Below are 68,858 nucleotides of genomic sequence, written 5' to 3'. Positions count from 1 at the left end.
TAGGAGAGGCCAAAGGCCCGACTCAGGTACCCTGGCACCCTTCTGTCTCTCCACAGCACTGCAGAGTAGGAAGGAGGCAGGGGCATGCTGGCACCATCTGTGTGCCTGCAGAAGAAAAGCTTGGAGTGTTCTGTTAAACTAGTAAACTTAGCAGTCATTTTTAAGGAATTATTGCCTACGAGGACCTGAAGTCGGAAAGAATTTTTGCTTATTACAACCATTGCCATTGAAACCACCCCACTGCCTGCGTGTGTGTACACCGTGTGTGCTGGAGCCCACAGAGGCCCGAAGTCACCAGATCCCCTGGAACTAGAGTTTCACAGGGTTCTGAGTACTGAACCTGGGTCCTTTGCAAGAGCAGTAAATGCTCTTAACCACTAGCCATCTTTCCAGCCCCCTGCCTGTTTTTGTTTGTTTGTTTATTTGTTTGTTTTGAGGGGGGCTGGGATCAGAGCACTGAGATCAGCGTTTCTGTCCCCAAAGCCACGCCCACCTGATAGCAGGCTTTGCACATTTCCAGTGAGCAGGCTTTGTGGTGGCCAGGACTGCTCCATTTTCCAGTCCGAAGCCTGGATGCGTCCAGTTCTCTTCCTTTCACCAGACACGGGGACTGAAGGAGATGCCACGAGAGAATCCGAGCCTGAGTCAAGCCCAGTCTGGGGTGAACTCCTAGTGTGTGTTCTGACATCGGACTCGAAATACCACATCAGGTGTTGGCATCACCCAGAGCAAACTCTGTAAGCAGGACTTGCATGGCTGCTCCGGACTCCTCTTCCTTCGCATCCTGTTGACACTCTTGAATGGCCTGAGTACTTTATCCTGCCATCTCTCCCCTGGCAGGGTTAGACCTTTGCTTATACCCTCAAGGGTGTCTTCTTGCTTCCATTTGCTGTGCAGAGCCATGGCTTAAAGCTTGGACTTCTCAAAGAGTAGCCTGTTGCTCCCACCTCTGCCACCGATTCCCTTAGCCTGCGGTTGGACACTGTGGGTCTTAGGTAAACATCCCAGTCACTGTGCCCAAAACTCACTCCAGAAGTGCCTCCAGGGCAACTCTTGCAGTGTTTCATGAGGAACCCCAGGAACCTGTGTTCCCAAATTGGATTTGATCTTTCTTTGCCCCAAGCCCTAAATACATACACACATAATCCCTGATGTAGGAGAAACTTCCCCAGCTCTAAAGCAGGGTCTGCGATGTGCACAGGTGCACGTGAGGATCCTGGGACTCAGACATGTAGGGGATGGCAGGCCTGGGCTCCAGCATTCCAGTTTTAAGCTGCTCGCATGTGGGCACTCTCATGTCTTCATGCTCATCGAAGACAAATTGTATCAAACACTGTATTAGTTACATTTCTCACTGGTATGACAGAATACCTAACAAGCAAAGGCAATGTGAGGAGAGATTTAATCTAGCTCACAGTTTGAGGGTGCAGTCCATCATGGCGGAGCAGGCATGACGGCAGGAACTTGAAACGGTGGCTCACAGGGCCCCCACAGTCAGGATGCAGAGAGGTGAAGGCTGTGCTCAGCTCACTTCCTCCTTTTCCTCTGTCCAGAACCCCAGACCATGGGACAGTGACATCCACAGTTAGAGTGGGTCTTCCCCACACAACCCAGTCTAGAAAGTCCATCATAGGCATGCCCAAAAGTTTTTCTTCTAAGCCATTGTTGATCCTGTCAAACCGATAATATTTAACCGCCACGAGTGCCTGCTGTGTTCTGTTCCAAGGGTGGGAAAGGAAAACAAAACCAAAGCCCCCAGCAGATCTCCCCCAGGAAAGAGGAAAAAGAGATAGAGAGGGAGGAAAGGAGAGCGGCCACAGCCGCTGTGACCACCTCAGCCAGTTAGGGCCGAGCCAGGCTCTCTCTGAGAAGGCAGACCCTGCAGGGGAGCCTGCTTCCCCCCCAAGCTGTGCTGACCACACAGGGCACACATGCCCGGCACACATCGGTCATTCGCCATCAGCCTGCCTGGTGAGGGGCCGAGGGCCTTTCCTTCAGGCCACCCGAAGGGTGGATACTTGCCAACGCAGCACCAGGGCACAGAGCCCAGCACTCCTTTCCCATCTAAGCCCTTACAGAACACCCTGGAGCCTGGGCTTAGCAACCGGGGCTGTAGGATCCAAAACGCAGTTAATGTGTCCTTGGGGGAAAATCTGGGTGGGGGGTGGTTTGGCCAGATCGTCGATGGTTTACGAGATGGAAGATCGAGGCTGGGTGCCAGGGTTTCTTTCCAAGTGGATGGGGAGTGTGCGCACCCAGGGTGAGGAAGCTCCCTTGGCAGCTCTGCCTCCTCCACATGTTCCCACAGGGGCTCGCTCTTCCTGAGCACCCAGCAACATGCCTGATGAACATGAAGTCAGCTGGAAGGGGAGAACACCGTGTCACTGTGGAGCAGAGTGCTCTCTCGCTCTCTCTCTCTCTCTCTCTCTCTCTCACACACACACACACACTCTTCACTGAGGCTTCCAGTCTCTGGATATGGAGAGTGGACGATGCAGGGAGTTGTGCAAGGGAACTCTAAACCCCAAGAGAAGAACTGAGCAGTGAGCAGTGGGGGCAGTGGCTTTGTCTCACAGAACTGCCTCTGGACCCCCAGGTCACAGGACCTCCATCTGCAGAGGAAGTGTGCAGGGATTTGCTCCTGAAGCTTCCCGTCTGCAAGGCAGGCGGAGGGGGCTGCGGGGGCTTTTCCTGTTATTCCAGTATTTGGGCTGTTGGTGTAGTTTTGAAATTTCCCCTTCCGTTCTTCTCCAGACAGAAGCACTGAGGCCGGCTGCCGTGAGGAGTCATACCGGCTTGGGCCTGTGTGTGCCTCAGAGCTCAGCCAGACCTTCCTGCTGCTCCCTTCACCCTCAAAATTCTCTTCACATCTCAGGCATCATGTAGGAAATTCTGAGCTGCCTGCTTCATTCTGCCAGGAGGCCGCTTGCACCAAAGCCACTGAAATCTACAACGACGCCTAAGCCCCATGCACTTGCAGCATCATGGGTTTGCTTTAGCCTGGATGGGGGCACCTTTCCTTTCCTGCTCCAGGCACAGGAAGACAAGTCAGATCAGTCTTCTTGGGGCAAGCAGGGCTGGGGTGCAAGGTGCCTGATACATAGGGGTGGCAGCGAGGCCTTGGGGAGAGTCCATTTTTGTAAGTGGAGTTGCTAGGATCAGAACTTGGGCTTGGCAGCCAGAATAAGAACTGGTCCTCAGCAGGTTTATCAAGAGACAAGATATAAAGCAGAGAAAGATTTCTGCAGTGTGGCCTGGTGATACCCTCCCCACACCCAGGCCTGAAAAAGGTTCAGGTTTAAATAGAGAGCCAGGAATTTGCTTGGGCAAGCAGTCCAGGTCAAGACGTGGTCCTGCCTGTCATTGACCAGCACCGTTTGGCCCCAGTCTCTCCTGCAAGGTGATCTGATGAATCGTCCGATCTGTGAAGTCTTTCAATATTCAGCCAAAGAAAGGCACAAGCGTCTCCATTCCTGCCTGGACAGCCACTTCACCTGTGTTAGAAGGAAAAGAGCAGCAGCAGAGGAGGGCTCAGGAAGCCACGGAACAGGAGGAGCGGCAGCAGAGGGGAGGAGATGTCAGCGGGGCCAGGGGTCAGGCATCATCTAGGGAGCCTTGGGAGAAGGCACTAGGTGTGGGGTGAGTTAAGGAACCAAGTGTTATCAGGGACTTCGGGAGTCACTGAGGAGGGGGCCACCCGGGTCTTGATTCCCTGTACAGCAGGCTGAGGAGGTGGCTTGTTGGCCAGGCAGGGAGGGTACAAGGGCTGGCTATGAGGTGTCAGCCCTGACTCAGAATGAGTCACAGCCTCCAGTCCTGGACTCTCTGTCACTGCAGCCCCAACTGGGCTATATGGTGGAAAGCATGGGCGTGCCCAACCGGGGTTTGCCTTGAGCTTGGGCAGAGAACACAGGCTGGACAGGACTTCCATTTCCTTGTGTGTCTCCAATTCTGGGCTTCCACGGTTGGAATCCAATTCTCTTGAGTCTTTCTCCTGCTGGCCCTTGGCTCTTTCATTGTGTTTCTTGCTGCATGGTGCCAGGGAGAGCAGCATGGATGGGTACTTTTCTGCTGAGCTCACCTCCAGCCCCAGCCTGGTTCCACTTGCACCCCCAAGTCCTCCATGCCCACCTTGGGTGCAGGTGAGCCTGATGTGCTGAGCCTTTGAATTCAGGAAAGATGGAGGAGGAAGCCCCTTAGGTGGTGCACTCTCCTGGTTCCCCGCCCCGGTCCCCAGGAAGGGAGGTCTGAATCCCCGTCTGGATTTATCATCCAACAGCTTCCAGGGAAGCAGCCTCCCAGATGCCCATCGGGTGCCCAATTCTCCAGGTGCATTCACTGTTCTTTCCTCCATCTGGCTGAGGTCTTGAAGGCTGATGCTCCTGCCCCCACCCTCACTTGAACGGGGGCTATGGGTAGGCTCCACCTTCCTCAGCTAATACCATGCTGAGAATGGAACCCAGCCTAGCCAGGGGCCTCAATGTCAAAAGGACCCTTAACATGGGCGACAATTGCACCCCCCTCAGAGTGTCTGTGCTGGGCTCACTCCTCCCTTGTGTCCCCAGGAGTGATGTGCTGGGGTGGGGGTGGGGTTTGCTGGCTGTGGCCCTGGTGACCACACAAGGGCTGAAGCTCTCTGTGTCATGGCTTGGCAGCAGTTGAGGGATTTCTGGAAGGAGGGTGAGGGAGCCAGGAAGGAAAGCACTGTGGGACTTGGTGTTTCCCCAGAAGCCTGAATACAAAGAAAGGATGGAGGGGAATTCTGCCCATGAGGTTGTTTTTTCCCTTTAGAATGAGCCAGCCTCCATCAGAAAAGGAAGGGCCAATGTCCTTCAACTTCAAGAGTTTCCCTCTAGTCCAGATTCTAAATGGCAGATATTTCAGAAGCAGGCCTAGGGTGGAGGGAGGAGGCTGAGTGAACCAAATAGAGGAAGTCAGGTGGTGGGCTCCCTGGTACAGGGGGTGGACCTGGATTGCAGCAAACAGATAAAGCTCAGAGACATGAGGTGATTTGCCTTGGGCCACACAGTATGTGTTGACAGAGCTATTTGGTTTTGTTTTTACTTATTTATTTATTCACTTGTGTGTCAGTATGCATGTGTACATGTGAGTGTCCATGCATGTGTGTGCACATGAGGGTTCAACTCAGAGGACAACCTCAGCTGTCAAGCACCATCCATATATATATTTCTGTATCTTCACATATATAATACATATATATAAATAAAATGTGTGTGTGCCTCAATGTATATGTACACTGTGTGGGCACAGGAGCCTGAATATATCGGAGAGCATCAGCCCCTGGACCGGGAGCCGCCATGCGATGCTGGGAACGGAACCCAGGCCCTCTGCAGGAGCAGCTGCTGCTCTTGACCTCTAAGCCACCTCTCTAGCCGCAGTCCACTTTGTTTTTGAGACACTGACAGCACGGGATCACAAATGTGTGCCACCGCGCCAAGCCTTTTAAACATGGGTGCTGAACGTTAAACTCGGTTCCACCCCTGGAAGGCAGAACTTTACCAAACCAACCCCCACCAGCCCTGAGCTGCTGCTGCCAGCCTTTGGCTCTGACCTGCGGTAAGCCACCCTCAATAGGAGGGACAGAGGCCTGTCCAGCTGTGCTCTAGATCCGCCCAAGCCCTCCTTCATCACAGTGTATTCGCCCTGTTCTCCCATCACCCCCCTCCCATGAGCTCTTGAGTCCCGGGGAGGTTGGCCTCTGGCACCACACATGACGAGTAGGGACTTCAGAAATGCCCTTCAGAGGGTCGCGGGCAGCTACCTTCTCTGCCTTTGGGCAGGGCAGAGAGTTGAGCTCCCAGGGAAGGGGAAGCCTTGGTCAAAACCAGAACCGAAACGGCAACAATGCCAGTACCAGAGCTGGGAAGAAAGTAGTGGGCAAAAGCTCCCTGTAGGTTAGAGAGCTATCTTTGTGCATCGTGTATTCAAATGCTGATTTCTGTACCCCGAGAGATCTGATTCCAGGCTGGACTTTGGTATTATCATTATTAGGAAGCTTCTCCTGACTCAATATTTTGTAAACACTCTTCTCCATCACCATCTGATTAGTCAAATAAATTGCTGAATGGCCAATAGCTGGGCTGGAGAGCTTAGGTGGGCTTCTGGGCCCAGAGGGAAGGGGTCTCAAGTGGGGACCAGAGAGGGAGTTGCTGTCCAAGACTAAGATGGTAAGTAACGGGCCACGTGGCGGAATGCAGGCCAGACCAGTATTGTTGGATTAGCATAGCTGAGCATCTGCCCGCTATAGTACCTAAAGCTTTTTAATAAATATAACGGGTCTCCATGTCATTATTCAGAGCAAGGGAGGGCATAGAAAAGCCATATGGTTGCACCTGTACCCAATGCCAGTACCTGTTAGAGAAGGCACAGGCGGCAAAGTCGAGGAAGGACCCATTCCTGACCCTATGCTGGAGGTGGCCCTCTCCCAACTGAAGTCCAGCCCCAGGTCTATAGATGATTGATGTGCCAGTTTTTGCTCAGTAGTTGCCGGTTGGCCCCAGCCAACCACAAGCAACTGAGAAGTTCAGTGTGTTACCAAGCGCCCTGGGGAGAGGAGAACAATACATCAAACAGCTCAGAAGACATCCACAGTACTCAACAAATGCTTCTGCTTTTCATGCCGTCAGCGTAGAAGAGGGACCTCATAGGGTCCTGCCGTGCAGTGCTGTTCTTGCTGCTGAGACAAGCCACCCCCTTCCCAGAGTCAGAGTTCCTGAAGAGAAGCGCGGAGGACAAGGACCCACCTGAGACCTGGCCTGAGCCATCTCCATGCCCTCCCACGGCAGGGCACATGTCCCGTGTGGGTCCCTGCACCCGGAGTCCTGGCTTTTTCTCTGTGTCTGTCGCTCTCTGCTGGGGCCTGGCATGCCTCCACCTTGAACAAGGCTGTGATGATGGGGTCCCAGTGCCATCCATGCATTCCAGGGGCAGAGCATGAGTCAGCATCCTGTTTGTAAGGGAAACGGATGGAGCTACACACTCCAGGAAAGGGGCCACGGCCTGAAGCCTGGAGCTGATCAAAGGGGCCTGTCAGGGGACGGAGTTCCACCATGCTGGAGCCCTCATGGTGCCTCTGCTGCCCCTCACTGAGGGCCATGGTTGTGTATTTTCACCACCTCCATGTGTGACCTCACTTAACCCTGTGCACCTACGGCTCAGAGGTACTGCTCCTATTGGCTAGCTAGGAAACAGGCATGCACGGAGGTTTAGTGACCTTGTAATCTCCTTCAGCCTTACCCTTCCTGACTCCAACAGGCTGCAGTGTGAGTCTCGGGGTAATGAACTCTGCAGAGACTTGCTTTAAGATGCCTCCTCTAGGGTCTGGAGACATGACTCTGTGGCTAAGAGTACTTGCTGCATTTGCAGGTGAACTAAGCTCAGTTCCCAGCACCCACACGATGGCTCACAACCATCTGTAGCTCCAGCTCCAGGGCACCCACACCCTTTTCTGCAGACACCTACCACCCATGTGGTGTACGTACATACAATGCAGGTAAACACCAAGCACATAAAATAAATCTAATTTTTAAAAAGCAACTTCCCACTCCTTCTTCCTTAGAACACCAGCAGCTTTTCTTTCTTTTAAAGTAATTCTTTTAATTTAGACCCGTCCAACCATCCATCCATCCGTGTACGTGTCTGTGTGTGAGAGAGATAGAGTTAGAGAGAGTGACAGAGTCAGAAAGAGGTGTCAGAGGACAACCGAGAGAGCCAGTTTTCCCTTTCCATTCTGTGGATCCCCGGGTCCAGCTCAGGTTGAGGCTGTGGGGCCTCTCTGTCTGCAGGGCTAGCCCCAAGACTCCGCTTCTCCTGATGCTGTCAGTGGGAGGACTGGGTCTGTTAGTTGCTAGTACGGAGCCATTTAAACAAAGCACAAAGGACTCTGATATAATATACATGTGTCCTAATTTAGAATTATCAACACGAATAATTACACAGTGCGGACTGCTGCTACCGCTGTTACCCTCCTTAAAGATTAGAGACAAGCTTTGAACTATTGACTGCCATACAGTGAAATGTGTGGAGTTGGGTGGGTGGGGCTGGTCTGTATGTGGCGGTGGGCGGTGGCTAGTGTTCAACTGGGAAAATCAACCTTAGTGGAACTCCTATTAGAAAATTACAAGCTCCTGGGCGTCGGAGGGTGATGGCAGGGCAGCCTGCAGTCTGGAGATCTTGCCGCAGGCTACGGCTGGGGCTCTGGCCCTTACATGTGACCTAGGTCAAGTTAACAGCTGTAACTCCTTCACTAATAGAGTGTCGTAGGCCGCGCTACCGGAGGCGCCACCTGGAGTTTTCAGTCCCTGGCCAAGGGTCTCAAGGGGCTTGGCCAAACTTGGCCACCTTGTCCTCCCCCTTGGCTTCTGTCCATCAGCTCTGTCCTTCTTAGCTTTCTCGCTGCTCTGGCTTCGCTCTGGCTTCCCCGGGAGTGCACCCGCCCACGCCCGGCGTCCCCAGACCAGTTCCCAAGCTCCGCCACTGCAGCAGCGGTCACGTGCGCTAGTCCCGCGGAGGAGCCAAAAGGCAAAAGGAATGGGCGGGACCATTTTTCAGGGCCACGCCCCACGCCCTAGGCATTTTCTTATTGGCGAAGGTTTGGGTGTGCAGCTTCTGATTGGTCTGTAGGCGTGGCCTCTGAGAGCGGAAGGGAGGGCCGGCTCTGGAGAGGCCAGGGTTGCCCGGCGGCCAGCGGGAACGCGCTCCGGGGGGTGGGGACGCGCGAGCTCACGACTGCTCAATGACAAATCGAGTAGGGACGGCTGGGGTCCAGCCCCAGGACGGGGCGGGGCGCCCGTGAGAGCGGCGAGTCTGGTTGTGCCCACAGCTAGAGCGGTGGTGGGACGGATTCTCCAGGTAAGGATGCTGCTCCCCGCAGGGGACCCTAGGCGCGGGGTGCGCTCTGGGATGGGGAAGTGGGTGCGCTCCCCGCGCAATCGCGGGGCTCCTGGTTCAACGTTGGAAGGGAGGGACACGTCGAAGGACAACGCCCGGGGCCGCGCCCCGCTTGGCTCGGGAGGCGTCCTCCGGATTTCCCGGAGGACGCCTCCCAGCCAGATCTGGGGGTGCTCGGGACTTGGGGAAGGCGCCCCAGTTCTCTTCCCTTGCCGCCTGTCCTTCCCTTTTCCCACAAATGGCCACTTCCTGCCTTTTCGGGCCTCCCTCCTGAGTTGGTCCACTTCCTCAGTCCGTTTCAGGGCGATAAAATGTTGCTCAAACTTCTCTCTTAAAGGTGGGAACTTGTACCTTAGGTGACCCGGGGCTTGGGTTCCAGAAGTTTATGGGGGTTGGTTTGGTTGGTTGGTTGTGAATTAGTTTTTGGTCCTGTCTTCCAAAATGCCTTTCGGAGCGTGACTACCATCGAAGGTGGCTTGAAGGGTTTTCCTAGGCGCCTCTTAGGAGCCAAGTCGGTGCGTTTCCGAAGACCTGCGAGCCCATAGAGCGCTGCACCCAGAGCGCGTCCTTCCTCCCACTGTGCTCATTTCCAAGGGAATACTAGAACCTAGGGACTTCGATGTTATCGCGGTGTTCAGGGGAGAGCGTCTGGAGTCTCCAGTGGACTGATGGTTCTTACCCTTTGACTTGCCTTCAGTCCCGGTGGACCAGAGAACCTCGTGCTGTGCCTTGATTTCTTAAGCACTTAAGTTTGGGGTGTATTGAATGAGCAAGGCTTATGGGTGGGGGAGGATGCGTGTTTTAGATGTGCAAGTGAAGGTTGCTTTAAACAGAGCAAGAACCGCAGACTCTAAGTCTCAGAGCATGTGGAAATGCCGCTGCTTTAGCCTGGGTTGTGGTGGTGAAGTCAGGAGAACAGGAGAGGAGGTGCTGAGTGTTGAGGCGTGAGCCAAGGTTGGACCTAGTTTTGGAACTTTGTGTGTGACAGACATGGTCTTTTGTAGCCCAGGCTGGCCTGGAACCTGATATAAAATGAGAGTGACCTTGAACGTCTGATGTTCCTGCTTCTACCCTTTGTGATAACTGTGTGTTCTGCCATATCCCCCTCCATGTGGTGCTGGGGATGGAACGCTGAACTTCCTGTATGCTCAAGACCTCTACCAGCTGAGCCAAATCCTCACCCTGGTTCTAGATCTTCCTCAGTGCTGTGGTCTAGAGGAGGCCCTTTCTCTTTTCTGAGCTCCAGCATCAGTGTAGCTGTGAGAGAGTTGGTACCCAACCCCACTGTCAGCATCTACTCCAGTAGGCAGTGTTTCAGGTGCTCTCTGTGGAAGCGTGGGTGACATGACGCCCTCATCCCCCTTTCCCTGAGTCTCATGTAGTAAAGCATTGATCACCAGCCCGGGAAGCTCCTGGGAGCTGGCTGGGAATCGTCTCTAGGCCCTTATAGGGAATATGGGGATTCCGTCGTCCTCCTGCCTTAGCTTCTTGTCTACCAGGAGGTAAACAGCGTCGTCTATCATGCGCTCCCTCCATGTTTGTTCTGCTTTGCTACAGCCCCCCACGCAGTGAAACAATAAGCCATGGCTGAAGTTGTGCTGTGTGTCTGTATCTTTATTTGTATGTGAGCATGCACGTATGTATGTATTTTTAGATTTATTGTTGTGTGTGTACCTCTGTCTGTGCGTGTGTGCATGCAGGTACCTTTGGAAGCCAGAAGAGGGCCTGGATGGGGTACCCTGGAGCTGGAGTTACAAACAATTGTGAGCTGCCCCACATGAGTGCAAACTGGGATCCTTGGAAGAGCAACTGATGCGCCATCTCCCGAGCCCCACCGTGTTATTTATTATTATTGTGAATGTTCATGTTACGCACCAATGGATGCTTTGCGGAGTATGTTTTTTCCTTCCACTTTTAGTTGGGTTTTCAGGATCAAACTCTGGTTGTCAGACTTGTGTGGCAAGCACCTGTACTGACCTGTCCTGTCAGCCTGGAAACTTTTCTTCCCTCCCTTTAAGTGGGGTCTCAAGTCTATTCCAGTAACAGAAAAGTAACATAAGAGGGATGAAAATGAGGTGCGGTGCTTGTAGGAACTCTATTGATTCTGTTCTGTGTGTATGTCTGTGTCTGTGTCTGTGTGTGTGTGTGTTTGCTAGGATGTGCTAGATGCCGGACAGGGCCTTGTGCACAGCTAAGTACTCTCAACCAGTGTGGCTCCCCAGCTGCTCCTCTTCCTTTTCAGCTACTTCCCACTGGAAGCAGTGGCTGCTGTTATCTGAGATGCCAGCAAGATTTTACTGTGCCTGAAGAGATGTTTTTCCAGGATTCTGTGTGGGAAGAGTGTGGGTGTGAGATCCTAGATAGCTTTTGGAAAATAGGACCCAGACACATAAAGATAGAAAAATGAGAATTAGAACCTTGAGTGAAATCTCGAGAGGTTTTAGAACGTGGTGGAAGAAGGAGAGGTGTTCTCAGTTCTTTGTGTTTGTTTGATTTGGTGCTGGGGATGGAGCCTCAACATTTTAATTCTTAGGCTAGCAGGTGGCTCAGTGGTTAAAGCATTTGCCTTACACCCATAAGGACTAGAGTTTGGATCCTCAGAGCCCAAACAAGTGCCTGGTGAGCAGGGCAGCCTGCCTGTAAATCCAGCATGGAATCCAGGGATCCCTGGAGAGAGTGGGCTAGCTCATGAGACTTACCAAGTCAGTGAGCCCTGGGTTTTTGTTGACGGTGATCCCTCACATCAGCTTCGGCCTCAGCATGCATGTACTCGTGTGTGCAGAGCACCCACAACACAAGCAGATATGCCTATACTCGTACACAAAGAATGGAAGGAGAAGAGCTTCATGCCTTGAAGTTCGTCAAGGTTCTTGGCTTGAAGACAGTGGCTTTAAGACTCCATAAAAAGTTTGAAACCTGGGAGTTTCTGCTGTGTCATTCCATCTTGGTGAACCTCTCTGGAGTCTGTGACCAGATTCCCCCATTCATCTCAGTTTTGAATGTGGGAACTGTTGTCGGAAACATTGGAAATAACAACCAGAACGATTGGGTTGGAACATTGTGACCTGGGAAGGTCTCCAGCATGATAGAATATAAGAACCTCGCTTATAGTCCAGGGTGTTCCGGACTGAACCCCAGAACTCTGTATATCTTAAGGAAACACTATTTTCCCTTAACACAGGAGGTGTGTGTGTGAGTGTGAGTGTGTGTGTGTGTAGACGTGTGTGGGCACATACATTTGGAGGTAGCAGGCAGGTGACTTCCATCTCTGTTTGAGATAGGGTCTCTCGTTGGTCTGAGGTTTGCCATGGAGGCCAGGCCGGCTGGTCTGTGAGCTTCCAGGGATCCAGTCCTGTCAGCTTCACACTCTGCCATCGCTGGGGTTTCGGGAGTGTGCCACTCCAAGCTTTCTGCTCGGGGGATTGAACTCAGGCCTTTCCACTCACAAGGCAAGTGCTTTACCAGCTCCCCAGCCCGAGTTCCACTGTTTTGTTTTGTTTTACCGATTTCATTTTTTTTTTCTTTCTTCATGTTTTTAGCCCCCTTTCTAATAATTGAACTTAGGACGTGTGTGTGCTAGGCAGCTCCTATATCACCAAGCTAAATCCCCAGCCCACCTCCAATTACTTCTAACCAGCACCTGTTGTTAAGTGAGAAAAAAAAAAGAAAAAAGAAAAAAGAAAAAAATGTTTTTTGTTAAATTTAATTTTACGTGTATTTTTATGTGTATGTGTATTCCTGTGTGAGTTCATGTGTCCCAGATGTGTGCAGGAGCCAGAAGAGGTCAGAATAGGACTCCAGGTCCCTTGACGTGAGAATTAGAGGTGTATGTGAGTCACCTGTGGGTGCTGGGATCTGAACCCAGGTCCTCCGGAAGAGCCAGCAGTTCTCTTAAACATGGAGCCAGCTCTGCAGGCTTCAGCTGTGAACTTCTGACTCACCTGCTCAGTGCTGCGGTGACGTGGCCGCACCTCCACACATGCTTTATACAGTGCTGTGGATTGAACCTGGGACTTCATGTGTGCCAGGCTCACACGCCCCAGCTGAGTCACGTGGAGAGCGCCGTAGGCCGTCCTGAAGACTAGCTTCCAGTCTGTTTGTTTGTGTGTTTTTGTTTTGAGACAGGATCTCTCTTGGAGCCCTGGCTGTCCTGGGAACTCAGTCTGTAGGACAGACTAGCCTCTGAGTCACAAAGATCCACCTGCCTCTGCCTCTGGGGTGCTGGGATCAGAGGTGTGCGTCACCACAGCTAGCTTCTTTTCAAGCTTGTTTTAGACTAGACACTATTGACGCCTCTCAAAGCATGTGGGTACGTACCATAGGGGATGAAGACACATCTGCTTCTGCTTTCTCGAGACAGGGTCTCGTGTAGCCAAGACTGTCCTTGAACTCCCTGTGTGGCTGAAGACAGCCTTCAGTGCCAGATCCTCTTGTCTCTGCCTCACCCTGGCTGAGAGTCCAGAAGCAAAGCACACCAGCTTTGTGTGGTTCTGGGAATAAAAGCCAGGGCTCCAAGCGTGTGAGGCGAGTACTCTGCTAGCCTGAGCCATACTCAGGCCCTGTTTGTGGGGTCTTCACTGGACCTTGCTTCCTTTTGCTTCAGCCTTTCTCAGTGCAGTGAGAGGAACAAGTGGAAAGGAAGCTTTGAGTGTAGCAATCGGGAGAGGCAGGCTGGCCGGGCAAAGGCTTGTGGGCCATGTTCAGAAAAGGGTTTAGGTTTTATCAGTGGACCAGCGGAGTGCCAAGGGCATTGCCATTTTCTGGTCTAGAAAGTTTTCACGGGCCAGGGAGAAGGATCAGGTGTTGGCATGAAAGCACAAGGACCCGAGCTAACTCCCCAGGACCCAGGTTAAAACAAACAGAGCAAAACAGAACTGGGTGTGGCAGCTTGGGTCTGTAATCCCAGTGCTGGGGCAGTGGGAACAGGAGCTTCCCTTGGGGCTTGTCCAGCCTGTCTAGCTTAATCAGTGAAGTCCAGGCCAGTGCAGGAGACCCTGTCTCAATGTAAGGTGGCGGATGGGGCTGGGGCTCAGTTATAGAGTGCCTGCCTAGGGTGTAGGAAGCCCCGGGCTCCCTCTCGGGCATCGCAGAAAATCAGGTGTGAAGATGCACAACCCAGCTCTTCAGCAGTGGAAACAGGAGCCTCAGGAGTTGACAGTTGTCCTTGGCTGTATGGAGAGTTCAAGGATAGCCTGGTCTGCATGAAATCCTGTCTCAGGAAAAAAATTATGCAAGGCAGAAAATGACTGAGGAACACACCTGATGCTGCTCTCTGGCTTCCATGTGCCCGGAGGGTGCGTCCTGGGCTTGAAGGCCTGGGCTCAGATCCCCAGGACTCCACTCGACAACGCACACGAGGAGGGTGCAGACAGGCAGACCAGAGCCGACCTAGCTGGACTGCAGAGCTCCAGCCTCAGGGAGAGACCCTGACTCAAAGACTCGCAGTGGCAGAGGACAGCTGGCCTTGACTTCTGGCCCCCACAAGGGCGTGTGCAGGCGTGCGGACCCACAGACATACGCCGTAAATACACACAGTAAAAAAAAAAACAAAACAAAACAAAAACAAAACAAACAAACAAAAAAAAAACAACTTAGAAGGTGCCCCATTCATCACCTTGACTTGTATTTTAAAAACCTGGTACTCAGAAAGCGGTAAAAGAATGAGGAGCTCCGGGCCAGCCTTGGAAACATGACATGACCCTGTCCCCATATAAAAAGAAAAATAAAAAGTAAGACAAGTGGGAGGGAAGGGGAGGGAGAGAGGAAGGGGAAGGGAGAGAAAAGCAGGTTGGCTGGCTGGTGAGGTGGCTCATCAGTTAAGAACACATGCTCACACTGGGTTAGGCAGGCAGATCTCAGAATTTGAGGCCAGCCTGGTGTACAAAGCAAGTCCAGGACAGCCAGGGCTACACAGAGAAACCCTGACAAAAAAAAAAAAAAAAAGCCCAAGTTTAGTTTCCAGTATCCATATTGGGTCGCCTTTATCTCCAGCTACAGGTGATCCAAAGCCATTCTCTGGATTCCATTGGCACCTGTACTCACATCCACGTACACACACACACACACACACAACCACAAACTAAAAATAACGTCTTTTTTGTTTTCTTTTAAAGGAAGGAAACATAAAGTGGACGTGTTTTGGGCCACCCAGGGGAATTCATCAGGGAACACTAGTAGGCCATTGACATAGAAAATCAAGGAGACACCGCCCACAGGAAGGCAGTTGAGGACGCTGCTGTGCTGTGACCCTGGCAGCAGACGCCAGGGCTCTTGCCGCAGCTGTGTTCCCCTCCGTGTGTTGGCTCTGCCTCTTGGCATCACTTGTACCACTTGGTGAAATACAGCTGTCAGTTTGTAAAATCTGGTGCCCTGGAAGCACACAGTCCATAGTGCTTTTCAAAACATTCAAGTTTATGTTCCTTTTTATATGTGTGTGTGTGGGGGGGAACATGTGAGTGCAGGTGCCTATAGAGGCCAGAAGATGGCGTCAGGTACCCTAGAGCTGGAGTTACAGGAGTTGTGAGTCGCTCAGTGTGGGTGCTGGGAACTGAACCCAGGTCCTCTGTCAGAGCAATATACACTGAACCACTGGGCCATCTCCCCAGCCCTCAAACATCTGATTACTAAAATGTTTTTAAAGATAGATTTTTTTATATGCAAGTTCAGATTTCACTAGAATATTCTATAAAGTGCTGAGAAAGGCACCGGCCTCCAGACCAATGCCATGTGAAGACAGGTCAAGGTCCTGGTTCCTCAAGGAAGAGGTGGGGCAGGAAGATTTCTCCCTCCGAGGTCATCCCTGTGTCCTGCAGTTGTCTGGAGCACTATCCACACCCCCTATACTGCTGTGTGGTCAAGGAGCCCATTCTGTTGACTCTCAGTTAGGGCCTGTGGGACAGGAAACACAGTCCTTCTTGCTCATGTCACAGGGCGTCTGGAGGAATGCATAGAAAGGCACCTTAGGACAGAATGAACTATCTCCGTCACTGGGGCTCATTATGCCCTTTCTTCTCCTGAAAAGATGACCTCATTTGCCTTCAGAAGCCTCTGCAGTGGGTTCTTCATGGGGTGTTTGTGTGTGTGTTCACACAGCTCCCTATGTGGGTATGAGGGGAAAGGGCCGAGGGTTGTTTTCAGGTGACATCCACTCGTTTTGAGACAAGGTCTCTCACTGTCCAAGACAGAAGTCAACAGGAAGAGCAGGCTGGCAGTGTGCCCAGGGATCCACTGTCTCTACCTCCCGAGCCCCACCACAGCTATTTCACATGGAGTCAAATTCAGGCCCTCATGTTTGCAAAGCAAGCGTTTTACTGAGCGAACCACATCCCAACCCTATTTGGTATGCCGAAGGCCTGAATGTGCTGATGGGACACCAGACGGGAGCAGTGCCTGCAGAGGCCAGAAGTGGGCACCAGACCCCTCGGAACTGTAGTTCCCGGGGGTTGTAAGCTGCCACAAAGGTACTGGAAATGGAGCAGGGCGGTGGTGGTGGTGGTGGGGGCGGAGAGGTGTCTCTGCTGGAGCAGTGAACACTCACCGTCTGAGCCTTCTCTCTGGCCACGCTGTATTTGTTTTTGAGTCAGGGTATCGTCATGTGGCCCCAGCCGGCCTCTAATTCTTAGGCTCAGGAGATTCTCCTCTCAGCTTCCTGAGTACTGGGCACACACCTCTGCACTCAGCTTGTGAGAAACAGCTTTTAGTTCTTCTACCAAAGGAGACGAGCTGCCAGGGACTGATATTTCAGAAATCTCCCTACTCCCTGCAGCTTTTATGCAAAGTAGTTCAAATCTTTCCATCTCCCACCTTGTAAAACTCTTGTTTACCCAAAGACTCCGCACCCCATGGCCCTGTGCATTCCCAGAACTTGATGGCCCAGAGCCACTGACTCCTGACCCCTTTCCTCCATTTTCTTGCTGCTGCTTTCCTCATTAGCCAACTGGGAGTGGACTGTGAGGTTGAACCTCAGCCAAAAATGAATAGCTATTCTTGGCCGTGTGTGCTGCTTGCTATCATGGTTTGGGTGATGGCGCACCCTCTTCAAATAAATAATAAATAAATAAATAAATAAATAAATAAATAGATGTGGCTGGGGCTCGGTAGTTAAGAGCTCTTTCAGGGGACCCAGGTTCAATTTCTAGCACCTTCATGGTGGCTCACAACTGTCTATAACTCCAGTCCAGCAGGATCCAGTGCCCTCTGCTGGCCTCTACAGGTAATGCACGCACATGGTGCACAGACATACATGCAGGCAGCAACACTATGTAACAAAATTAAGAAGCTGCTTTGTCAGGGCTGCCACTGGCTCTGCTAGCCAGCACAGCTGCCCAGAGCTCTGCCTCTGCCAGGGTGAGGATGCCCACATTTCCCTGTTACCAGGCTCTCGGCTCGGCACTTTATGCACCTCAGCAGTGACTGACCCGCTGTCCCTAAGCATGAGCGATACCAGCAAGGCCTACAGGAGCATTATTCTATTCCAAGAAACTCCCTCTACGCTTGTCCTTAAGGCCTCCATATCTTAAGCATATGACTTTGGCCTCCCCAGCCCTGTGGTGACCAGGCCAGATCCGTGTCCTTTCTCGCTCCTCACAGCCACTTCCTGTTCACTCTTCTTAGTCACCTCCTTGCTTCAAAGTCTCCATATGCTAGGGCCTTGCCTCCCAGCGTCAGGTCCTCTGCCTCTCCGTGTCACCGCTGGACCTCCTTCCTGGTTGCTTCCTCACGGATGGAGGACAGAAATTCTGTTTCTGACTTCATCACCCTGGGGAACCACCCGGTTCGCGTGGGGTTCCCACTGGAACTGTAGCGCCAGCAACACGAATTTGTTACCGAGGCATGGGGAGGGTGTGGCCAGGCCGAGCCCCAGAGCCAGCTTGCTCTCCTGGATTCTTGCTCTCCTGCCCTCACCAAGGGACTCTGCATACAAGACCCCAGCTTAGCAGGGGTCAGAGAGACAGCCTGGCAGCCCACGTGTGCTGTGACCGCCAGTCACATAGTATCGGACCTTCTCGAAGATGTGTAAGAAGGGGCCCTCGCTCTGCCGTGTGGACCTGCTCTCACCTCAGGCCCTGCTATGCTGCTGTCCGTCCACCTATGGCGTTAAGTAACTTAGTAAATCTCTTACCTCTAACAAAGACAGTCTGACTCAGTATCCCCACTGAGCCCTATACTAGCTCTTTTTTTCTGTTGCCGTGATTAAACACCATGACCAAGGCAACTTATGGAAGAGTTTATTTGGGGTCATGGGTCCAGAGGGGTAGGGTCCACGGTGGTGGTTGTACGCGACAGCAGCCAAAGGCGTGGTGACGGGAGCGGCGACTGAGAGCTCCCATCTAGTGCAAGCACAAAGCCGAGAGAACAGGCTGGAAACGGCCAAGTCTTTAACGCAAAAGGCTCTGCAAGCCTTCCTCCAGCTGCACACCTCCACCGTACTCCCAAACCTCCCCAAGCAGAACCACCAACTGGGGACTGGGTGTCCGAATGCAGCTCTGGGGTCATCTCTCTCAAACACCACGGCCCCGAGCCTGTAATCTGTCTAATCACTAGCTCAAATCCACCTGCCTTCCTGACACCCAGAAGCGCTGACCCTGGCACATTCTTCCTGGGCTCTGCTGGCACCCCGGGCTTAGGTGACACCTTGCCAGGTCCTCCTACAAAGACCCACTCTACCCCTCACCCCCAGTACCTGTACTAGCAAGCCAGCCAGGGGAAAAAAAATTGAAGACAAAACAAAACAAAATAAAAAGGAAACCTCCACTAACCAGCCCCATGGAACTTCACCTTAAATGCATTTAAAATCACAAGCGAGGAACGCCGTTTCCTCCCCACTGAGGCTCCACAGCCCTGTTGTTCCCACTCGCCAATGCCTGTCCTTCTAGACGCTCAGAGCTCATTTTCCCCAGGGCTTACCCCTTGTCTAAGGCCTTCTTCATTCTCAGGGTTTTCTCCCTGGTTCAGGTTCTAGCCAGCCCTCCCAGCCTTCCACGCTGCCTGGGCCATGCACTTCCATTCAAGTGGCTTCCTGGGTCTCCTCACACTGGAGGGGAGAGCCTCTCTGCCTCCCTGTGGCCGCTCACCCCATCTGGCTGTCTCCCAGCAATTTCAAACTCAACAGTTCTTCCAGGTAGTTCTTCCCATTCTTCATCTTTCTACCCTTAAAATCCATTCCTCGGGCTGCCAAGATATTGTGGCAGGAAAAGTCACGTGCTGCCAAGCCTGACACCTGAGTTCAAGTCCTGGGAACCACGCGGGGGAAGGAGAAAACCTGCTTCTGAAAACTGTTCTGTGAGTTCGCAAGTGTGCACTCACAGGCACACGCAAATTAAATAACAAATGTATAAATAATGTCCTACTTAGCTTTAACTGGCAACTTAACACAGCCTAGCGTCCCCAGGAAGGGAGTCACAGTTGAGGGACTGGTCAGATTAGGCTGGCCTTGGGCATGCCTGCAAAGGCCAGCTGGCATTGTTAATTGGTGTAGGAGGGCCGGGCCCATCGTGGGTGGCTCCGCTCCCTGGGTAGTTGGTCTGGGCTGTCAGAAGAAAGCATGCTGATCTTAAGCCCAGGAATCACCAAGCAGTGTTCTCCACGGTTTCTGCTGGACTTCCGAGGAGGAAAGCCAAGAGTGAGTTCTGTGCTTCCAGGCCGAATGCAAGCGGGCCTGCCTTCAAGACTGCGTTCTGGAGTTCCTCTCCCGACTTCCCTCAGTGAAGTCAGCCACAGGAGCCCTTTCTTCCTTCCCCTGAGCTACTTGTAGTCAGGGTGTTTTACACAACAGGGGAAGGAAGGTAGACTAGATGCACCCCTCTGCCTACCCCACCCCCACAATAGCAATTCAAGCCCCCGTGCGTGCGGACGTCAGACATCAAGCCAGCCTGGGCGCCATTCCAGAGCCCCTTGTCTCCAGCTCTACTGGCTAGTTCCCCCTACTCTGTCTCCAAAGAGCCTTTCCCATCACCCCTTTCCTCCACGTGCTCTGCCACAGCCAGCCCCAGCTGCCAGACCCCTCATGGCACCTCAGGCCCTCTTCAAGCCTGTGTGTGTGTGTCCAAGTGCCCAAGGAGGCAGAAGAGGGTGTTGGATCCCCTGGCATTAGAGTTATAAATGGTTATGAGCAGCCTGAGGTGAGTTCCAGGAACTGAACTCTGGTCCTGGGCAAGAGCAGTGGGCGCTCTCAGCTGCTGAGCCATTCCTCCAGCCCCCAGGCTTTCCAAAACAAGGGACATCATAGTTTCTATCTTTCAAAGCTTGATTCCTGTGCCCACCTCTCACTTAGTGGTACATCCTGGACATCCCCCAGGACAGTAGGTAGGGGTGTAAATTCCTCTTTCTTGTTAATAGCTGTTACGCTAAACATTGGCTCTTTCAAGTATTTCAGGTTATACCTGTATAATTTACACAAGTATTTCTAGATTATTGCATTGTTGTAACACACACACACAGATCACTTTCTTGCACACAGCCTCAGCACATAGGATTTATATCTTTGTCTGTTGTATCCATCCATTTCCCCATACCTGTGTGTGTGTGTGTGTGCGCGTGTGTGTGTGTGTGTGTGTGTGTGTGTGTGTGTGGCATTTGCATGTGTGTCAGCACACATTTGTATACAAGGTCACATGCATGTGTGTGTCCCTGCATACAGAGCTCCTAGGTTGGCTTCAGGTGTCTTCCTCAGTTGCTCTTCATCTTATTTACTGAAAACAGGGCCTCTCAGCTGAGTCCAGAGCTCACTGATTGGGCCAGTGTGCTAACCTAGCGAGCTCTGGAGGGCGCCCTGCCTCCGCCTTCTGATCACAAGGATTTCAGACTGGCTGCTTGGCATATTGTGTGGGTTCTGGGGATCCGAACTCCCGTCCTCACGCTTGTGAGGTCAGCGCTTTGTCCACCTCCCCTTCACACACCCTTAGCTTTAGATAAGCTAGTGTTTTGTTTGAGTTTTCTTCGGGAGCTGCCACGTTGGGTGTGGCTTTATTTATTAATCATATTCTCCTCCTTTCCAATGAATTACTTCATGTTCTGCTGATTTTAAAAAGTCAGGTGTGATGGTGCATACCTGCAATCCTAGCTCTGGGAGGTGGAGGCCAGAGGATCAGAAGTTCAAGGATGTTGTTATTAGTTAGTTTGAGGCCAACCTGAGGTACTTGAAATCCTCTCAAAAAGCCCCAAATGAAAAAAAAAAGAAAAAGAAACTAGAGTTAAGAATTGAGTCTTTGGCCTCCCAGATGGGTCTTTCATATCACAGATGTCATTTGGCAGAAGGTTAGAGTTTTTCAGCGTTTGCTTCAGTCTTTCACAACTCCCCCTGCTCTTCGTTTCACCGACTTCTCCAGCTGCGCAATTTCAGTCTGACCTTTCTTGGCGAGTTTGATTTTCTGGTTCGTTCATCGCTGCTTTCTGTTGGGCGCTCTTGTCTGAAATAGTGTGGAAGTTAAATTATCATCTTCCTCTCTGAGCTTCAGCTTTGTAAGTGAACCCGCGCTCTCCTTGTCAGCCCCTTTCCTTAATGGCCAAGTTCACAGCCTGTGCTAGTCCTCCAAGCAGAACGTGTGCGAGACAGTGCTGAACTGCAAGTGACTGTTTGTTCATTTGTTCCTCTCTCTCTCCCTGTGTGTGTGTGTGTGTGTGTGTATTCATGTGGACATATGCCATGGAGTATGAGGAGAACATGCAAGTATCTTTTATTCTTAAGTGATATTTATTAATTATTATATTTAAAGATTTTATTTATACATGTTTATGGGTGTGTGTCACATGTGTGCAGGCCTCCTAAAAAGCCAGAAGAGGATAGTGGATTCCCTGGAGCTGGGATCTGAACTCTGGAAGAGCAGAAAATGTTTTTCTCTTTATTCCCCCCCAATATCATTTTCTTCTTCCAGATCTCTGAAGGGTTAGCCAAAAATGCTCATTCTTGCCTGAACTAGTCTTTAAAATTTTTTTCTTTATTATAAAAGTGTGTATGCGGTGTGTGTGTGTGTGTGTGTGTGTGTGTGTGTGTATGCGGTGTGTGTGTGTGTGTGTGTGTGTGTGTGTGTATGCGGTGTGTGTGTGTGTGTGTGTGTGTGTGTATGCGGTGTGTGTGTGTGTGTGTGTGTGTGTGTATGCGGTGTGTGTGTGTGTGTGTGTGTGTGTATGCGGTGTGTGTGTGTGTGTGTGTGTGTGTGTGTATGCGGTGTGTGTGTGTGTGTGTGTGTGTGTGTGTGTGCACGCGTGCGCACACACAGTGCCAGGTGTGAGTGTGTGGAGAACAACTTGAAGGTATTGTCCATCGTCTGTTGCATCTGGGGGTAGACCTCAGGTTGCCAGCTTGGGTGGCGAGTGCTTTCTCCCACCACGCCACCTCACCAGCCCCTGACCCAGTCTTTACAGTGAGGGCCGTAAACGCTGACTGTGTAACTCATGGGCACACTGTGTGTTTACCATGTCCTTGGCTTTCTGTGGTCAAGAACTCTCTCTCCTCCCATCGTTATTTAGTTCTTATTATAGGTATGGGTTTGTGGGTTCTAATCTTCTTTGTGTGTGTAGAGGTCATGGGTACCGTGACAGGTGTCCACTTCTGGAGACAGACTCTCTCTGAGCCATGTAGACTAGACCACATGGCCATTGAGGCCCGAGATCCACCTGTCAGCTTCCCTAGCCCTGGGATGATAAGCTTTCATCTCCACAACTGGCTTTTCCTGGGTTGCTGAGGATCAGCTCCTCCTGTCTGCGGGGCAAGCACTTTACTGAATCAGCCCCAGCCTCTTAATTTTCCAATCATGTGTTTTAGTGAGCTTTTCTTTGCTATGACAAAGAACTTGACAAAAATCCATTTTTTTTTTTTTTAAATGGGGGTAGGCTGTTCAGATACCTCGGTGGTTAAGAACACTGGCTTTTTGTTTTTTGTTGTTGTTGTTTTGTTTTTTTCTCTTTTTCTCTCCATCTTCTGAGGTCTATCCTGTTTGCCTTTCTGAATGAGGGACAGGAGCATACCACAGAGGGCCTCTGAAAGACTCTACAGAGCAGGGTATTAAAGCAGATGCTAAGACTCAGCCAAACTTTGGGCAGAGTGCAGGGAATCTTATGAAAGAAGGAGGAGATAGAAAGACCTGGAGAGGACAGGAGCTCCACAAGGAGAGCAACAAAACCAAAAAATTTGGGCCCAGGGGTCTTTTCTGAGACTGATACTCCAATCAAGGACCATGAATGGAGATACCCTAGAACCTTACACAGATGTAGTCCATGGCAGCTCAGTGTCCAAGTGGGTACCCTAGTAATGGGAACAGGGACTGTCTCTGACATAAACTCAGAGGCTGGCTCTTTGATCACCTCCCATTGAGTGGAGAGCAGCCTTACCAGGACACGGAGAAGAACAATGCTGACAGTCCTGATGAGACCTGATAGGCTAGGGTCAGATGGAAGGGGAGGAGGACCTCCCCTCTCAGTGGACTTGGAGAGGGGCATGGGAGGAGATGAGGGAGGGAGTGCAGGATTCGGAGGGGACAAGGGATGGAGCTACAGCTGGGATACAAAGTGAATAAACTGTAATAAAAACAAAACAACAACAACAAAAATACCGACTACTCTTCCAGAGGTCCTGAGTTCCATTTCCAGCAACAACACGGTGGTGGCTCATGACCACCTATGAAGGGATCTGATGCCCTCTTTTGGCATGTAGGTGTACATGCAGACAGAGCGTTCCTGCATTTAAAAAGCCAAATAAATGTAAAAAGGTGCAGCCTACAGTGGCACACAGCTTCTTATCTTCAGAGCCAGGCCAGGAGGTGGGTGTGTCAAGAGTGATGCAGTGACAGACACTTGCCTGCCACCAGAGTCCTAGGTCCTTCCCTGGCCCTAGCAAGCCCACTGCGGGCCGTGGCCTGGGTTGGAAATCTCAGCTTTGGTTACTTCTGATTTGCACTTAAACAACAGCAACAAAAAACGACATCTCCTGGCTGGAGAGGTGATGGAAAGGTTAGAACATGGCTTCCCAGCACCCACAGTGGGCGACTCACAATTGCCTGTAACTCCAGCTGAGGGGGATCTGACGCCCCTGGCCTCTGTGGGCACCAGTGCTCGCTCAGGAGCACACACTCCCACATAATTTACAAAGGAGGAAGGGAAGAAAGACCTGATCTCCTGCGGCTTGTTCCAGCCTCAGAGTCCCTGTGCAGCTGGGTTCGTTCGCTCTTCTAATCTCTGGGTGCCTCCACACAAAGCTTACGGGGAGCAGGGGATCCAACCCAGCATGCTGGCCAGGCGCTCCACGGACCGAGCCAAACCCCACCCCAGGTTGTTGTCTTCAGTGATTATTTGGTGAATACTTCCTACATAGAAATCGACGTTATTTAAAATGAAAACAAACAAAAGACACAAACAGAAAGCAGGAGTAAATGGTGCTGGGGAGACTGCGTGTTTGATGGTTTCTGCTCAAGCACGAGGACCTGAGCGCAGATCGCCAGAGCTCGTGGAAAGCCAGGCCTTGAGCCAGGCACTGGACTGCAGACACGGAGGGATCCTGACACTCACTTCCGTTTCATCGGAGAAACCCTGTCTCAAAATACAAAGAGGATTGGGGAGATGGCTTCCCGCCAGGCTTGTCTACCAGAGTTCAGTTCTGGAACCCACATGATAGAAGGAGAGAATCTGCTCCCAATCCTTCCTCTCCCTTCCACACGTGTGCGGTGGCATGGGTGCACACACGTGCACACACAAGCGCAAAAAGCAAACTACCGCAAATAAAGAATGTAAAAGTAGAGGTGGCAAACGACTGAGGAAAGAAAACCCGCATCCACCTCTCACCTTCACGCATGTACACGTGTGTCTGGGCACACCCCACACTAAAAACTACGTGCAACACATGCGCGCGTGCCAGGCATGTAGTGCACACTTCGGTGTCTGCACATGTTTGAAAGCACCCTGCACCCGGCTCCTTTTCATCGGGCTGTCCGAAACAAGGCTGAGGAGCTGCGGCCTCTTAGGCCGTGGGAGTTCCACCCTGGCTCAACTCTGCAGGAGACGGAGGCTGAAAAGGAGGCCAGAGGCGGTCTCAAGTTCCTGAATCACAGCCTTGTGGGGCGCCTGCACCCCCAGTCTGTCTATTTCTAGCCCCACTCAGGTGTGCTTAATTATCTAGTTAATTGCTTAGCTCACTGTTTTAAAAGTGCTTAATTAGCACAGGGGGAGTAGGGCGGATGCCTGGGGTGGGCAGGTACTGGGAGAAGTGCAAAGAACTGAGCAGATCTATGTATGACCTTGACTTTGAGCAGTCTACGGCCAATCGTGGAGCTAACACCAATGCTAAGGGCCCCCAAATCATCCAGAAAAGGATGAATGAGGTTCAGTCTGCCTGATTTCAAAAACAGATAAAGTCCATAAAAAATAGTTGGCAAAACTAGAAATATGACCTCAAGGGCTTTGAACACAAGACTGCGGAGGTATGCAGTTAACAGTGAAGGCCAGGCCAGGTATGATGGCCACGCCCGTCGTTCCAGCACTCAGGAGGGAGAATCCTCACTTCCAGGCCAGCTTCAGTGACACAGTGAAACCCTGTCAAAAAGAAAAAAGAAAACAAAAACCAAACACTGCTCCAACAACAACAAAAAACAGTCCCCACAAAGAACACAGCTATGGAGCCAGCTCTGTGCAAGGGTGAAGACCAGACTTCAGGTCCCCGGAAGCCATGTAAAAAGCTGGCAGCCCACATCTCTGACTGACTCTTGGGTGGTGATGCAGATGGGGCTCCCTTCAACTTCCTGGTCATCCAGCTTCAAACAGTGAGACCCTCTCTTGGAAGATAAGGTGGGCGGCCGGGTGTGGGAACACAGCCTTTAATCCCAGGGCTTGGGTGGCCGTGATGGTTTGAATGGGAAATGGCACCCATTGGCTCAGGCAGTAAATGCTTAGTGTCGGGTTGGGGAGGCTTAGGAGGTGTGGCCTTGCTAGAGGAAGTGTGTCACTGGAGGTGGGCTTTGGGACTTCAAAGACTTGTGCCTTTTCTACTTCGCTTTCTCTGCTTGTCCTGTGGGTCAAGATGTTATGTCCCAGCCTCTGTGCCTGCTGCTCGCCGCTCTGCTTCCCTGCCATGAAGAAACCGTGAGCCAAATGAATCCTTCCTTCCATAAACCACCCTGGCTCCTGGTGTTTTATCACAGCACTGGGGAAGCAGCTGAGACAGACGTAGGGGCACATGGACCTCAGTGAGTTAGAGGCCAGCCTGGTCCACATGATGATTCCAGGCCAGTCAGGGCTGCAAGCCCTGTCTCAAAATGGAAATGTAATTTTTAAAGAGGTCGAGGAGCCACCAAGATGGCTTGGCCTTTAAGAGCACTCAGTGCTCTTCCAGAGGACCCGCTCAGTTCCCAGTACCTATGTGAGTACTGCCTGTAACTCCAGCTGTAGGGGCTCTCTTCTGCCTATGAGGGCACCCGAATATTTGTGGTATAAACAACATAGACACATACACATAACTAAAAAATAGAGTGGACAGTGACAAAAATACCTGATGTCAACCTCTGGCCTCCACATACATACTATACATCCATGCTATATGTATGTACACATATACACACACACTATACAATGATACATATATGTATATACATGCTATACATTCATATGTACCCACATATACTACACATACATGCACATATACTATTATACATGAAAACATACACTATACATATTGTACATACACATATTCAGTATGCATACACATATACATACACATTACACACATACACATACATGCATGCACCCAAACACATATACAAACACTATACACGAATAAACACATGAACACACACATACTTGCACATACACACATACTATACATTTATGCACACATACATATACACAGCCACACATGCACACTATATATACGCACATACATCCATGCACACACGAGACACACAGACACACTATACACACAAACATGTTATACACACATATGCACACATGCATGCAGATACACACCTGCACATACCCTGTATACACATACTCCACATATACACTATACATACAGACATACACTCACTCTACACACACACACACACACACACACACACACACACACAGTGTTTAGGGATTCTGAGTGACAATTTTCAGGTCTACCTGACTTGAATTTTTTTTTTTTATCTTAAGTTTGAGACATGGTCTTATGTATCCCAGGCTAGCCTTGAAGGCTGTATATAGCTGGAGGTGGCCTTGGACTTATGATCATTTTTCCTGTGCCCTCTTGAGTGCTGGGGTTAAAGGCCACTCCTCCTGTTTCCTCCATCTGGTCTTTCAATGGTGTCATTTTTTCCTCAGATGCTGTTTTTGCTTCTGTGAACGCTGATCAGGCCTTGTTTGTATAAGCCCCAGTCTGAGAAGTCCTCGGGGCTGTGTGCTGACTTCTCTTCACTTGCTCTCTGGGATTGCAGGCTGGAACGGTGGGTGTGTGCTGCCCCCGTGGTGAGCCGTGCCTCCTTCAGAGAGGCCTCTTGGCTCTCTGTGTCTCCGGCTACAGCAAGCATTGCCTGTTAATTGCTTGGCCTGGGAGGAAGAAAACTGCCCATGTCAGGGCCCATCAAGGAGCCTCTTGGTTGTCGTTAGAATGTTATTTCCTTTAACCTATTTAGTAAAAAAAAAAAAAAAAAATTTAAATTTGTTTTATGCATATGGGTGTTTTGCCTGCCTGTGCATCTGTGTACCTTGTGCATGCCTGGCACCTGTGGAGGCCAGGAGGGCATCAGATTCCCTGGGACTGGAGTTGCAGACAGTTCTGGGCCCCTGTGCGGATGCTGGGAATCAACCCTGGACCTCTGGAAGAGCAGCCAGTGCTTTTAACTGCTGAGCCATCTCGCTGGTCCAGTCCTGTCCCATGTCCCCACCCAACTCCTCACATGCCTCCCCCCCCCTTCATGAGACAGGTTGTCGCTGTAGCTGTGGATGGCCTGGAGTTCACTTTGTGCTCAAGGCTGGCCTCAAACTCAGGAGAGTCCTGAGGTAAAGGCATGCGGCACCAGGCCTGACTCTTCCAATGGATTCTTTTAAGAAGTTGTTTATTTTGTGTGTGAAGGGTGGGCCCATGCTGTGGCACGTGTGTGGACGTCAGAACACAACCTTTGGGAATAGGTTTCTGCTCAACTGGGTGGGTCCTGCGGCTGAACTCATTGTCTTACGTGGTGACAAATGTCTTTATCTGCTGAACCATGTCACCAGTCCTCCACTGTGTTTTTGAAGATGATTCCTTGAGAGTCTTGGTTTCTCCACTGAGAAGTTACCTCAGTTCTAACTCTTCCTTGCTTAGTCATGGTGTGCATGTATGCATGCATGTGTGTGCATGCATGCGTGTGTGTGTGTGTGTGTGTGTGTGTGTACGCTCGTGTGTGTGTGTGTGTGTGTGTGTGTGTGTGTGTCTTAGAGGTGGGGAGTAGAGGGACATGAGTCAAGGGAGAAGTGAGAATACAGAGCTGGAGATGGAGGCCCCCAAACTGTCCCCGATAGCTCCTTTTGGAACTTGACCGGTTTGCTTCATCTTCCAGAAGCCCTGTGGTGACTGCTGTTGCTTTAAAATGTGTGTGTGCGTGATTCAGAGGTGGGAGACTGGGGAGACTGGGGCATGTGGAGGTCAGAGACAGCCTTGAGTGTCACTCTTAAGGTGCCTTCTGCTTCTAGGCAGGGTCTCTTGTTGGTCTGGAACTTCATGTGGTTGGCCAGACTCTCAGGCCACTGAGCCCAGACATCCGCCTACCCCCTTTCCAGTGCTGGGACTGCAAGGGCCTCTGCCTGAGTGCTGGGCTTTCAGGTGCGAGCTTCAGGCCTGGCTCTGGGGTTCAGAGCTTGAACTTAGGTTCTCGTGTAAGCGCTTTGCCGACTGAGGCGTCCTCGGCTTAGGGCGTACTGACTTTTATAGGGTGACTGCCCCTTGCCGCCCTCCCTCGGGGTGCAGGCTTGGGATAGCCACTCCTGTTTCTCCTCTCTCAGCTTTGTACTATCCTGGTCTCCCTTGGGTAAGTGACTTCAGAGTTATCAGACTCTGGGTTATCATGGGTCTTCCTCTCCAGGCCCTTCTTTGCTAGAATGGGTTAGGTGTTTCCTAAGTGCGAGGGCTGGAGAAATGGCTTGATGCTAAGAGCACTGATGACCACCTCCAACTCCCGCCCGCCGGCCTCTGTGGGCACACACAGGCATATATACACACACATATACTCACACATGCACATAACTTAAAAATCACATGTTTGAGGTGTAGGCATGTCATGTGCTGTTTGAGTTCAACTGGATAGAATGAACACATGCCATCTCTGAGTGCTTGTCTCTGTCACCTGCAGCTCCCCATCTGGGCCATCTGTCCACGTGTCACCGCCTCAGACCAGCAGGATGGCTGCCAACAAGGGCAAGAGCCAGGGCTCCCTGGCCCTCCACAAGGTCATCATGGTCGGCAGCGGAGGGGTGGGCAAGTCGGCGCTGACGCTTCAGTTCATGTATGACGAGGTAAGAGATGCCAGAGCACCCTACCCAAGGGACCGCGCCCACTGTAGCATCGTGTGCGCCCGCTCCAGCTGTTCTGTGTCCATTTCCCTGTGCGGTTCTTGAAGAGCTTCAGGGGAGGGAGTCTCAGCAGAAGATTCCCCCCGTTGCTGATGCGGTATGACCTTAGCTGTGGCGGAAGTGGAAGGATTTTCTCCGCACGCAGCATTTCCACTTTATGTGTACTTTCCTTGAGCTAGGAGCAAAGCAAGAGAGAGGCCTCTATATAGGTGCTGTAACTTAATTTTTTTATTATTTTAAATTATATGCATATGGAAAAATGGGGGGGAGGGTGCGTGTGGGGTGTACAAAAGTGCAGTTGCCTGCAGAGGCCAGAAGAGGGAGCTGGATACCCTACAAAGGCAGTTGGAATTGCCCAGTCTTCTGGGAACCAAACTTCTGGCGTCTCCAAGAGCAGCAGGTACTTGTCACCACTGGGCCATCTCTCCAGCTCCAACATTTTTTTTAAAGGCAGAATCTCAAGTAGCCCAGGCTGGGCTCACTATGTAGCCAAGGATGACCTTGAACTTCTGATCCTCCTCTGCCTCCCCTTGCTGGAATTATAAATCTTGCCTGGTTTATGAGGCTCCGGGGATGGAGCTCCAGGCTCTGTGTGTCACTCTGCCAACGTAGGTACTCTCCAGCTTCAGGCGTTTGTGTCTTGAATGACTTGAAGGGACCAAGCATGGAAATTGAGTTCAGCAAGAGGAAGTTAGGTCATTGGAAGTGTGTCCTTAAAGAGATGTTAGAATCCCAGACGCTTTCTGGTTTGTTTGTTTGTTTGTTTTCCGGCTTCCTGGTTGCTGGGAGGTTTCTGCTGTGTGCTGTTACTGCCATACTTTGCCTCACCTGGTTGCCTAAGAACTGTGGGTGAATGTTCTGAAACCATGGGTCAAAATGAACCTTTTCATGAATTTTATTAACTCTGTGGTGTGTGTGTGTGTGGGGGGTGTATGTGGAGGCCTAGAAGACAACCTTGCTGGGTTTTCTTTAGTACCTGTCTACCTTGGCTTTTGAGACGGGGTCTCATTGTCCTGGTGCTCTCGAGGCTGGGCTGACTGGCTAGTGAACGCCTGGGAACACTTCATTCCATCTCCCCTGCCCTGACATCACACGCACACAGCCACACCAGCTTTCTGTGTGGGGTCCGGGACTTGAACTCAGTTTCTTGTGGTTGTAAGGCAAGCACTTTACCAAACGAGCCAGCCCCAGCCCCAGTCCTTCCTAACAGTAACGTTGGCCACCAGCTTTTAGCCTGGAGTTTAGGTGGAGCTAAATCACGGCAGAGGCAGGGCTGTGGAGAGCAGCGGCGAGGATTCCTGTGGTTCTGGCAATCCATACATTGTGCCAAAACTGAGATCAAGAATCCTCTTCCAGTCTAAGAGCAGTTCTCATCATGGCTGCAGATAGGGGAGAGACGGGCGAGCCCTGTCTGGATGTTTTATGCTTTTTAAAAAGAGTTAACTGTGTATGAGTGCATGCCACAGCACTCTGAAGTCAGAGGGCAGCAGGGAGGGGCTGCTTTTCTCTCGGCGCATGAGGCCTGGATTCAAGTTTTCGGGTTTCGATACGATTACCCATCAAGCTATCCTGCTGGCCCAAAATTCACTCTTTCGATTCATGCAGGTGTGGTCGCCTGCACCTGTAATTCTAGCACTCAAGAGGCTGAGATAGAGTGTTATGAGTTTGAGACCAGCCTGGGCTGGGCCCCCACTTTATTTCTTCTTTACTATGTATGCTTTCAGTATCATTCCTAAGAATCCATGGCCAGATCCAGACTCACGAAGGGTTGTGCTGTGTTTCCTTCTGAGTTTCTCTTTTAGTTCTTACATCTAGACTGCTGCTCTTTTCAGTTAGTTGTTTATATGCATTGCATAAGAAATCCAGTTATCCCAGAAGCAGAAAGACACACAGGATATATACTCACTCATAAGTGGATATTAGACATATAATATAGGATAAACATACTAAAATCTGTACACCTAAGGAAGCTAATCAAGAAGGAGGACTCTGGGTAAGATGTTCAATCCTCATTCAGAAAGGCAAAGAGGATGGACATTGGAAGAGGGAGAAAACAGGGAACAGGACAGGAGCCTACCACAGAGGGCCTCTGAAAGACTCTACCCAGCAGTGTATCAAAGCAGATGCTGAGATTCATAGCCAAACTTTGGGCGGAATGTTGGGAATCTTATGAAAGAACAGGAAGATAGGAAGACCTGGAGGAGACAGGAGCCCCACAAGGAAAACAACAGAACCAAAAAATCTGGGCCCAGGGGTCTTTTCTGATACTCCAACCAGGAACCATGCATGGAGATAACCTAGAACCCCTGCACAGATGTAGTCCATGGCAGCTCAGTATCCAAGTGAGTTCCCTAGTAATAGGAACAGGGGCTGTCTCTGACATGAACTGATTGACCTGCTCTTGGATCACCTCCCCCTGAGGCAGGGGGGAACAGCCTTAAAAGGCCACAGAAGAAGACAATGTGGCCACTCCTGATGAGACCTGATAAACTAGGATCAGAAGGAAGGAGAGGAAGACCTCCCCTATCAGTGGTCTGGGGAGGGGTATGGGTGGAGAAGAGGGAGGGAGGGTAGGCTTGAGAGGGGAGGAGGAAGGGAGCTACCGGTGGGATACAAAGTGAATAAACTGTAATTAATAATAATAAAAAATAAAAATAAAATGTAAAAAAAAAAAGTCCAGTTATACTCACCCACTGTATTTTCCAGTTGTTCTTGTCATTTGCTTACTTGTTATTTTTTTCTATGCTTTTTTAAATTTACTTGTGAGTACCTTTGTTTGGGTGTGTGACAGGGGAGTGCATGCCTTTGAGAGCCAGAGGCTGCAGCTTTCCTGGAGCTGGAGTGACAGATGGCTGTGACCCATCTCACGTGGGTGCTGGGAGCCAGCTCAGACCTAGTGAGTCATCTCTTTTGGTTCCTTTCCAGAATTCTTTTTTCATTCTTTTTCTTCTCTTTTTTTATGGGGTGGGGGCTTGTGGGAGTGGTGACAATAGTTTTTAAACCTAGGGCCTCACACATGTCAGCGTAGCGCCGTGACCCTGAGCTCTATATATGCCCAGCCATTTTCAAACCTTTAACTTCTTATTTTTAATTAACTGACTTATTTACTTGGGGGCAGCAGGTGGAGAGATGGCTCAGTGGTTAGAAGCGCTGGCTGCTCTTTAAGAGGGTCAGGTTCAGTTCCCAGCACCCACGAGGCGGCTCAGCAACCACATGTAACTCCAGTTCCGGGGAATATGACAGCCTCACCTGGCCTCTACAGTCACCAGCACCCGTGTGCATGTGCATGCTCACGTCTGTCACACACCCACCTAAAATAATAATTAAAAATAATTTATTTATTTTAAATTTATTTTATTTTCTGTGTTTGAGTATTTTGCCTGTGTGTCAGGTGGCCATGCAGGCCAGATGAAGGCATCGGATTTCTTGGAAGATGTATAAGATCAGGAAGTTTTCCTAATTGCTGAGCGATTCTCCAGCCCTCACTTGGATTTTTTTTTTTTTTTTTTTTTTGAGATTCTCTTTGTAGCTTTAGCTGGCCTAGAACTTGCTGTGTAGGCCAGAGCCATCTGTCTTCCTGTCTGTTTTGTGTGGCCCTTGGGGCTAGGTTAGGGTGCTGTGTGAGCATCCTGGGGGTGCTGCATTTTGAGGCCCAGTCTCCTTAGATTGCTCAGGCTAGCCCTAAAGCTTGCAGTCCTTCTGCCTCACCTCTGGAGCACTGGGCCCAGCTGAGCCAGCTCTGGGTGGCAGTCACCATGCGAGCATGGGGACCTGAGTGGGAACCTCTGGAGTCCAGGTAAGCTGGGTGCAGGAGCTGTAACTCCAGGACGTCTGTGGAGAGATCGGAGATGCAGGCAGGACTCTCCCCAGTGTGGCAAGCAAAAGGAAGACACAAACATGCCTCACAAACATGGTGGGAGCTGAAGGCTGCTGCCTGAGGTTAGCCTCTGACCTCCACGAATGTGCTGTGGCACGTGCTCCCCCACACGCCCACCCACATACATCACACACACTCACACGCACTAACTGTAATTTAAAAAATAATTTAAAGGAGAGTGCATTTTAACAAAATATTTTTCTAAATTCTCATGAATTAGTTAATTTTTCTGTATGGCTTCTATCTATCATCTATCTAATCTATCTATCTATCTATCTATCTATCTATCATCTATCTATCTATCTATCTATCTATCTATCTATCTATCTATCTATGTTTTTTAAGACAGGGTTTGTTTGTGGAGCAACTGGCTGTTCTGGACTCCCTTTCTAGACCAGGCTGGCCTTGAACTTACAGAGATCTGCCTGCCTATGCCTCCTGAGTGCTGGGACTAAAGACGTGTGCCACCACACTGGCTCTGTGTGGCTTTATTACCAAATACACATTTGGGGGAGGCTAATCTGCTTCTTCTTTTTTCTTCTTTTTGGTAGCTTTTGAATTTTTGTCTTTGGGGAACACATACATAGGAATCAGCAGTGCAGTGTTTGGTTGAGCAGCTATTTGCTGAGCATCTGGGGGGCCTCATCTTTTATGATGCCATTTGGTGCCACAGTGACTCCCTCGAGTTTTGGGGCCATTGTGTTTCTGGAGATTAGATTCCTAGGAGCTGGATGTGGGGAGGGTCAGAGGATAACATTTCTCATTGTATTAGATGGTCACAGGTCTCTCTGTGGGATGGTCCTGTCCCCTGTCCGACGGGGAGCAAAAATGCTGTGTCTCAGGGTGGCACTTTCTCCTTTTCCCTACCTCCCCCTTCCCTCTTCTTGCCCTCCTCCTTCCTTCTCTCTCCTTCCTTCTGCACTAGTGAGGAGAGCATGTCTCCGTGCTGTTTGTTTTGGGGATTCTCTGTCGGATGCTCACGCCTCCCCACCGGTATGAGTTAAGAGGAGAGCTCTGTGCCCGTGGGCCAGAGCTTGCTCTGTTCAGTGCTTGCAATTGTGCTGTGTTGTGCCTCTGTTGGTTTTCATTCTTGGGAAGTCTAATTTATCAATGTTTTTTTTTTTTTTTACATGGCTTCTAGACTTTGAGTCATAGTTAAAAAGGCCTTCTCTGCTTCAAGGTAATAAGGGTCTCACTGTGTCTGCTTTCAGTGCTCGACCGGATTTGTTTCTTAATTTACATGTATGTGAGCATGTTCATGTATGCAGATGCATGTGTGAGGTGTGCACATGTGTGTGCATGAAAGTGTGCCTATGGAGGTCAGAGAACACCCCCTCAGCCATGGCCCACTTTGTTTTTGAGACAAGGCCTCTCACTGGCCACAGCTCAGAGTAGGCTGGGCCGGCTGGGCAGTGAGCCCTGGTGTCACGGTCTTTATGCCCAGCACTGGCGTTATATGCACGCACTGCTGCCGTGTTTGGCTTTTTTTTGAAGATTTATTTTTCTTATTTGTAATTACATGTGCCCACATATAACTGTGTGGGTGTGTGCATATGGGTGCATGTGCGCATGCTACATGCATTGGATTCCCCTGCACCTGGAGCTACAGATAGTTGGGTCCTCTAGGAGAGCAGGATGTATTCTTAACTGCTGAGCGGTCTCTCCAGCCTCTGGCCTTTTTGGTGTTGCTTTCAAATGTGTGATGTGGGGATTGAACTCAGGTACTCAGGCTTTCTGGTCGGCACTTTACCCATTAAACCATCCCCCAGGCCCTCAGTAGTTGGTTTTATTCTACATTCTGGTTCCTCTTGCCAAATTTCTTTGGGCTGAATTTTATACTTCTGATCATTTTTTTTAAGATTTATTTATTTATTATGTATATAGTGTCCTGCCTGCATGTTTGCCTACATGCCAGAAGGCACCAAGCATCATTATAGCTGGTTATGAGCCACCATGTGGGTGCTGGGAATTGAACTCAGGACCTTTGGAAGAGCAGCCAGTGCTCTTAATCTCTGAGCCATCACTCCAGCCCAACTTCTGTTCATTGTTATCACAGGCCTTTTCATTGTTAGTTAGATAATTTTATGCTGTATTGACTAAGAGTTCTGCTTAGTGCCTGGTTTCCCGTCTGTAAAATGGGGCTCTCTGCCCCTGTTGTTGAAAGCCTTAAAGAAAAAAAATAGCAGAACTTAGAGGTATCAAGAAAGGAAGGGTTCCCAAGCATGGTGGGGCGTGCCTGTTATTCTAGCATTTAGAAGGCAGAGATGGGAGGCTCAGAAGTTCAAGACTAGCCTGAACTACATAGTGTAACTCTGTCACAGGAAGGAAGGGAGGGAGGGAGGGAAAGAGGAAGGATCGTTAGTATCCCCGATGTCTTCTCCAGTGCCTTAATTCAGCAAACACAAAGTCAATGGTAAAGCACTCAGATGGAGAATCGGGGCTGACTGTACTCCTTCATTGTGTTTTCCCAGTTTGTGGAAGACTATGAGCCCACCAAAGCCGACAGCTACAGAAAGAAAGTGGTTCTGGACGGAGAAGAGGTCCAGATAGACATTCTGGACACAGCCGGCCAGGAGGACTACGCCGCCATCCGAGACAACTACTTCCGAAGCGGAGAGGGCTTTCTGCTTGTCTTCTCCATTACGGAGCATGAGTCGTTCACCGCCACGGCCGAGTTCAGGTGCGAGAGCTGGGCTCCAGACCCTCCTGCCGAGGGGCCAGGCTTCGAGATGTGGGGTTGAGTACAGTGGTAGTGGTGAGGAAGAGCTTTGCCTTGGACTTTGCCACAGGGCTTTCTGAACCGTGGTACACTTGGGTCCACCATTGCTTCCATCTTCTTGTGCATCCTCTGCCTCCTGAGCGGTGACTAAAGGCTGGAGAAGACATCGGGGATACTAACGATCCTTCCTCTTCCTCAGTGTGTCACACCTGGAAGGCAGTGCTTTCTATTAAGAACCTGAGAGTCTGACAATGAAAAAGGAAAACCACACTTTGCAGCTTTCCCCCTAATCCTTTTTTATTTTTAGTTTTATGTATTTTGTATGTATGAGTGTTTTGTCTGCATATGTATCTGTGTGCCTGCTGCCTGTGGAAGCCAGGAGTGGGCATCAGATTCCCTGGGACTACAGTTACAGACAGCTGTGAGCTGCCATGTAGATGCTCTCACGAAGAGCAGCCACAGTTCACTGAGCCATCTCTCCAACCACTGTGTGAACAAGCCATAGGCCAACCTTAACTGTCTTCACTGTCTACCTTATTTTTTGAGACGGTGTATCAAGGAGTGGGGTTGCCTGGTGAGCAAGTCCCCAGGACCCTGTGTCTCCACCTCACAAGTGCTGAGGACACAGGCTTGCTATCATCTCTCACATCTGACTTTTTAATGTGGTTCTTGGGAACAGTCTTTTTTTAATATTTATTTTTCTTTTATGCACATTGGTGTTTCGCTTTGGTGTATGTCTGTGTGAGTCCCCTGGAACTGGCATTAACAGACAGTTGTGAGCTGCCAGGTGGTTGCTGGGAATTTAACTTGGGTCCTCTGGAAGAGCGGCCAGTGCTCCTAGCTGCTGAGCCGTCCCTTCAGCCCTGGTTGCTGGGAATTTAACTTGGGTCTTCTGGAGGAGCGGCCAGTGCTCCTAGCTGCTGAGCCATCCCTCCAGCCCTGGGAACAGACCATTACCTCAGCCCTCTTCCCAGCTTCCCTTCTCCATCCTTTAAGAATATCTTTCTTATGTTAGTATTTGTGTGGGGTAGAGTATGTGCACATGTCTATCTGTGCTACAGAGAAGGTGTGGGGGTTGGGGAAGACTTGGGGAAGTCTCTCTTCTACCAAGTGGGTCCCAGGGATTGAACTCAGGTAGTCAGGCTTGGTGCTAGACTTCCTTCCTGGCTGAGTCATCTCCACAGCTCCCAGCCTCCATGCTTTAACAAGCTCTTTCTTGTGTTGAAGTCAGATGACCAACCGAAGGGAGTCAGCTAAACATTTCCCAAGATAAGGAAGGCAGCCCCGGGGAGGCATCAGGGCTGAACTCAGCCCATGTGGTAGAGGAGGCAGGTGATAAGGTGGGGCCGCTAGCTGTGCTTGTGGCCTCAGACCTCCAGGCTGAAGGTCCTGGCTCTCTACAGCTGCGACGTGTGTGTGGAGAGGACCGATAGGCAGAGGAGGACAGTGGGAGTGTGTCAGGAAGCGTTTATGTGGGTAGTACTCTTGTGATCACAGTCTGATTTTGATGCAGTCCTGAGGATGAAACAGGAAACATTTTCTCTCTTGTCCCTGTATTGGAGCTATTAAAAATTTTGTGAGCTATCGCTTTGCGTTTGATGGTCGTTTTTTTTTTTTTATTTAGTCTATTTATTTATTTATTTATTTATTTATTTATTTATTTATTTAGGTAGTGTCTCATGTAGCCTAGGTTTAACATCATGTAGCCAAGATGACCATGAAGTTCTTCTGGTCTTCCTGTCTCTGCTGAGTGCTGGGATGGCTCTCATGTGTCACTTTGCCTGTCTGTAGAGTGCTGGAGATGGAGCCTGGGGTTCTGCATGCAAGGCGCATACCCTGCCAACTGGGCCACAGCCCTGGTCCCTTTTAGTTTGTTTTTATCCCTGAGATTCAAAGAGGGTTCCTTTTCTTCCCTCCCCAACCCCTGCCTCCACCTTTTTGGTTTCCCCCATAAACCGGGAGCCCTGTCAAGATGCAGGCTCCTGGCTTCCTGCGCGGATGTCTCCTGTAGGAGTGTGGGGCAGAGAACTTTGCAGGTAGAGGGAGACCAGGTGATCATGATGGCAGAGAGCTGAGGGCCAGCCCAGCTGGCCAGCTCTGCCAGTAGAGACCCATTTTGAAATACTCCCCAAATGGGACGGTTCCTCTCGTTCTTTAGCCAAGCTTTTTGGATTCGCTGTGAGCACTGAGGCATACTACCAGCTGCTTGCACGGCTGACTTCTTGGCTAGCTTTAGAATAAAAACCAAGCAACCTTCTCTGTTGGTGTGTGCGCACTGGGCCGGGCGCCATAGTGTTCACGTAGAGGTTAGAGGGCATCTTGCAGGAGTCATTTTTCACCACTCACTGTGAAATCAAACTCAAGTCTGGAGGGCAGCCCCGGCAGCCCCTGAGCCATCTCAACGGCACCTCCCCTCTCCTTTAGCTTTCTTAACCTCACTTTCTTGACGCATCACCCACAGGGAACAGATTCTCCGAGTCAAGGCCGAGGAAGATAAAATCCCGCTGCTGGTCGTGGGCAACAAGTCTGACCTGGAGGAGCGGAGGCAGGTGCCCGTGGATGAGGCCCGAGGCAAAGCGGAGGAGTGGGGTGTGCAGTATGTGGAGACGTCAGCGAAGACCCGGGCCAATGTGGACAAGGTAGCACGAGTTCCTGAGGTCTTGGAAACTGGCTTTCGCTGGCTTCAGACACAGCCATCTTACGTGGTTTTTTGTTTTGACTGTGTCTGTGTGAATGTCTGTGTCTGTGTGTGTGTCTATGTAGGGTTTTGCACATGTGAGTGGAGGTGCTCACAGAGGCCAGAAGAGGTCGTAGGACCCCCTGGAACTGAAGGTGTAGGTAGTTGTGAACTGTCTGGTGTGGGTACTGGGCACTGAAATCAGGTCCTCAGCAAGAATGGTACTCTCCCCTAACCACTGAGCCACCTCTCCAGCTGCCACCACCACCGCTTCTCTTCTTCCTCTTCCTCTTCCTCTTCCTCCTCCTTCTTCTCCCCCTCTTCTCTCTCCTCCTCTACCTCCTCTTCCTCATTTTTCTTTTTGACAGGGTCTCATAACACCCACAGTCTGGTTTCAGGCTTAATTATATAGCCAGGGATAGCCTTGAACTTGTGATCCCCTTGCCTCCATCTCCCAAGGGCTGGTATCACACGTTTGTGCCACCACAATCAGCTTGTCATTTTCTGCTGTTCTTTCTTTCTCTTTCTGTTCTCTTTTTGTCTTTTTGATAAAGTCTCACACAGGCTGGCCTAGGCTCCATGTGTAGCTGAGGAGGCCGCTGAACTGCTCTTCCAGCTTTCACCCCTCCAGCCTCCAGTGCTGGAAGGACAGGCATGCACCACCACACCCTGGCAGTGCTGGGGATGGAGCCTCGGCTTTACCCAAGCACAAGGCCTCTCCGACTTTCTCTTCTGCACTAGCGTTCAGGGTGTTACCACACAGCTGAAGTAAGCACCTCACAGCTTACTTCTCTCTGTTTTCACAGGCCACAGCGTGGGCTCTTATGTCACGTACTGGGCTTGTGAAATCAGTGCAGAGCCATACAGGCAGAAGGGCCGTCTGCACCGGTTATGCTGGGTCACAGATCTCTCTACCTCTTCTTCATCTCCGTCACAGGGTGGCCCAGGCTCATGCTGTAGGGTGTCATTCCCTTGATTTGCATCGTACCAGGGAATGTTGTGTGGCTGGCCGGCTCTGGGGGAAGGCTTGGTGCTCTGGGGGACATCAGGAGGGTTTGGCTGAAAGTGGGAGTCAGGGCCTGCAACACACCTCTGTGTAGCCCGGGGCACAGCGGGAATCGTCCTCCATCATCAATCATTTGGGTCGTTTTGGGTATCTTATTTCTTTATTGTTAGAATCACATTTATTTTGTGTGTGTGTGTGCGTGTGTGTGATGCACACATACCTGTGCACGCACATGCCACACCACACATGTGAAGGTCAGAGGAGAACCTATGAGTTTTTTGCTTTTTTTGTGGAGATCCCAGGGGATTGAATTCAAGTTGTCAAGCTTGGCAGTAAGTACCTTACCCACAGAGCCATTTCCCTGGCTGGGTCTGTCTGTCCGTCTGTTGTCTTGAGATAGGGTCTCATGGAGTCCAGACCGACCTCCAGCTCTCCACATAACACATGCTGGAATGACAGGTGTGGTGCATCACACCGACTGCCAGGCTGCCAGGGTAGAACTCAGGGCTTCGAGTATGCCAAATGCCACTCCACCAGCTGCCACGCCCAGCATCTGCCTTTTGTTCACATTGTATCTGAACTCTCTATGCTCCTTGAGAATTTTACACATCTGTTTCTTCTCTTCCTATCAGTTTCCCAGCCGAGGGAGACGCAGGGGTGTCCAGGTATTGCCTTCATCTTGAAACAAGGTCTCCCAGTGTAGTTCTGGCCTCCCACAGCTGGCCTAAGCCTTATCTTTTAAAAACCAGGAGGGCTGTCTGGTCCTGGTAGCACAGGCCTTTGATCTCAGTACTCAGAAGGCAGAGACAGGCAGAGTTCAAGGCCAGCCGGGCCAACAGAAAGAATCCTTGTCCAAACAACGACAACAAAACAGAAGGACTTCCTCAGCATGAAAATTGCTTTTGAGGGGGTGGTAGTCAACTCTCTGGGATATTATGAGGGGAGCATTGCACATTATCATCTCTGCCCCCACTCTCTGGACGAGCTTTGACCTGCAGGCAAGGCTCAGCAGGGCCTTGTACCGAGCAGCGACTTGTAACGGTAGTGAGTTTTCTTCAGTATATGTTTTCCTCCAGAAAGGCTTCGCAGAAGCTCGGCCCAGGAGCAGAGTAGGCAGCATTTTCAGTGGAATGATCCCACAAGTCTTTCCATCCTGCCTTTTATCACAGGATCAAACACAAGTCTGTCGCTTTGGACCCATGGCTGTGCTAGCAAAAAGGGTGTGGAGGCCAGCCTGAGACACTTGGGGTTCCCTTCACTGTGCCTGGGGGTCATGGTAAGCTAGCCTGTAGATCTATATGTAGCTGAGGAGGACTTTGAACTTCTGATCCTCCTGCCTCTGCCTCCCGAGTGCTAGGATTACAGGTGTGCACCATCATGCCTGGTCTGTGCAGTGCTGGGGATGCCATGCCATCGTACATGCTAGGCAAATGCGCTGCCAACTGAGCCACACCCCCAGCTCTCACACTTGCTTTTCCCCTTGATTTGTCTCTGAGATCAGCTCAGAGCTGGTGGAGATAAAAAAAAAGCCAGTGTTCCTTGTCAAGCTTCCAGTTTCTAGGGAAATCTCTAGTGTGTCTTTGCAGGGAGTATGTTTTGTCTGCTAGGTTGTAATCAGACCTTTGGTGATTGTTGGTAGCGGAGGGCAAAACCCAAAACCTCACTGGCAGATGATAAGGCCTGTCTAGATAACACCCAGCTGCTCATCTTTCTTGATAAAATTCATCTTGGCAATGGAGTTGGGGAGAAGGGGTGGAGTGGGGGGTGGGGGTGGGGCTGGGTGTAGGTGAGGACTAAGGCTGTGACTTCTCTTTGCCTCTTCTCCCTAGCTCTCAAGTTCAGGAACCTGCCTTCCTCTTTCCTGGCCCTTGCTTTCCCACATTTGCCACTGGTGGCTTTTAAAGTGAACTTGAGGAGGGGACTGTCACTCATAGTGGCATCTAACCTTTGTAGTCAAATGAGGCATTTTGGGATGAGACAGAGCAGAGATTCATCCTTTTCTTCTTTCCTTTTTTCATGTGTGTGCGTGTGCGCACACGTACGTGCACGCACACACATGTCTATTCCGTCACATGTGGAAGTTATGGGAATCAGCTCCCTCCTTTTACCATGTGGGTGTTAAGTATTGAATTCAGGTCATCGGGCTGAGTGGCAAGGGACTGCCTGCCCATTAGCTTTTCTGGAAACGGGAAGAATAGACTCACAGGCCACACTAGAACTGTGCTTGCAAAAGCATATTTTACTTTTATTATGTTATTAGGAAAAGATCTGGCAGGGCGACAGGCTCATCCTGTGAGTGTTGGAAGCTGTGTGGAATGGCAGAGCTCTTCTTTTTGGGAGAATCGGGGAAGGGGGTGTTCCATTAAATCCGGTTCTTACTGATGTAGATGCTTTCTTACTTACTGATTGTTGATGCTTTGTTTTTAATGGAACAGGCTCATGAAAGTAGTCTTGGGGGCTGGGATGGACTCAGTTGATGGAACTCTTGCCTTGGGGCCACCACCAGTGTCCCCTATCCCAGCCCCAGGGTGTATGGGAGGACCAGGAGTGCCTGGCCATGCACAGCCAATGGGAGGCCAGCTTGAGCTACAGGAGAGCCTGTCTAAAAAGAAGAAATGAATGAATGTACGTTTGTACTCTGTGCCACAGGAGCTACGTGCGTTCCTGCCAATTGAGCTGCTGGTTGGTGACTAAGTGGCTTCCCTCCTTACTCTTCTCTCCCTTCTCCCCGCTGCCAGGTGTTCTTTGATCTCATGAGAGAAATCCGATCGAAAAAGATGTCAGAAAACAAGGACAAGAATGGCAGGAAAAGCAACAAGAGCAAGAAGAGTTTCAAAGAGCGGTGCTGCTTGCTGTGAGCAGGACGTGGGTGCAGAGCAGCGTGGGCCACGCTGCAGCGTGAGGCTGGAGGTGGCCTCCAGCCCGGCTTCCTGCTCCCGCAGCTGCATTCACTGTCACTTCTTTAAATGGGACAGTATCTGTGCGTCGGTGGCTGGCAAAGAAAAGATGCCTTTCTCTGTGTACTGGATCTCTTAATTTTGGCAGGAGCTCAGAGAGTCTACCCCACCCCCACCCTTCCCGAACCATGGCCACCACCAGCTCTAGGGACAGAGTGCTGGGGATCAGAAAAAGTATTGTCACAGCCTCTTATGTCCCCTAGTTTTAGGACATGACCATCTTTTGTTTGAAACTCAAAATGCTCCATTTTAGCTGGGAATGGTGGTGCACACCTGTAGTCCAAGGACTCTAGAGGGTAAGACAGGGAGGGTAGCCTGAGCTCAAGACCAGCTTGGGCTACCTAGCGAGACTCTGTCTCTAAAAGAAAAAAAAAAATTACTGTCTTATTTTCTTAGATTTTAGAAGAGGGTCTCCAGCAAGACCCCTTGTCAGTTCTTACCAGTTTAGAAGTACACAGAAAAAACCCTAAGCTCTGATAATACTGAAAACAAAAGATTTCTTTCTTTCTTTCTTTCTTTCTTTCTTTCTTTCTTTCTTCCTTCCTTCCTTCCTTCCTTCCTTCCTTCCTTCCTTCCTTCCTTCCTTCCTTCCTTCTTTCTCTCCCTCTCTCTCTCCCTTCCTCCCTCCCTCTCTCTCTCTTTCTCTCTCTCTTCCTCCCTCTCTTCTTCCCTTCCTCCCTCCCTCTCACATAAATTCCTGGGCCTTGGAAGCAGAATTAGAAAGATGACCTTCACTTGGGCCAGATAGGCTGCACCAAGCTTCCTGGCGTCAGTGGGCCGCTCTCCGTATTTAAATGCCAGCCAGGTGCTGGCTGTGGGCTTTCCCTCCTCAGCACCCTTATTTAGTGAGGAAACGTTCTGTGGGGGCGATGCAGGCCTACACTCCATAGTGAGCTTGTTCTCTGTGACTGGGTCACTCTCCTGTCCTCTGGTGTCCCCCTACCCCGCCCACCCACAGCAGCCATGTCACTACGTCCCTCTCCACTCACTCCACCAGCAGAGGCCCGGCAGGCAGGCCTGTTCTTTTTCTTCCTTCTGTGACCAGTTCAAATCATGTCCCACAACATGAAGCCAGTGCCAGCACTGGACCGTCTGCTACCTCTCCAGAGTCCTGGTGACTCCCAGTTTAGAAGAGGGGGAGGCCCGGGGGGGCCATCACCTGTGGCTCCCTGGCAGCTGGTTCTGGTGGCGCTGACAGTAGCGGGGTTCCATAGGCCGTGCCCACTCTCCGGTGAGCTCCTGAAGCTTGGTCCCGGGGAAGGGGACCCCGGGACGGCAGACTGCCGCTGAGCACACACCCCTCCCATCTTTCAGAAGTGAACATTTCCTGGTTAGGTGCCGAATGTGAGTCCGGGTGGGGTGAACAGGAGCCCTTGGAAATGGATGGCTTTTATGGAGGTTACGGGAACTAAGGTCTGACCCCTGGAAACTGATCTTGTGTCACTTCCAAAGAATCATGGGCTTTTTCGAATAAAAAAAATATATACTTTTCAGGATTTCGCCCTTTTGCCTGCCTGCCACCTCAGGGAAAAGAATTAGCAGTTACTTGTTCTTAACAGATGTGTTGTGGTATCAAACAAGCATTCCTTCGGTGAATCCCATGGGCTGGGAAACTCAACTATAAATACAAGCCATAATTGTAACTTATCTCTCCTTTGGGAGACATCTCTATCCTCCTTAAAATAGAAAACCTTGAAGATAATCACACCAGAGGGCTGACCAGAAAGTCGTGTCAATGAAAGAGTTCGCTGACATGAAAGTGTGCACTCGAGCTGGAGAGAGGGCTCAGTGAGCATGAGCACATGATGCAGAAGCATGAGGACCTGGGTTCAAATCCCCAGACATAATGTAAAGAGCCATGTGTGGCCGAGTGCATGTCTGTAGCCACAGTGCCCTGGGAGTGGAGACAGGAGGATTGCTGGAGCTTGCTGGTCATTAGACAACCACCAGGCTCCGTGGAGACGCCATCTCAGCGGTCGGAGGTGGAGTGTGATGGAGCAGGGTACTTCACTGCACACATACCACATACCGGAGCTGCGAGTACACACGTTAAACCCCAGAGATAGTTACGCCGCCTAGTAGATTAACCCATCTCGATTTCACCGACAGAAATGTGCTTACTAAGCTAGATGAATCGCGGTAGGTAACTTTATTTCATTCGTGTGTGCGTATGTGGAGGTATGTGTGGGCACAAGTGCTGCAGTGTGCAAATGGGGGTTCAAGGAGAGACACTTTCGGGGTTGGTTCACTCCTTCCACCTTCACCTGGGTTCCAGGCATCAAACTTGGCTCATCAGATGTGCTTGGCAGACATTTTTACTTCCTAAACCATCTCCTTGGCCAAAAACAAATTTAGTGCAGGCTGGCAAGATGGCTCATCGGGTACAGGAGCTTGTCACCCAAACCCGACAACCTGAGTTCAGTCTCTGTGACCCACACATGTGAAGGACAGAACCGATTCCTGCATTTGCCCTCTGACCCGCCACATATGTGCTGTGGTGTGCATGAGCTCATAATAGCTGTATACACACACATACACACTAACTAACTACCTAAATGTAAATTTTAAATGAATATCTAAATGAGATGACAAAAATTGAAATGTACAGTTCCCGTGTTGATATAGGAGCTGTACTCTAATAAAGCACCATGGACATTTAGTGTGTGTAACTTCCACTTGGCACAGAAGCCTGATGACCTAAGTTCTGTCCCTGGAACCCATCATCGACGGAGATAGAGAGTCCCAAAGCCGACCTCTGTTGCAGTTCTGTGCACACATTACGAGTATTTTAAAATGTATTTATGTGTATGTGTGTAGGTTATATGCACATATGTGCAGGTGCCAACAGTGGCCAGAAGAGGGCGTTGCACCTTCTTGAGTTACAGGTGGTTGTGAGCCAGCTGACATAGGTGCTGGGACTTGAACTCTTGTCCTGTGGAAGAGCAGCAAGGGCTCCTAAGTGATGAGCCATCTCACCAGCCCCAGATAAGTACTATATAAGTATTTGTGGAAAATACTAGTATGCTAATAATAGACATCTGACTTTGTTTTATTTCGTGTGTGTGTGTGTGTGTGTGTGTGTGTGTGTGTTCTCATGTGCATGCATTCATCTCCCACAGCTCCATGTGGAGGTCAAAAGATAGCTGATGGCAGTTAATTCTCTTCCACCACAAGGGCCCCAGGATCGAATTCAGGTCATCAGTCTTGGTGGCAAATGCCTCCATCTACTAAACCACGCCACTGTCCCCAGACTTTGATATTTTTACTTTTAAATAGAGTCATAGCTGCACATGCTTCCCTGGAAGTCTAGAAGGGCGGCCTGTGGCCTTGCCTCTTCCGTGCCAGCTCTGTTCTTTATGTCATTTCTGCTCCCAGTCCACCCTCTGGTATCTCTGAGTGGGTCTGAGGCCACCGATTCTCGGTTTCTTCCCTCGGACTCTGGCAGTGAGGATAACATGGCGAGTGTGCGTGCATGCTTGTGAGTGTGCATGCTTCCCTCCCCCCCACCCCGTGTATGTGTGTTCGTACGCTTGCCAGTACACAAAAGCTTTGTTGTTAGCTCTCTCTCTTTTTTTAACATGTTACTCAATATCTTGACTTTCCAGGGATGTTATAATTCTCTAAAATCTTTGTGTATAATGTGGTTGCGTACATGTACACGCTTGTGGATGTAGGTGTGTGTGTGCCGCCTCACGCATGTGGAGGGCAGAGGTTACCCTCAGGTGTTGGGCTTTTCACCGAGATTTGAGGCAGAGTTTCACGGCGCTGCTGCTCACCCCAGCTTAGCAGCCCAGTGGCTTCAAGAGTCCTCCTGCCTCCACTTCCCGTCTCAGCCCTGCAGCACAGTCCCTTCTTCCTCATCGACATTTCTCTTGCTGATTTCATCAATCTGCCAGCTGATTGCCCTCTCGCACTCTCCTCTCCCTTCATGCTTTTTCACTTTATACTAACCTTGTTCTGTGACTGCTCTGTACATGCATTAATGCATTCTGCTTACCCACTCCCCCGACCCTCATCGCTCTCACATAAGTTGACACCCCCCCACCCCCAGGCCTCCCTGCCTGTCCTGTGCTCCTTTCATGACTTTGGGTTTGTTTTGTGACCCATTGCAACCATCTGTATGAGCACTGGATTGGAACTATGCATTGGAGCCTGGTGGAGCCACCAGTGGTTACACACCTGAAAGGAAAGACTCCTCTCCTCTCTCCTGCGTCTACCATAACAAATAGTTGGGTGCTCAAGATGGGCCCACCTGCCCCCTCCCCAACCTCCTCTTCCACCTACCTTTGCCTTTTTTTTTTTTTTTTTTTTTTTTTTTTTACAGTGGGTTCCCACTGTGTGGGCCTGGCTGGCCTGGAACGTACTACGTTCAGAGATTCATCAGCCTCCACCTCTCAGATTCTGGGATTAAAGGCAAGTCCCACCACACTGACCCTCTGCCTGACTGTCCACAGGCCCATTCTTGTGCTGACACAGCACAGATATCAGCAGCAGCTGCCTTGACTTCCAGATTGCAGCCACTGAGTCTTAGGCAGAAGATGGCATTTCGAAGCCCATTTTCATATCTTCCAGCCCTTGCATTCTTCTATCCTCTCTTCAACTACCCCTAAGTGTTAGAAGTGCATGGTAGGATACATTATTTAGGGCTGAGCACTTTGTCATTTATTCTTCTCCTCTTCTTCCTCCTTGTTCTCCTTTTCCTCTGCATCCTCTTTGTTGTCTTCCTCCTCTTCCTTCTCTTCATCTTCTTCCTCTTCCTTGTCTTTGGTTTTCCCAGACAGGGGCTTACTATGTAGCCCTGGCTGTTCTGAAACTCACTATGTAGACCAGGCTGCCTCTGTCTCCTCAGAGCTGGGAGTAAGGCAAGTGCCCCCACCACCCAGCTCAAGTCTTTTTTAATGTTTTGTTGGAGACTTACTGGTGCTCACTCTGTCTTGCATTTTGTCTTGGTTTCATTTTTCCAGGTTCTGTTTCCTCTTGGCAGATCCAGGTGGAGGGACCCATTGACTGGCCGCTGGGCATGCTCATTTTGGCCAAGGGTACCATGGCAACCCTTTGCCTACAAGAGTGGGGCCAGATCTCGATTTGCAGTTTTCTTGACATCAGCCTCAAGTGAGGCTGTCTTGGGTTCCCTAAGGTTCTGTTCATTTGTCCCTTCCTTCTGTCTTTGCTTCAAGGCGATGAGTTGGTTCCCCATCTGCACTGTATGCTTGTGATCACTTCTTCATCCTAACTTTTGTTGTTATTTTGTTTGTGTTCTGAGATGGACTCATGTAGTCCAGGCGTGGCTCAAACTCAAAAGATTCCCCTTCCAGTGTCTCCTGAGTGTTAGGAGTAAAGGCATGCGACACTTTTCCTGCTGGCTTCAAATTCTGTAAGTGGCTGAAGGAGCCTTTAAATTTCAGATTCTCTTGCCCCTCCCCCAAGTGCTCCAAGTGTAGATGTACATCATTATACTGGCTCTATGCAGTGCTGGGGACGGAAGCCAGGGCTTCCTGCATGCTGGGCAGGCTCTCTACCACGTCCTCGTCTTGCCGAGTAATTCTTGTGTGTTTTCAGTACTTGCAGCTAGAAATACTTTCCTAAAATCTGATTTACTCAGCTAAAACAAACAAACAAAAGAAGAACATTATAATTTTAAAACTCGGCACAATCCTAACAACAGACTGCTCCTTCCTCTCACTGATCAAACTGTGGTTTGGGTGGGAACGTGGGGACGGGATGACATCCTGGCAAGCGGTGCACCTTCACTTCTGCCTAAATGCGAACACGAGAGAGTGACAGGCGAGCACGGCAGATGTTGGGGCCCGGATTCCAGCTGTGGGACTCACAGCGGAGTATCTTCGTGTCCCAGGATGGTGGTCAAGACTGCTGTGTAACTTGACCCAGCTGGATGAGTTACTTTTGTCCTGGGATCCAATACTTGACAGAGGTCACTCAAGGTTAGGAAGGGGCTTATTCTGGCTCACAGTCTGAGGGTGCACAGTCCATCATGGTGGGGAGGGCACGGCAGCCGGTCCCACTGCGTCACAGTCAGGAAGCAGACAGATGCTTTTGGGTGTTCTCACGTCATTTAACCTGATCTAGGCAATCCCTTCCAGACATCCGAGGTTTCTTCCATGATGATTCTAAATTCCATGAGGTTAACAATCAAGATTAATCATACTGGCAACCCCTTCAAATGTGATCATTTCCTCTATTAAGAAAAAAAAAATGAGGGCTAAGGGCTAGGAAGATGACAAAAGCAGTTAAAAGGACTTGCTGTTTAAACCCTGAGCACTCACATGACTGTATAACTGCAGCGTTGGGGGAGAGGAGATGGTGGAGATACGAGGATCCGAGAGCTTGTGGTCTGCTAGCCTACCCATAATAGTGACCTTGCAGATCAATCAGAGCCCCGATAAGAATGAGGCAGAGAACAAAAGATGGTGATAACCAACATCATTCTTTTGTCTGTCTGTGTGTGTGTACATGGCACAAAACCTGTACAGCTACATGCATGCACAACACACACACACATATACAAACAGAGCCAAATTTTTAGTTTAGTTTGATATGTGCTTAAATCCTTTTCCCCTTCCAGAGACACTTGAGTTAACATAGGTAAAGAAAATAGGATCCCTTTCCCCTTTTTGTCTTCTGAGTATGCCCCAGTGCCTCCTTAAATCCAGAAAGAGGGCCTCCTGGCTCAGAAACACTGGTAGTGCCCTTGCAGTGTGATTCCACCTCTGCCAGCCAGCCTCCAGCCCCCACCTGTGTGGGTGTGTGGCTGAGTGCAGGGCATATGTGCGAATGTTTTCATGCCTGTGGAGACAGAGGTGAATGTTGGCGTCTTCCTCCACCATGTTTTATTCTGAAGTTTTAAAAATTTCATTTGTTTCCTCATTTATTGTGGGGAGAGGCATGTGCTGTGGCATGCCTTTGGAGCGTCAGAAGACAGCATGCTAGCTCTCTCCTTCCACCATGCCTGCTCCAGGGATCCAACCTTCCCTCTCAGAGCCACAGTTTCTCTCTCTCTTTTGTCTTTCTTGTGTGAATGTTTTTTTGCCTGAGCACTATGTGAATGCAATTCCGGAAGAGGCCAGAAGAGGGCTTCAGATGCCCTGGAGCTGGACTTGTGGAAGTGTGGCACTGTGAAGGGTCCTGGGAATAAACTGGGTCTTCAGAGGGAGCAGGCAGTTCTCTTAGCTGCTGAGCCACCCTTCTGGGATGGGGTCTTTCAGCTGACCCCTCAGGATGTCTAACCTGAGGACAGGACCATTTGAAGGGGAAGGTTTTATTGTGGCTGTGAGAGAGAAAAGGGTTTCAGGCTTAGCTGCCAAGTGTCGTTGCCTGATCTGAGCCATCTCAATGGCCCCATTTTCTTTTCTTTTTTTCTTTTAATCTATTAAGATAAATTCTCATGTATCCTAGGCCAGCCTTGAGCTTTCTATCTTGCTATATAACTGGGAATGGCCTTGGTCTTCGGCTCCTCCCGCCTTCTGCCTCCCAGGTGCTGGGATGGCAGCATGAGCTACCACACCCTGCCTTTTACCCCCTTCTAACTCTCTTCTGCCCGTGTGCTCTCTGTTTTATTTCCAACTGCACACATTGCAGACAATTCGTCCTCAGAGACATGAGCATCGTAGCTGTCTTCTGAGGAAGAACTAGACCTACACCTACACACACACACACACACACACACACACACACGCACACGTGTGTCTGCACCCATATATACATAAAAAGTTAACTATTTAATTAAAGATAAGCCCTTACCTTACTTCCCAACAGTTTCTGCACATCTCTTCCTCGTGGGGCTTCCAGAGTCCTCTTCCTGTCTGACATCAGCTGTCCTTCTAAGTCATGCCCTTGTAGCTCAGCATTCTCATGGACATACGTCCGTGCATGCACACACTCCCTGTCCTGGCTGTCCTGTTCTCTAGCTGTGTTTTCTGCTATGTGGGCGGGAAGACCTTTATCTTCCAGAGTGACTAGTTTGCTGTGGTCGATGGGTTAAAAGGTGATTTTTCTTTCCTATTCTTTAAAGAAGTTATTTTTGTGCATGCTAGTGTATAAATGCATATGCTAGGATAAAGCAGCTCTGTCCCGCTCTGTCGCTGTCCACCTCGCTCTTCTGAGAAGGTCCCTCACTGAACCTGGAACTAGGAGGCAGCCAGCAAGCCCCAGTCATTCATTTGTCCCCAGCCACCCTCACAACACTGGGATTCCAGGCTCCTGCGTGGCCTCACTGAGGTTTTCTGGTCAGTGCTGAGGAGGTTAGTGCTTTTACCATGGAGACAACTCTCCAGCCCAAAGATGACATTTCTTTTCAAGTGCTGTCTTGAAACATGGGAAATGTACTTTGTCTCATCACAAAAGTACACCAGCAGAGGGCTGTGCAGTCAAGGTATGTGAAGTAGAAGCAGCAGAGGGCTCCGCAGCAGATGGAGAAGGAATGCTTGTCTTCATGCGGAAGTTGCCCATCCCCTAAACCTGGAGATCACATGTTACCTCCAGCCAAGGCCTGCTGACCACTGGCTGGTCATACCCCCTGGTAGGTCCCTATGGACTTTGGAGGTTTGGAGCCCAGAAGGCTATCTCCACGTCGGAGCATCTTCCCAAGCCTTCGTATCTGGTGCGGCTGGCATTCTAACTTGGGCTGCACCTGCAGTGGACAGTGGGGCCTGGGTGTACCAAGCAGGTGGGTTCCTGGAGCATGGGTGCTCTATGCTGAAGAAGAGGGCCTTCTGGGTGGTTTTGGAGCCGTGGTCTTACACACCAGCAGGCAGCCACAGGAGTGGGGCTTGTGTTTGAGTGTTACCATGAAGGCAACAAGGAATGTGACTCTTTACTAATACAAGGAGAATGTGATTCGGGTAAATTTTTTATTTTCCACATCTCCCAGGTTGGCCTAAGGATCCCATGTGTGGCTGAGGAGGGCCTTGAACTCTTCTACTCTTTCTACCTCTGCCTTCTGAGTGCCAGGATTACAGATGTTGACCACCAAACCTGGTTTATGTAGTGCCCGGGATGGACCCAGGGCTCTGTCCTCTGGAATTCTTTAATTTTTTTTTTTTTAAAGATAACGTCTCTAGTATCCCAGGGTGGCCTTGAACTTACTACATTGTTGAAAATGACCTTGAGCTCTGGTCCCCTGCCTTCCTCTGTTCCCCCTGCTTGCTGGGATTATGTGCCACTCCCCTCAGTGTGTGAAGTGCCAGGGATGGAACCCAGGGCTCTGTGCTGGTTGGGCAAGCTCTGTACTGAGCAAGCCCCAGCCCTGGCACTGTACTTCTATTAAATTGATTTTTCAGTAGCTGCTTCCTCTTCTACAAAAATCTCAGCAATCTGAGTTTCTTATGCAAAACTTTGACACACTATTAAGAATGGCCTGATAAGCCAGGTGGTGGTGGTGCATGACTTTAATCCCAGCACTGGGAGGCAGAGGCAGGCAGATTTCTGTGAGTTCAAGACCAGCCTGGTCTGCAGAGTTACAGGACAGCCAGGGCGACACAGAGGAACCCTGTCTTAACAACAAAGCAAAACAAACGATGATTTGATTAAAAAAATTAGTTAACCCTAGGGCTGGAGAGATGGCTCAGCAGTTAAGAGCACTGACTATTCTTCCAGAGGACCAGGGTTCAACTCCCAGCACCCACATGGCAATTCATAACTGTCTAAAACTCCCAATATCTGACACACTCACATAGATATACATGAAGGCAAAATACCAACGCACATAAAATAAAAACAACTTATTTTTTAAAATGGGATAAAAATAGTTAACTCTGTGTGGGAAACATTGTCTTTCTAATTTTGAGTGTGTGTTGTGTATGAGTGTGTGTTGACCGAGAGACAGAGACAGAGTGGGATATCATTTGGGGAGGAGGAAGGCAGTTAGCTGTCCTCTCTGACTGACCTGCTGGGATGCCCACCCCAAGCTCATGAGGGACAAAGGGGAAGTGAAGGTGGACATAGTGGGACCCTATTGTTTTGCTTCAGCTATTTTTTTTTTTTTGAGATAGGGTTTCTCTGTGTAGCCCTGGCTGTCCTGGAACTCACTCTGTAGACAAGGCTGCCCTCAAACTCAGAGATCCACCTACTTCTGCTTCCTGAGTGCTGGATTAAAGAGAGACGTGTGCCATCACCGCCCAGCATGCTTCATCTATTTTTGATTTTTCACGTTCCTTGCCTGCGTTGGCCCTTAGAGATCAGAAGACAACCTGCAGGAGTTGGTTCTCTCCTTCCACACGTGGGTCATGGGGATCGCCCCCAGGCTGTCAGCCACTCATGGCCCCTTTTACGCATCGCGTCTTCTCTAGGACTTCTCTAGGACTTAAAACGTACTTGTTTTGTAAGCCTCTGTTTCTGGGTGGCTTCTCAGAAGCCTTTTCTCTAGAGGCTGGAACAAAGCTCAGTTGTAGGGTAGTCCCCTAACATGGCTACATTCCCAGTGCCCTTGGCATGACGTGGTGATGTGTGCCTGTAATCCGGGCAAGGAGAGGTGGAGGCAGGAAGTCAGTGAGGATATATGAGGAGCAAGAAGGAAGGAAGGAAAAAAGGAAGGAAAGAAGAAGGAAGAAAATCTGTTTTGCAGGAAGAGATTCCAACACACTGATCAAGCTCTAGGCTTGTCTAGATTGCAGCAATGGTTCTTTAACTAAATTTGAGCCTGTGGGCTCCGGGCTCTACACGCGATGTGGAATCTTTGCAGGCTTCCCCACATCTTTGTCGTGTTGATAATATCTTTGTCTTATTACTACGATTTCAACTGAACTCTAGGGCTTTGGTGCAGGAGAGCACCAGCTTAGCATGAGGAAGGCCCAGACACAGTATCTAATGTCCCCTTTACGTGTCTGTTCCCAGCACTCAGGAGGCACAGGCAGGAGGAGCAGAAGCCTGAGGTCATCCTCAGGTACTTACTGAGTTCAAGGCCTGCCTGGGTAACAAGAGAACCTTTCTAAAAAGCAAACCAACAAATGTGCAAACAAACTCTGCACAAGTTTTTCTATCAAGTGCCAGGAACCACTGGCCCCACAGCCCGCCCCCAGGTCAGCACCAGCCTGAATGTCTTCTTCAGCTGGTGCTGTGTCACTCTGACACTGCTCACAGTGCTGGCTTTCAGAAATGCTACTTGGCTTTATTTTTAGGGAGGAAGACACCTGTCCACCAAACACTTCAGATTAGATTGTACCATTCAGAGCCTCAAAGTGCCCGTAAGGTAGATTCCATTTGCCTGTTTGTGGTCAGCGTGCTGCCACTGAGTCACAGCTTCAGCCAGAACCCGTAAGTTTTAATTCTATGTTTTCTGAGCTTATTTGAACAAGATACATGACTTTTTCTGTACTAAAACAAAACACCTTTAACATTCTCAGAGAGTCAAGTGCTTGTCTGGCTGCCGGCCCCACCTCCTTGCATCACATAGACAGGGCACAGGGGTCATATCAGCTGTCTCAGCATTGGGACTGTTTGTGATCATTCTCGGCTGCATAGCCAGTGTGAGGCTAGCCTGAGATACAGGAGACCCTGTGCTCTCTGTCTGTCTGTCCCTCTCACGCACTCTCTCCTTTCTTCTCCTCCTCCATCTCCAATCCTATACAGATGCTGAGCCAAGCTCTTGTGGTACCCACTGTGTAGCTCATACTGGCTTGTCAGTCCTACTGTCCCAGTGCTAGGGTTGTGGGCATGAATGGCTACACCCAGGCCCAGCTCACTCACTCCTTTTTAGAAATAAGGTCTCATGTAATTTGGACTGGCCTCAAACTCACAATATAATGGAGGATGACTTTGAACTCTGATCCTCCTGAACTGGAGTTGTAGGCATATAGAGAGTATATATGTGTGAGTTGCTACTACTACACCTGATTTATGTGGTGTTGGGGATGGAACCCAGGACTTCACGCATGGTCAGTAAGCACTCTGACAACTGAGACACACCCTCAGTTCCCAGTGCCCCATTCGTTTTTATTTGGACAGGATGAGGTTAGACCAAAAAAAGGTGTCTTTTCTTAGCCACACCATATTAATCCTCCGCTATTTGCAGACATCTAGCTCCACCTAGCGGCTTCAGGAGGGTCAGTTTTCCTGGGAAAGCTCTTCAGGCTGGTCCTGGGCTCTGCCTAGTGAGGGGTAGCTTTGGTAACTCCCTGGAAGCTGATTCCTGAGCAGAGCGCCTGCCTGAATCACTCCCTTGAAAAGGGTCCAAACATAGTTGTTGGGTTTAATGACCTGCGTTATTATGGGCTTTGGATTCTGTGTGTGTGCCAAGCCAAAGCATGAACAATACACAAACTCTTAAGGAAAAACACTGTGGCAGAGAGGAGGGCAGACAACATAAGCCCACTGTCTGTGAGGGCTGGTGGTTTCGCTCGCATTTTTATTGCATTAATCAATTTGTATTGCAGAACATAGGAAGACTGTTCCCACAGTGAGTTTTGTTTACAGAGAAAGATTGGGAAAGTAACAGGGGAGCCCTAATTCCCCACTGCTCTCCAGCAAGCTCCTCTCTGCATGAAATGCAAACGGCCTGCAAACCAGCCGAACACAAGAAAGGCCTTGGAGAGCCACCTAGCCACGTACTCCTTCCCTCCCCAGAGGGCACCCAGACCTTGGATTTGAAGACACATTCCCTCAGGGGCATCAGCCTGGAGTGGCTGCCCTGCCATTCTGGCTGCCATCACCGAGATAGCTTCTTCAAGGACTGCTCTCTTAGCCCAAACAAGCTGGCTCCGGAGCCAGCGGCCAGCCAGTCCAGTGGACTCAGCCGTCCCACAGGCGGCCAGGCTGGGCTGGCCACTGACCATGACCACAAGTACCGTGGGGCACGTTGAGTACATTGTACTTGGATGGGTGGCAGGTCAGGGCAAACTCTCGTGCCTCAGGCGTGTCTTATTCTTGGGGGGTTAGATTTGCGGTGACTATCCCCCAGTGGCGGGGTGGTGGTGGAGGCGGGGTGGAGAGGTGGGGGGGGGTAGCCCTGGGAAGCAGGCTCACCTCGAAGCCCTGCAGCTCAGCCTCTCCTCCTACAGTTCAGGGCATAGCTGGCAGGGGAAGGCGGCTTGCATGTGACGGGATTGTGACCATATGTTGCTTTCAGTTTCAAAGCAGACTTTTAATAGCAGTTTCATGTTACCTAGCTAAAAGTAGCTGTGCGCTTCTTGCCTCAAGTTCACACCTCTTCTCCCTTGTCCTGGATCATTTGTTCCATGCTCCCTAAATTACCCATTTTCCTTGGGTTGAAGCATCAAAAAAACCATCTCTTGGCTTCTGCCGTTCACCAGCACAGGTGCTATGTCAGCGGATCGCTCCCTCCACCCCAGTCTCTCCACAGCCCTCCATCTCTCCCCACCTGTAAGCAGTGGTTCCCTGGCTGAGCTCCAAAGCACTTTCTTTTATCCCTTGATTGGGGTTTTATTTTAAAGAAGAAAGCCAAGCACATTTTTAACAGCCACAGCCAGATGGGGCCGAGCTCTTCCGAGGCAGCGCAGAGGCAATAAAACCCTGAGCGCTGGTGTGGCTAACCTAATGAGAGGTGCTGGGGCTTCCTGCCAGCTCCCGGCCCTGCAGAATACCTGCGCCCAGGAGGAGGCACATGACCTGCCGCCTAGCTTTCCCTGTCCTCAAAGGCTGAAGTCTGGGCCCAGCTTTCCTAGCCCCAGGCTTTTCCACCCCTGCCTTGGACAGTTTTCACTTGGTGCTCCTGAGGTGGCTTGTAGTACTTGGTAGCCCTTGCTGTGGCTCTCCTCTTCCTTCCTTCCTTCCTTCCTTCCTTCCTTCCTTCCTTCCTTCCTTCCTTCCTTCCTTTAATTGGATTTTATTTCTGTTTGTGTGAGCACATTGGCATATATCACAAAACGCATGTAGAGGTCAGAGGACAACTTTCAGGAGTCAGGTCCACTATGTGGGCCCCAGATCAGACTGGGGTCATTAGGCTTGGTGGCAAGTCTTTACCTCGGTGTCATCTTTCAGGCCCCGTTGTGCTGCCCTGACCCTTAGCTTGTGAAGCATAGTCCTTTCCCTCCTCTCCTCTCCTCATCCTGGCCTGCCTTTTGAAGTGGACTCTCATGTCTTGGGCAGAAGGTGTCCTCAGACAGCTGGTGAGGCTGGCCCTCCAGAATAGATGCCACAGGGGCCACAGGAGTGTGATCTGGCCCCTGGCCACTGGTCACTGATGTGTGCCTGTTTTGCCATCTCCTAAGTGTGTTCTATCTCTGTGGCCCCTTATGGAGAGAGTCACTCACAGTTACTAGTTCCACTCAAAGAGGCCAGGACTGCTAAGGGCTTTGGGAGCATGTGCATAAACCAGGGGATAATCTCAAGGGTACAGGAAGGGATGCTGCCTGCCTTTTTGTTTGGGTTTCCCTGGAAAACGGCTTGGTGAAGTGTGCTGCAGTGAGGTGGAAAGAGATAGTTTTGGCCGTAGGCACACACCACCCAACTGTGGGCTCTGTGCAGCCTGCAGCCTGTTATAGACGCAGAGGGTGATACTCAGAAGGTGGCAGCCTGGGGACCAGGTAGCATGTCCTCTGCAGAAGCAGCCTGGAACTTGACCAACCCAGTTGATTCCAGGGGCTTATGTGGCTTAGGGGATAGAGAGATGGTTCAATGAGTAAAGTTATGGCTTGAAAGCAGAAGAACCTGAAGTGAATCCAGAGAACCCAGGCAAAAAAGTTAGACTTGGTGGCGTGTGCTTGTTATTCTAATGCTGGGAGGCAACACAGGTAGCTTAGGGCAGCAGGCTGGCAAGCTAGCCTAGCCGGCCTGGTAAATTCAGGCCAGTGAGAGACTCCATTTCAAAAAAGAGGGGAGATGGGGAGGGAGGGAAGAAGAGAGAGAAAGAGACAGAGAGAGGAGGGAGGGAGAGACAGAGAGAGAGAAAGAAAGAGAGAGAGGTGATGTAGGTAGGGGATGGCTCAGTGGATAAAATGCCTGCAGTACAAGTATCATGCTCATCCACAAAGAGATGGGAGGCAGGAAGAAGAGATTCTCCAAAATTGGGCCAGCTGACCTGGTGTGTGCAGCAAAGAATAATAAGAAACACTGTCTCAAACCAGGCATGGTGTCACAGGCCTTTAATCTCAGCACTCAGGAGGCAGAGGCATGTGTATCTCTGTGACTTTGAGGGCAGCCTGGTTTGTATGTAAAGAAACCCTGTTTCAAAAAACAAACAAACAAAAAATAGAAAGAAAAGAAATCCTGTCCCAAACAAAGTGCAAGACAAGAACACTCAAGCTTTTCCTCTGATCTCCATACCCTTTCTACGGTACATGTACATGCATGCACACACAAGCACATGCACACACAGACACATGCACACGCACACATAGGCAGGTGAACACACACAGATGCACACACACAGACAGACACACAGACATGGACACACACAGATGCTCTATCTCCCCCGCCCCTGTAAATCTGTCTTTCTGGTTTCACTCTTCCTACCCTGCTCTTCATATTCATTCAGCACAAGTCTGTTAGAAACTTCTTGAACAATGCCTAGATAGTGGGCATCCTCTCTCCTGTATTAAGAGATTAATTTTAAGCTGCAGCAGGAGTCAGGTGTGGTAGAGCAGAGCTGTGATCCCAGGACTTGGGAGGCAGAGGTGGAGGATTATAAATTCAAGGATTATAAATTACTGAATTCAAGGCCAGCCTAGGTGATGCAATTTGCTGTCTCAAAAACAACCCAAAAACCAGGCTGGTCCACAGTCCCTGTTTCTTCTATCCTAGTGCTGCAATGACCCCCCACTTACCACCACAGGCCTGACAACCAGATAGCTGACCTGTGATGACCCCTGTCACAGCAGGTAACATTCTGGCACAGACACTATAAATAGGACCACCTACTGAATACCCACTCAGTGCCAGTCAGGGGAGAAACACAACCCATCTATTTCTTGTATTCTTTTGCTAGCAGATGATGAGAAACACAAGCTGTGTGTTGAGTGGTTTGCTGAAGGCAAGGGTGGAGCCCAGGCTGGCTTCCTGTGGATGCCCTGCTGTGGCCCACCCTTGCAGCAAGCACACTTGTAATTGGCAGAAGTCAAGACACTCTGAGGAGAAGCAGCCCTTGTGCCCATCCCTTTGTCTCTAAGACTATCAAGACAGTGGAACCTGGGAAATTAGGATTCCCTAGGAGTCTCATGCTGGGAGAAGAAATGGCTAGTGCCTGGTGCCATCCAGAGAAGGACCTTAGCTTATGGGAAAAAAATCTCACAGGGTTCTGACAGTTCATCTGACAGTCTTACTGGAGAATGTGGAGTCTGGACAGTGATGGGTCCGTGATGGGGAGGACCACACCCTGACCAGGATTGCTTAGCCATGCACTCCTCTTGCTGTTTACACTTAAATGTCACAGAACCCTGAAGATAGACGTGGGGGATTGCTGGACCTCTTTCCTTTTCTTCCACAGAGAATAAGCCTCCTGTCCCTGCTTTTCACTATTGCTTCTCTTCAGTTGGTCTTACTGAGGATGGATGGTCGAGCTTGGCTTGCCTAGGCTGCTGGAACCCAGGCTCTGGTAATAGAAAAAGGGGAATAGAAAAAGGGACTGTGGGCAGATGACCCCCCCACTGGGTGTGGTGAGGGGCAGATAGCTCGTAATGTGCAAAAGACAGGGAGAGGTAGTTCTGGAGGTCTGATGAGGAGCCCTGAGAGCAGTCCAGGGTCATCAGGGGCTCCTGAGCAGCAGGGGAGCTGGACTGAGGGGAGCAGAAGAATTTTTTCCCTACTGTCCCTCTAACTTCTCCTTCAGTGACTGGCCAGCTTCAAAAGCCATGGGCCTCATGCCAAGCCCTGTTCTCCGCACATGCCTTCCGCCCTAGCCTGGGGCTTCTTATTACTGTGCTCAAAGCAGCTGAGAAGACAGAGGAGATGGGAAACGGTTCTGAAACACAGGCGGGAAGGGTGTGTAGAGACAGAGCCCTGAAACAAAGGCCCATTGACGGGCTTGTTTGTGATGCAATTTTGGGGGAGGGACACAAGCAGGTAAGGGGTGGGAGATGGGTGAGGGCTGAGGTTTTTTGGGTGTGTGTGTGTATGTGAGTATGTGTGTGGTATATACTTATGTGTGTGTGTGTGTGTGTGTGTGTGTGAACCTGTGCTGGTGGGCAGCTGTGGAGGCCAGGGGAGGAAGAGGCTGGTGCCTGTTCCGCCACACTCTGCCTTATTCCTTTGGGACAGGGTCTCTCACTGAACCTGGAGCTAGGCTGGCAGACCCTCTATAGTGCCGGGGTTACAGGTGGACACATGTGCAGCCATGCTTGGCTTTTTACCTGGGCGCTGAGATTCGAACTCAGGTTTTCAAAGCAGCTGCTCTTTCTGCTCACTAAGCATTCCCCCAGCCCCAGGCGTTAGCTCTTTAATAGGGAATAAGGGACCAGATAGAGGCTAAGCCTCAGCTCTGGAAGGCCCTTCCAGACCAGAGCCCACTCGCTGCTTCCCAGCCACTCAGTCATGGCACTTGGTGGCTTGACACAGGCCTCCTGGTCCTTTGGAGCCCTTCAGACAGCAACTGTTGTTCTTCAACTGCTCTTCTGCTGGCGCTGGGGAGTCTTAGGGGAGAAAGGGTGAGCTTCTAGGTCACAGGGCAGGAGGATGAGAGAAGTAGAGAGGAGCGGCTTGGGAGCTGGGGTGATGCTGGCTGTGCAGGCACGAGGGTCTGCTTCAGAGCCCCAGCACCGTGGAAAGGTGGGGGAACGCATTGCGTCCTGGAGCTAGGAGGCTCTCTGGGGCTCGCTGGCCACCCAGCTGCGCCGAATTAAGGAGCTCTCCAGGTTCAGTGAGAGATCCCATCTCAAAGACCAACGCGAGTGATGGAGAGACACCAGATGTCAACCTCTGGCCTCTGCATGCAAGCACACACATGTGCAAACACAGATAAACACGGACATGAACAGTTAAACTCCCCCCATCCCCTCAACATGCACAAGACAAACGGGCAAAAACTCATCTCACCCGCTCGGATTTCTTGCCATTGTGGGCAGGGAGCATCGCCTGGCGAATGGGCACAGGTGCTCTTTGTTTTTATTCCATAGTTAAGCATGTATGTGTCTATCTGTGTGTGAATCTGTGCATGGGTGTAGGGGGTGCCAGAAAAGGACACTGGATCCTCTGGAGCTGGGGTTAAAGGCCGAGAGTTGCCTCATATATGGGTGCTGGGAACTGAACATGGGTTCTCTGTAAGACCGGCAAGTGTTCTGAAATACTGAGCCATCTTGATGTGTGCATGTGTGTGGTAGGGTGGCAGTGTACATGTGGAAGTCAAAAGACAACTTGTGAGAGCTGGTTCTCTCCTTCTACCACGTACATTCTGAGGCTTGAGCTCAGGCCGTCGGACGGGCAGCAGGCGCCTTTACCCCTTCAGCCACCTTGCCAGCCCATGGTGGGTACTTTCCCTGTGTCATTACCCCATTAGGGCTGCAGAACGCCTCCTCAGGCCAGCCCAGCTCATTGTTTGCTGAATAAAGGAACAGCCACAGTGAGGGCATTCAGCCCCAGAGGCTGCAGGGGTTAAGCAAGGCTGGGGTCTCTCTCGGTGTTGGGTGTGTGACCCAGTCTGCACAGCCAGACTGTATCCTTGCTGAATATTCTTCAGTTTGGCCATGCCGGCACGGCTGGAAAGAAGCATCCCTGGAGCTCGTTCTTAGCACGGTGAGGAAGGGAGAAGCGCCTGAGGTTCAGCCCTGTGGGATGGTTTCTGAGCAGGTCTGAGGAGTTCAAAGCCGTTTCCTGCACACCTCCAGCCTCCCGTTTACAGCCTCATTAGATCCCTTAGGTCTGCCAAAAGCCCGACTGCCTGACTTCGCAGCTCTCCCCAGCCTCCTCACTTCTCCCTCCGCCAGCTTTTGCGTGGGCAGAGGGAACTGGAATGGTGGGCGGTGGATGTTTTGGGGTGAACTTTACAGACCAGTATCAGAGGTGGTGAGCATCTTGGCTCTGTGTGTGGTGGAGGGTGGCATTGGGGGTCTCAGGTGCTCTATCCCGGGGTTTCTAGGCTCACAGGGGTCTAGGCTAGAATCCACTGTACCTTGCCAAGCAGTAGCTGTTCATTTAAGTAACCCGAGGAGTGGGGTTAGGCTTTGGGTTAAATGGAGAATGAATGAGTGTCTGTTCCCAGGCCCGACCACATGTGTTGGAGACAGAGGCCTCACTTCAGCCTGTAAACGCACCTGTGCAGGTAGACACTTGCCTGCCACTCTCTCTAGCTTGGGAGAGGTGCCCTCCTCCTGCCCTGGCACCTCCAGAGCATTGCCACTCAAGGCCACTTGTAACGCTGAAGCAGCTGCCCCTGCGCCTTCCAGCAGGGGTGAGATGAGCCCTCAGCAGGCCTGGCACGGCCTCTGGGAAGGCAGGTTACTGTTGAGCAACCCCCACACAGTCTAGCATTCATTTCCAGATGCCCCTAGGGCTGGACTGTTTTCTTCCTCTTGCCTGCCTCTCCCTCTCTCTCTCCCTCCCTCCCTCCCTCCCCACAGTTAGAGATTTTGCAATATCGGCACAGCACACACGCTGATGGATCCACTTCTGCTCAGTTCCCCGGATCCGTCAGTCCCCCGGATCCGTCAGTCCCCCATTGCTTTAGCTCTCTCAGAGGGTGATGGTTTTCAACAGGTGCTCAGGACAAAAAATTGGAAGGAAGTTGAGCAACGGGTCAGTCAGCCCTCTGGGCAGACCAGACTTGGGAATTCTCACAGTGAGTTAGGAACGGGGCGGGCCAGCATCTCCACTGGGCCTGAGGATCAGGCTCTTCTCCTTCACTCTATTTTGTTTATTTTTTTGAGTTAGGGTCTCATGTAGCCCAGGCTGGCCTCAACTGTCGATGTGTTCAAGGATGGCTATCAACTCTGTGTGCATGAGCAAGTGTGCAACCTGTGTGTAGAGGTCAGAGGTTCACATCCTATGTTCTCTTCTGTCTCTCCCCACCTCATTATTTTATCTTTAAATTTGATGTCTTTTGGTTTTCCAAGACAAGGTTTCTCTGTGTAGCCCTGGCTGTCCTGGAACTCACTCTGTAGACCAGGTTGGCCTTGAATTCGGAGATCTGCCTGTCTCCCTCCTGAGTGCTGGGATCAAAGGTGTGTGCTCTCGTGCCTCAGCTTTCTTCACCCTGTTTTTTTTTTTTTTTTAATTTTACTTTAGTTTATGTATATGGATGTTTAACCTTAATGTATGTATGTGTACCACATGTATGTCTGGTGCCCACGGAGGCCAGAGAGGATGTCAGGTCCCCCCGGAGCTGGAGTTACAGATGATTTGAGCCACCACGTGGATGCCGAGAATTGAACCCAGGCCCTTTGAGAGAGCAGCCAGCGCCCTTAAGTGCAGGCGCCTGTCCAGTCCCTCTTCACCTGATTTTTTGAGACAGGGTCTCTCACTGAGCCTGGGGCTCACTGTTGTGGCTAAGCTGGCCAGGAGCCCTGGGGATCTGCCTGTTTGTCCTGCTCCATCAGCACTGGATTTATAGAAGTGATTTACCCATGCCTGGCTTTCTTAGGAGGGTGCTGGGGATCTGAACTCAGGTCCTGATGTTGGTGCGGCAGATACTGTAGTGATAACCATTTCCCCAGCTGTATCTCCAGCCCCAACCTTGGTCTTAAAAAAAAAGTTTCTATGAACGCAGGCATGCATGTGGAGGCCAGAGGACGGGTTTGGAGAGTTGGTTCTTTTCCCCTAAATGTGGGCTCCAGGGGTTGGACTTGGATGATGAGGTTCTGTAGCATGGGCCGAACCGTTTCCCTGTCTCCTTCCCAGTCTCATGTAGCTTTGGCTGGCCTTGAACTTGCTACAGAATTGAGAATGATCTTGAACCCTAGCATCATCTGGCATGGAGGATGGAACCCAGGACTTTCTGCAATGCAGGGCAAGCACTCTATCTACTGTGCCACGTTCCAAACCCCAGAAATGCTCCCCTCCCCCGTCAAAAAAATGTTTTTCTTTCCTCCCAAGCACCCAGCAAGACTGCTGCTACTACTACTAGCTTCCCATTAGGTGTGGTTCTGAGACAGGCCCGGCACGGGGGCGGAAGCCTGTGCAGCTACTGGGCCGGCCCGGAGAGTTTCTAACATGGCTCCTAAGGCTCCAACCTTGGTGGGTGGGGCGGCAGTGGTGGTGGATGTCACAGGAAAGGAGTGACTGCATTAAAGACGTCTGCTCCCTCTTAACACTGGCATTGCACTTTTAAGAAACAAAAAAGGAAAGTTCTCAAGGACTGTGGATGAGGCTCAGTTGGTAGACCACTTCTCTGCCATGAGCAAGGCCCTTACTTTAATCCTTAGTCTCAAATAAGCCAGGTGTAGTGGTGACCTAGAGTCCAGTACTAGACAGAAAGATCAGGAGTTCAAGGTCATCCTCAGTTAAATTAAAAGTTTGGGCTACACAAAACCTTGTCTTTTTTTTTTTTTTTTTAAAGCTCCCCAGCTAGGCCTATAATGCAAGGCAGGAGTATCCTGTACAAGTTCAAAGCCAGCCTGGGCCACACAGTGATGTTCAGGGCTGCTTGGGTTACCTAGGAAGACCCTGTTTCAAAAGGAAAAAAAAAGAAAGGAAGAGAGAGGGTTTTAGAGAAGGGAGGAAAGAGGGAGAGAAAAGAAGAAAAAGTCTCTAGGTGAAGCCCCTGGGGGTTTGTTTGTTACAGCAGCAAACACTGGTTATCCTGACTCATACTCGCTGACCAGACATTCCCAGGCCTGCTCTTTGCCTGGATTTCCACAATGCCCTGCCTCTTCTTTTCCAGGGCTGCTCAGAGCCCTCCATATGTGTTTCAGGCTGTGTCCCTCAGCTTTTCTCTGTCTCCGGCTACGCTCCTGTCAACGTCCTGTCCTGTGTTGGAGAGGGTGAAGCATTTTTTTGTTTAGCACTATTCTGTGCTGTAGGTTCTGACCCCACCCAACTTTAGGTGCCTCTATCTCTGCCTCCAAAGTACTTGATCTTTCATGTAGTTAAAACTTTCGTGTTTCCCTGATTCCTTTCTTGCTTGCTTACATATATATCCCGACTGCCTCTACGTGCATCTGTGTACCTATGGATGTGAGTGTGCTTGCACGTGTGTGCATATGGAGGACAGAAAGCATTAAGGTGTTCCTCAGGTACTGGCCACCCCTTTGAGACAACTTTCATTGGTCTGGGACTGGACAAGTATGCTAGGCTTGCTGGCAAAGGAGTCCTAGGGGTGGAGCCCCTCCCTGGGGCAGGGGTATCACAGCCATGTCCAGCTTTTGTTTTCTGTTTCTCAAATGGGTGTGGAGGTAGGACTCAGGTCCTCATGGTTGTGAAAGCCTGCACCTTCCCAGCTGAGCTGCTACCCGGCCCAACTGTCTCTGTCCTAAACAAACCAAACCAAACCAAACCAAACCAACAAATGGGCTGGAGACTCAAAGACTCAGAGGCTCTTGCAGGGGACAGAACTTGGTTTCCAGTACATGTGGACAGCTCACAACTGCCTTAACCTCCAGCTTTAAGGAACCCAACACTTTCTTCTGACCTCCCCAGACACTTGATCACAAGTGACACAGACACAGATACATAAATACAAATACTAATACAAATACAAATGATTCTTTAAAAGAAAGAAACAAAAACTCCCTTAACATTGTTACTTATATATACACACACATACATATACATACACAATATAAATATAATAATATATAACATACATATGTTACTCATACATGTGTGTGTATGTATATGTGTGTATATCTATAATCACACATATCTGTATTTATACACACATATGTACACACATACATATACACACGTTTGTTTGCTTGTTATATTTTTTAGGACAATCTAGTTTGGGCTGCCTTGGAATTCACTGCGTAGACCAGGTTGGCCTGGAACTCATAGGTGCTCCTTCTGCCTCTGCTTCCCAAGTGCTGGGATTATAGGCATGAGCCACCGCACCCTTGAAGCTTCCTAGCCTTCCCCTCCTTCTCCCTCCCTTAGAGATTGCAATCAGCTTGCTTCCCACTGCCTTCGGTTCATGACCTGTACAGAAGCCACCTCAGTGGTTCCATTCAAGAGTGTCTTTGCAGTTCCCACGCCTCAGCCTCTCTCTGGCAGCAGGCACCTTCCGCCTGGCCCTCCCTTTGGATGGGGCTGGCCCTCCTCAGTGATTTCCTGGCTTTCTGGTGACTCTTCCCTTTCCCACAGTGCAGGCTCAGGGTTGGGGAGATGAGAAAGACATCACTGCCTCAGGCCTCCTCTGCCCTATGGTCCCCCTTCCCCTAGTCCATAGTCATCAACTCCTACTTTCTTGAAAGATAATGATATTCCTCTCTCCCTTAGATCTGAGATCTGTCCCTTCCGTTTCTGCCCTCTCCACCTTGCTACTTGTTGGTGTTTTGGAATGACATGTGTAATTTGGCAGCTGTCAGCCCTGTTGTCTCACTAGGTACTCCAAGTCCCTCCTGTTTAGGGAGTCTCTCCTGAGTGTCAAGCACCTATTGTCTCTGCTTTCTTAGGTGTAAATGGGCCCAATCCAGCAGCTCCCCATTCCATCCCACCTCTCTTCCCTGCCCTCCCCGAGTGGGAGCTGGCTGACCGAGGCCAGGAGCGTGGGCAGGTGGACATGTCGCGTGCCTGGACGGAGCACCCAGATGGGAAGAGCGTGGGCCGGGGCAGATCTGGATTTCTGTCCTGGCCCTGCCACCCAGGAACTGTTGACATTGGCAAAGATTTAATCTTTCTGAGGCTCAGGCTGTACATGTAAAATGTGATAACACCTACTTTAACAGGGCTGTGAATACTAAATGAAGGAGGTACGTGACGCCCAAAGCGCAGGGCTGACGTCCAGTGGCCCGGGGATGTCTCCTACCCTTCTCCTGGGCAGAGCCCAGCAGCGTTCACTTCCCCCTTATCCCTGTTCTGAAATAGACTGAATGGAGAAAATTATCACAGCTTTACAGTCCTTAAGCTGGCTTCTTTTTTGAGGGCCTTACTGATCCCATATAGAACCCCATATCAATAGTCTCTCTCTCTCTCTCTCTCTCTCTCTCTCTCTCTTTCTGTCTGTCTCTTCTCCTGTTTATTTTATTTTTATTGTGTGTATGTGTTGTGTCCATGTGTGTTTATGTACACATATACACGGGTGCCTGCAGAGGCCAGACGAGGGTGTCGGATGCCCTGGAGCTGAAGTTGCAGGTGGCTGTGTCTGTGAGCTGCCCTACATGGGTGCTGAGAACTGGACTTCAATTCTCTGCAAGAACAGCAGGTGCCAACCACTGGGAAGTGTCTCTTCAGCCTCCATTCCAGCCCCATCGAAGGGAGGAGGCAGGAAAGGTTCAAAGAGAATGGAGCTGATGGTTTTAGAAGAACAGACAGTATCCGAGACAAAGTCACTCACTATGACCTAAGGTTGTCCACACCTAGTTTAATAACAGACCTCAACAACTTCTTGAAGCTCAGAGCCACCCGCAGCTAAGTTCATGTCAGGCCACTCTTCCCGCTAAGGTTGAGGGGGCACAACTTTGAGAACTGGCCAAGCTTTTCAGTGAGGTGGCCTCATGCTGCGCTGTTCTCTCTAGGTTCTGGAACATTTACAGAAGCACCAAGGAGACATACCTGTCACTTTCTTCTTTTATGTGAACTCTTTTAGAAAACGTTTGAAAGCTGGTATATTGTGGCAGTGGGTGTGGTTCGTATTCCATCCGGGACGAGTCTGAACACGGCCTCAGCAGATCACGGCTCTCGGTCCTGCCTTTCATTTCTATGTGAGGAAGTAAGGTGCGTTGGGTTGCTGTAGTCATGGAAACTCTTGTTGCTTGCCTCCTGTGGGTTTCCTGAAGGGAACAGGTTTTTGTGGGGGGACTTGGGAGCTGAATATGACAAGAACTTCCCACGTGAGCATGAGCACACTCTGTCACCACTTCCCAGGGTACCTCTGGCCTTCAGGTCTGCAGCTGGATACCCACTTCCCAAGAACTTTGTGTCCTGGGGAGAATGTAGGGAAATAGATGGTAATCAAGGAGGCGTGATGGTTAGTTTTAACTGTCGATTTGATGTAACGTAGACTCATCTTGGAAGAGCATCTTAATGAAGGCTTGTCTACATCAGGCTGACCTGTGGGCATGACTGTCTTAATTCAGTTAATTAATTAAGTTAATTAATGCGGAAGTCCCAGCCCAGTGTGGGTGGTACCATTCCTGTCTTAGGGTTTCTCTTGCTGTGATAAGCACCATGACCAAAAGCACTCTGGGGAGGAAAGGGTTTATTTCAGCTTATAGCTGTAGTCCAGAATGAAGGGAACCCACGGTACGGACTCAAGGCAGGAACCTGGAGGCAGGAACTGAAGCAGAGGAAATTGAGGGACACTGCTCACTGTTCTTTCTCTCCAGGGCTTGTTCAGTTAGCTTTCTTGTCCACTCCTCAAAGCCCCTGCCCAGGGGTTGCACCGCCCACAGTGAGCTGGGCCCTTCCACATCAATCAGCAATCAAGAAATCAAACTACAGGCTTGCCCGGTGGCCAATCTGCTGGGGGCGCTTTCTCAGCTGAGGTTCCCCTTCCAGATGATTTTAGCTTGGGTTAAGTTACACAGCAGTGGCCAGCTCTCTAGGCAGGGTTCCTGAGCTGGAATGAGAGTTGAGAAAATGAGCTGAGCACAAGCAAGCACTCACGCGAGTGCGTGCACATTCATCTGTGTCTGCTCCTGAGATGAGTGTGACGTAATTAGCTGCTGGGGGCTCCTGTCTCAATTTCAGCACCATGGTGGGCCGTAACCAGGAACTACTAGTTGAGAGCAGCCCTCCCGCTCTAAACAGCTTTTTGTCTGCATATTTCACCACAGGGACAGAAACAAAACGAGAAAGAAAAAGGTAAGTGAGCGCTCATGAGCGGTCTGTTCTAACAAGCAGAAGGCAAAGTGCACCTTGGGGGCACCGGGGGTCTGCAGATTCTGCCTGGGCCCCCTGTTGCTTTAGACGAAGCAGGTGACTGTGAGAAGAATGCTTACTGCTGTGTGGATTCCCTGGATCCTTCTTCCTGGGTCAGCTCCGAGTGCGCAGGGCACTCTCAAGTTAGTTTGACCATGCAAAGCAGGATCCTGTTAGAGGACCTTGCCTGTGAGAAGCCTCCAGGCTGGAGACTGGGAGCAATACACAGAGCATAGGGAGCAGGGACAGAAAGGAGAACCCCTGGGCTGGGGAGATGCTCCGCCATTAAAGTGATTGTCTTGCAGACATCAGACTCTGAACTCGATTCCCGGACCCATCCCAGCACTGAGGAG

The 68,858-nt window shown here is 50.4% G+C and overlaps 1 protein-coding gene across 1 annotated transcript; it reads left to right on the top strand.

Annotated features, from left to right (window-relative positions):
• The first annotated feature begins 8,667 nt into the window (after nucleotides 1-8,667).
• Nucleotides 8,668-44,147, top strand: Ralb (RAS like proto-oncogene B). Its single transcript, XM_021633221.2, has 5 exons — nucleotides 8,668-8,871; nucleotides 29,199-29,361; nucleotides 35,767-35,975; nucleotides 38,476-38,653; nucleotides 42,436-44,147. Exons 2-5 carry the CDS (start codon nucleotides 29,248-29,250, stop codon nucleotides 42,553-42,555), a joined length of 621 nt encoding a protein of 206 aa, XP_021488896.1. The 5' UTR covers nucleotides 8,668-8,871; nucleotides 29,199-29,247; the 3' UTR covers nucleotides 42,556-44,147.
• Nucleotides 44,148-68,858: the final 24,711 nt, after the last annotated feature.

This window comes from Meriones unguiculatus, chromosome 18, assembly GCF_030254825.1.
Source record: "Meriones unguiculatus strain TT.TT164.6M chromosome 18, Bangor_MerUng_6.1, whole genome shotgun sequence".
NCBI classification, from domain to species: domain Eukaryota; kingdom Metazoa; phylum Chordata; class Mammalia; order Rodentia; family Muridae; genus Meriones; species Meriones unguiculatus.
The sequence above is the reverse complement of the archived record's forward strand: the minus strand, read 5'-3'. Positions and strand labels throughout refer to the sequence as shown.

What these genes read in the sequence shown, in the direction of transcription:
- Ralb (XM_021633221.2), top strand. Translation starts at nt 29,248, where the DNA reads ATGGCTGCCAACAAGGGCAAGAGCCAGGGCTCCCTGGCCCTCCACAAG. An exon ending in TTCAGTTCATGTATGACGAG is followed by an intron (nt 29,362 to 35,766) that starts GTAAGAGATGCC and finishes GTGTTTTCCCAG; the next exon opens with TTTGTGGAAGACTATGAGCC. An exon ending in ACCGCCACGGCCGAGTTCAG is followed by an intron (nt 35,976 to 38,475) that starts GTGCGAGAGCTG and finishes CATCACCCACAG; the next exon opens with GGAACAGATTCTCCGAGTCA.